Source organism: Malaya genurostris, chromosome 1 (genome assembly GCF_030247185.1).
Source record: "Malaya genurostris strain Urasoe2022 chromosome 1, Malgen_1.1, whole genome shotgun sequence".
Taxonomy (NCBI): domain Eukaryota; kingdom Metazoa; phylum Arthropoda; class Insecta; order Diptera; family Culicidae; genus Malaya; species Malaya genurostris.
This window is the reverse complement of record NC_080570.1, coordinates 161,096,355-161,166,179: the sequence shown is the minus strand read 5'-3', so window position 1 is coordinate 161,166,179 and position 69,825 is coordinate 161,096,355. Positions and strand designations below refer to the sequence as shown.

Sequence of the window (69,825 nt, the reverse complement as noted above, 5' to 3'; positions counted from 1 at the left end):
AGAGATTTTAAAATGCATTATTTTAATAAAGTATTTCGCAAGCTGAATTTGTTTCGATTTTGATATGAAAAACTGAACTGAAAAGGTGGGCACTCGCCCCGGGTGCAACGTCTTTAGGGGGGCGCTCGCCCAAGTAATCTTTCCGGAGATGGAATTCAGAATGCTCAACCAACGGGCGTCAAATTTCCTCGGTACGCCACTGGGTCTGAGCTGTCTACTACACACTTAGAAAATTTCGCAGTATTCGGTAATTTTTTACCGAATTTTCAACAGCTGAACGTTCGGTAATTGAATTGATTACCGATCGTTCGGTAATTGCTGAACTGTCAAACAACTACCGTAAACTGTAAACCAAATGGATCTAACAGATTGTTCGGTAATTTTTGTTTGTTTGTTTTCCTTTGGTTAAAATTCTGGATTTTCGGATTTAAAAAAACAACACATATTCACAAAAACGCAAAGAAGAAAAATTGCCGTATTTGGAGCAAAGATAATCCACACGCCGTTCAAGAATTACCGATGTATCTCAATAAATGTACTGTTTGGTGCGGTCTAAGGGCTGATGGCATCATTATTATATTGTGTGATTTGTTTGTGTGAATTAACCAGCTATTTTTGTGTGAATTAACCAGCAACGACTGATGCTTTGGAACCAATATTCAACGTGTCATTGCTGAAATGCGTCCTCAAATGCGAAAAAAGAAAGAAAAAGTGGTCGTAAATTGGACCTCCAGAATAAGCTTTGTGGAAAATAGTCGAAATCATACTTAATTGTTAAATGCCAAGAAACTATCTACCACATAAAAAATGGCAATTTCATAATTTGACAAGTGTTTTATTTAAATTTTAAACCCGGGTTGGCGGTTCAGTGCATAGAGCACTGGTCTTACAAACCAGTTGTCGTATGTTCGAGCCCCGACCTGGAAGGATTCGTAGTGTCAGTAGGATCGTAACACCAGCCATGCAATGGTTCTGTACACTCTGAATCGGCTGCTAAGTCTGTTAAAACAGAGCGCCAAATTCCACGACAGGAATGTAATACCAAGGCTTTGCTTTTTTATTTAAATTTCACATCAGCAAGCTTAAAAAAACACACTTTATATGTAAAACATCTAATTTGAAGAATCGTGATTAATTCATAAAACAAAAAGACAATCATGCGAAACGCCAATAGAATCTGACCTCATAAGCATTTCATTTTATTTTTGTATCATTTTGAAGTGAATGCCAAATGAGTACACTAGGAATTCCATGCAAAATTTCTAGTTTTTACACTTATCTTCTAGTCTAAATGGAATTCATACGAATCGTATTTATTTTTCAAGTACTCAATTTTTACATGTTTTATAAATAATGTCAACGTATCAATTTGTATCAGTGTATAGCTGGCGCCATCCTATTAGGTTTTTTATCGTGACGACACGAATGAACAAGTATTCATCCTTGACAGTTCAGCGGTACTGTTTACAAACAAGCTTAAACAAAAATCGAAGAGCTCATCTAAAACAATCATCTTTACACTTTGCAACTAGTAACTTTCATTTAATAAATATCAAAAACGAACCGTACTCAATCGTGAACAAATGTTTTGAAACTTTATTTAAGCGATACGGACCGTAAATGGTCTGATCCAATTTGTCAATAAACAAACAAAATAAATTTCTGTTTACAAACAGTACTGCTGGACTGTCAAAAAGTGTTCATCCGATTGAGGTTAGCAGTGACGGTAAAAAACCTAATACAATCGCAATGCATACCCTGTAGATTGCGTATTACGTCTGTTTGTCCGTGCTTCCATCATTTATGCAATTATTTTACCTGTGCGCGGCGCGTAAAACAAAGTGAGCGTCAATTATATCTAACATTAATCTCATTACCGCAGGTGCGGCATAATTTTCCCTCAATCGAATGCAATCAATCATATGTATGATTGCGTTTTTCCTTTTCAGTTGGATTTTTGACAACATGAGAAGTGATTGTACCCGTGAGGTGTTAATTTCTTTCGGTTCGGGCTGTAAATCCTAACTGCAAACATGCAACAGGTTCCGTATGAATGAAAGAAGATTTATAATTTGTACACTGGAAATAATAATATCTACCACAGAGTTCAAAGTAAAGCAGATATTTCACCTACTGTAACAAATTTGGGATAAGATGCAACTTAGTCTTCGAGCAACAAAAGCGAGAATGTCGCTGACGGACCCACATTTAAACGTTCTCTTCTACTTTGTATTGTTGCTTTGGAAATGAATGCATGTCAAAAAGATAAAAAAGTGCGATAAACTATTTGCTATGGATATGAGCGATAAATTTTTACATTGATACCTTTTTTGCCATAACACATTCACTGCACGCCGGATGCACCGGCTGCTGCGATTCTGTTATGACACGTCGCACGGTTTATCAAATGTCAAGCATGACACTGCACGTGAACTTGAACTTACACAAATACATACACACAGTCGACGGCTCTGATTTCTCAATTAAAATTTCCTTCAATGTCAAGAGCGCTCTTCCACGTTTCTTTTCTTTTTCGTTCTATTCGTAATGGTGTGCACGAAAAAAAAAGATGTGTATGCAGTTTTTGTTACAGGAAAATAAATCAGATCTGGGAGAAGAGGACCAAGATTCTGTCTGAGATTTGAGATATTTTGTATTCTATTCAAAATTATCAAAAAAGACGCAGAAGCTACATTTCCAGTGTTCTACCGACGACACGACCTGCCACTCGTCTATCAAAACTGTATCGTAAATTTAACTACCCCTCAGTAACTGGAAATGTCAAATCGAAAACGCTAGTGAATTTTTTTAAACTGGCAGCACAAGTTGATATATTTATTGATTTTGAATAACAGTCACCATAACCTTGGTTACTGCATATCGAAGGCAAGATGAATGTAAACAAAATAAATTTCATATCGGTTATTATATTACGGAACATTTTAATGGATTTACCTGACTCGAGCGGAATGTAAAAAATGAGGAGTATGAGTTATGTCTTTTATAAAGCCAAGTTCAAAATTCAGGTCTTGACTTGAAACCGTTGTGTGAGAAGGAAGACATGGAAATGACCGACAATGAGCTGAGCGAGGCTAGAGCTCTGCGGTACCTACATAACGTACGGTAAACTGATTTCTTTGTGGAATTCCACTAGTAATCCTCGAATAGTGGCCAACAAGGTGAAATACTGTTTCCACTTCTGCGCAATCAACCGACACAAAACAGTTTTGACACCGGTATATTACACCGAATCCTACTGCCCAGAAAAGCTAGCAGTTGAAGTGTACGGATGAATCGCTGGAAGCAGATCATTGTCCTCGCTCGTTGGTTTCATCCATAGTTTCGATTAAATTCCGAAAATCGAGTCCATTTAAATGCATTTCTGCTTAATTTGGACAAAGTTTAACACTAATAGAACTATTCCACCGCTTTCAAAACATGTTTATTTGTTTTGGGGTTCCTTGGTAACTAGTCCATAGCAACTTAAACAGTGTTGCTCGAGAAGATTATTTTTATCATTTACAAGGGGTCGCTAGATTTGTGGTAACTGGCGGTGAATCGTTAGCGAACAGTTTTAATGCTGATTTTTCTTCGAAGTGCCTGGTCGTGTCGTCGGTTCTACTACCAGACTAAGCGGTACGATCTTTGCAATCACAATTGCGTGAGTGCTTCATTTTCTCGTGCACAGTCGCCATAGCAGTAGAGAATGCGAATATGAAAGAGCCTTAAATAGAATTTTAAATTGTGTTCTTCAGGCGATGTACTCTTTCCAATGCTGATGTTGCCAAGCTTTATTTCTATGAAGACTTCCGATGTATAGTAATAATTCTTCGAAGCTTTAGGCTGTTCCTTTCAACTTTAGACTGTTCCTTTGTTTTTGTGTTGCATTATTGTATAAAATCGAACCAAAGTTCAAGTGAATGTGTGTATTAATATAATTATCGAATAAATGGAACTGTCCAGATATTCCAAAAATCAGAACAATCAAACTATAATAGCACAATCACAATCATTTCCAGATGAAAAACTTGTTCGACAGTCAATATTATTGATTAAATACGTCTCTTCGACAAACATATTCTGTCAAATTCACTTAGCATCGATATTCAGTAGGACGTATGTCTTCGCTATCCTCGCAATGTTTCGTATCACATTCACTAAAATCCACTTTTGCTTAGTATAGAATCACAATCATAAAACTTGTTTCAATCCACCTAGTAGTGTAATGGTGCCTTTCTTATTGACATTTAATGAGAAATAGAAGCAAATTTCATGGTGGAAATTTTGAATAACTGTTTCCGGAAGCGGAGTCGGGGGACTATCGAAGATGCAGTAAGTTTTTAGGCCATTTGATTTAACAAAAATTCAACATTTACGTCTGTGTCGTTTTTTCTGTTTTCTTCAAAACGGTCGATGGTCGTTCCGTGCCATCGCATAAAAGCCCGTTTGCAATTTTGGACACTTATCACTTTGTAAGTCCGGAACCGGAAGTCAGATCCGGATGAAATTCTGGAGTTATGTATGGAATCATAAGACTATCATCGCTGAGTAAAGAGAGTTCGTTCTATTTTAGAGTTTGTGACCACTATTTTCGGTGCTTCCGGAAGCGGAAGCCGGGGACTGGTAAAGCCGGAATGGATACGTTCGGCCGTCAGCTGATGAGGCTTATCGATTGGATCTGATTTAAGTCCCTTGTAACCATATTTTTTCGTGTTTTGCATCACTGCTCTATATAACTGCTTGAAATGTTCAACATTCTTTATCCTGTAATTCCGGAACCGGAAGTAGAATCCGGATGAAATGCAGAAGTAGGGCCATAAGAATCATTCATTTGAATCTGAGTTTGTAACAGTCGGTCTCTTAGCAAAGTGAGCAAGTAATTTAAAATTGGAGATTTTACACTATTAACCACACTATGTAATTCTGAAACCGAAAGTAGGATCGACATGAAATTCAGAAATTTTCATCCCATTTGAATCTAATTCTGTGAAAATCGGTTTGGCCATCTCCGAGAAACATATTTTCATTGTTTTGCATATTTTACCACATAATTCCGGAACCGGGACTGCAAGACCTTTTATTTGATTCTAAGTTTATGAATATCGGCTCAGCTATCTTCGAGAAAAGTTGGTGCATTCATTTCGACCAGCCATCTGACACCGGTATGTTAGCACCAGCCATTTGAAAGTATACCGATTACGTTGAGCCCCTCGCGTTTCGAGCCCCAAACACTGCGATGTTTTGATACTCATCGCGACTCTCAAATTGTGAAAATTATCTCTTTTAATGTCCCAAAACGCTGTCTGCTATATTTTAGGTAAACCGACAAGTTATTGTGAGAGAGTCGACACAAAATTCACTAATTTTCGTGCACTAAACAAGGTAAACGCGTTAAACAAATGCATTACTGTTTGTTTGTTTACGTTGCAATCAGCTGATTTTGAAGTTCCGATTTTGATCTCATCAAGATGGCGTCGTGACAGGAGGCCCGTCCGACGCGCACGCCTACTGCGATCGTTTCTCTCAACAACCACGTGCTTTCTTAAGCAGTGAGAAATTTCACCCGAAACTTGTTTTTTACTGTCAAGCTCTCAACAGTTTCGCGTGTACTTCTAAATAGCAATAAAGTGATTGTTTTCAGTGGATTGTTGTGGAACTTTTACAACGATTGGAGTACTTCTCACACGATTTCGCACAAATTTTAAACTGGCAACTCATTTGAAACAGTAGCGTTGGCGAACCAAATACAAAACATCAGGTTCGAAACTGGCCTGAGTTTCAGTTACCAACCTCAAATCGAAACTGTCTTAAAACGAACCATTTTACTGCACAATTTTACGTATCGTTTCCGACCCACCTGTGCACTAGCAATTTGTGTTTAGCTGCTAATGCCGCCTTGCCGTTCAACAAGAAACCGCAAAGCAAATGTTTGTCCAATTCTCATCGTTCGTCGGAATAAGTTAGCAACACCTAATCAGCGCACTTTCGTGAAGTTTATCTGTTTCTCCCAGCAACACAATCGGAACATCAAGTGCCACTGTTTGTTGGCACAATCAAAATCACGGGCTACAGATGTCATCGTACCATCAGCCTTGACGTCATTCAAGAAGGCACACATTGCACGCTCTTCACGGAGTTTTATAACAGCACAAGTTCACACTTGAATGGGCTGACTTGTATCTATTATATTCTCAAGTCTCATGATAAGATATGATCATTTTTTTCCTTCTTGGAAGTTGTAGAAAACTGACGACTTTAGTGGAAACCTAAATGAAGCAATAGATTTCATTATTTCGTTTGGATATTGTAGACCCGTTCGTGGTGATTGAATATGTTCCATTTCAAATGCATTGGTTTTGTTATCAAATATCATATCAATGATAAATTACTGCTATCTCATCGAAACATTCGATTCAAATGACTTCTTCGATCTAGGTCAATTAAGATAACGAATTGTAACAGAAATTATATCATTATATTTCCTGTCATGTCCTTCGTTTCGCTCACCTAATCCGTAATTTATTATCTTTTCTCTAATATAGTTCTGCTAACTTCTTTTTCGATAAATACATTTTTTGTGGTTTTGAAAGCAGCGTTTGAATCGACGAGACCACAATCATGCGCATTTCTGCCGCATGGCATTCGTTCGTCGAATATCGGTTCGGATTTGATTCCAAGTCAATTTTGCGGTAAAAGCGAAAGCAATCTTGCCCGTGCAGAATACACCTGAGCCCAGGGAAGTTGAAATCGCAGTCACGGTCTGGCAAGTACTTGGAATGAGCGGTACTGGCCAGACGTGTTAGGCTAATGTAAATAACAGCATCATCATCTAGATCGGCAGTAAACAAACAAGGGCAAGAAAAAAAAAACTATTACAACTCACTTCTCTTTCACTGGTACTATGCCTACTATGATCACAATAGGATAAAAATAAACGGCTACATTGTTGAACATTGTAGCTCAGTGTACTTACACCACTGTATATCACTCCACTCCAGTTGTTCAGTCTGGTACGTGGCTGCACAGCATCAAAACCGAGTCAAGCAAACATCAACCGGCAACGGTCCGGTGAGAGAGAGAGTTGGCGGAAAGAATGCTAATCATCCGCTAAAGGTACATACATACGTGTACGGTAACAGAATCTAATTTAAATAGCTTTAACATCAAGAGGGACAGCCTTTTTCCCACTTCGCCAAAACGAAGATCTTTTTTTTTTGCTAATTGAGAGTACATCCGTTTACTGCACTTACGGCAAGCTGGGGTTAAGGGGACTGAGACTCCTAAGGGAGGAGCAGAATCAGGGTTTGCCTTGTGACTTGAACATTGAATTATGATTCTAATTACCTTGACTCTATGCCAATCAGAATCTATAATCAATGTGAAATTGTGCTTAAAATACTAATATCTCAATCTTCCAATTTGACTGTTCCGAATCGATACTGACGTAGTCTCAAGTAAATAATGGCGCCATATTACCCCTCTGCACCCTACTACTAATCAGAGATTCTGTTGGCTGTTATGTTTGTATCTTTCCTATGATTTGCTACAGCCTCTGGTTGCCGCACTTCTTCCTCATCTTAAAAACCGCCTACACCGCCAGCCATCACGAAGGTGCCGCCACAGCGCGGTAGTAGCAAAAAGGAGAAATTAACTCAGATTAATTATGCTAATGTGGCATACACACGGATTTCCATAGCAACATGCTGAACACGCACAACGTCGGCGCGAAGATTCGCGATTGTAACACGGTCGGGTCTGCCAAGCTATACAGCGCTGGTTAAACCTCCCCCCAACCGATCTCAGCAGGCTGCGCGAAGAATCGAAGATGCATACATAAATCGTTTCTTCCCAGCAAGCTGTTTGGCCGTCTCTGTGGTTACGACGATTGTGCAGCTCGCACGCATCAGGAATGTGGATGTATTTTCAATGCTAATTTGTTTAACCAACTTGATACTGCATGACTGGCTGCAATCGTAGTAAACCGTCATTTGAATTTCAAATTCCATTGGGTGTAAAAAGTTATCGAACTTTCCTGAATTTTTTTTCGCATGGTTTTCATTGAAAAACAATAAAACAGAAATATTATTATATTCAGTAGATCCCTTCCCTATTGTCTGTGTAGTTACGTCATATTATGTAACGTCGTCCACGTGATTCAACCTTATTCGCAATAGGAGAGGCATAAATTTTGTAGAAAAATATAGGGAAATAACACAGAAAAACGATTTACAAGCTTCTTTTTATTCTACTTATTACACAACAAACTAGATATCATTGATTCTACCCCATCCTCTCCGGTCGCGCTTGATTTCCGTTCGCAACCAGGATGGAACATCTCGTATCGGGTGGGCATTGGGGAAACGAAGTGGTGGCTCGGGACCTTCGAAGGGATGCGTCCGTGCCAGCTTTCGTTCCAGATATTCTTTGTTGATCTGCTTCGGATCACGGTACTTGTCCATATACAGGTTAAACGGTTTACGCAGCGGGAACCATTCCTGTTCCCGAAGATATGGCTTCGGGAAGTCATACTCAAACGTAGGGTGCTTCATTTCTGAACAGAAAATATGTAAGTAAATCCTGTTCGTGGACGAAAATGACCTACGATACTCACTCAACACGTCATGATAGAATCCGATGAGGCTCGAGTCCCAGTCCGATTGGAAAAATGCCAATCCTGCTGGTGTGATATCGTCTTGGTACTTGCGATAGAAATCCAACGTACTGAACGTTCTTGCCGTCAAATTCACTTCAGCCTCTTCGATTCTGTACTCGCCCATGTCCAGCTTTTTCTCCTGTTTGTAGAGCACGAAAACGTGGCGATGATAGCCAGTGCCTTTCGGTGGAAACGGTTGCAAATATGGAACAATCCTGTCACCTTTCGAGACGTCACTGCTTGGGATATTAGCTCTGAAATACGAATTAGTCATTGAAAATAACTAACGATCCATCCGTCCTAATACAGAACTTACACAAACCAATGACAGTATTCCTTATCAGCTTCACTTAAATGTCCATCCGGGTTGGTTAGAACTAGAGTCCACCAAGATGTACTGCTACTGTCACTTGTAGCCTCCGTCCTGCCGAGAGCTTCTTTATAGTTAAAGCTAGAATCAAAATGTACCTCCGGTTCTTGACTTGCTTCTGTTGGCTTAACAATATTTCCGTAATACACTGGATTCGCCGCATCACCGTTTCGGAAGGCAATCTGTAGATCAACCCTCGGAACAAAATAGGCCGCTCCAAAGAGATGTTCAAAAATACCATAATGTTCGGCCAGACGACGCACATGGAAGGGGCCACTGGTTTTAAGCCAGGTACGTTTGACCAACTCCGGATCGATGGATACTAGAATGGGAAATGATTAGCATGACTGAGGCTACGTAATAAACACTTTCCAAATAGACAATTTACTTGTCTAATCAAATAAGTGTCCAAAACATATTATCGAAATAATTACAGGTGTGAGCACGAGATGCCTTCTCTAGTTCGGGATTGACACGCTGGGCTTTCAAATGGGCCAGCCGTTCCTTCAGCAGTGCCGATCGAGCCGGTTTCAAATGTGGGAATCCAATGTTTATTTTTCGGGCTACCTCTGGATCGACTGCGCGTTCCTCTACAAGAACGTAACCGATTACGAAATGATCCATACTCGAAAGATTTTGTTCCACTGCTCACCTGCTAGTCTCTGTTCGAGTGTTTTCGCCACACCGGGCGGTTTTCCACGTAACCGATGACCATTGCGTGTGAAGCGCTGTAGGGCCGCAGTCCGGAGCAGAAACTGTGTATCGCCGGAAAACGATTGAACAATACGGGCGGCCATTGATTAGAAGCGGATTTGTTTTTATTTTCTTTAAAAATTAATCAGTGAACAGCAGCTATCGCATGCAGCTCCTAATGTTTTGCTTTCGATTTTGACAGTTCATGTCATAGTCGTTTTCATCGAATGTGCTTCCCGCATACGCATGGCTGCCAGACGGCTGACTAAACGCTGCCAGCTGGAAAAATATAGCTGGCAGACATTCTGGTGACCGACTGCCTCACCGCTGGCAGTTATACAACTCAAACGATACAACCGACGACACGACCTGCCACTCGTCTATCAAAACTGTATCGTAAATTTAACTACCCCTCAGTAACTGGAAATGTCAAATCGAAAACGCTAGTGAATTTTTTCAAACTGGCAGCACAAGTTGATATATTTATTGATTTTGATTAACAGTCACCGTAACCTTGGTTACTGCATATCGAAGGCAAGATGAATGTAAACAAAATAAATTTCAGATCGGTTATTATATTACGCTGCCTCGAGCGTAATGTAAAAAATTAAGAGTATGAGTTATGTCTTTTGTAAAGCCAAGTTCAAAATTCAGGTCTAGGGACATTGGGATGCATAACTCACTGCTGACTTGAAACCGTTGTGTGATAACAGCTCAGCGCTAACCAACGAGGAAGACATGGAAATGACCGACAACGAGCTGAGCGAGGCTTGTGCTCTGCGGTAAAATGATTTCTTTGTGGAATTCCACTAGTAATCCTCGAATAGTGGTCAACAAGGTGAAATACTGTTTCCACTGCTGCGCAATCAATCGACACAAAACAATTTTGACACCGGCATATTACACCGAACCCTACTGCCCAGAAAAGCTAACAGTTGAAGTGTACGGATGAATCGCTGGAAGCAGATCATTGTCCTCGTTCGTTGGTTTCATCCATAGTTTCGATTAAATTCCGAAAATCGAGTTCATTTAAATGCATTTCTGCCTAATTTGGACAAAGTTTAACACTAATAGAACTATTTCACCGCTTTCAAAACATGTTTATTTGTTTTGGGGTTCCTTGGTAACTAGTCCATAGCAACTTAAACAGTGTTGCTCGAGAAAATTATTTTTATCATTTACAAGGGGTCGCTAGATTTGTGGTAACTGGCGGTGAATCGTTAGCGAACAGCTTTATTGCTGATTTTTCTTCGGAGTGCCTGGTCGTGTCGTCGATACAACCGTATCCACCAGGATTTTTCCACATTGAAATCTTTGACATTTTCAGCGAAGGTGAGAAGATAAAAACGCTCGGCTAACTTAGATACAGGCGACATTGTTTTGTCAAATAGGATTTGACAACCGTCACTGAATCAATTTTGGTAGCCGTCTGGTGGCCATGGCTGCCCAGGTAGCCAAAACGCTATGCGGATTGGAGAGAGCAAAAGTTGATGATGAATATGAATACACTGAAAATTTCTAATGAAAGTCAATATGAATTTTGAATTGGAGATAAGAAATCTGTTCGCGAATGGATCAAATGAATTATATTCAGGCAAAAAAATAGGAATTTCATAATGATTTCGGTTTGGTTTTTAACCACAAAAATATTGTATAAGAATCATAAGACCACCTTATGAAGTGACGAAAATTGGAATTCCAATAAAAAGCCTTATGAAATTCATACGAAATTTTTAAGGAACATTGCGCGAAATTTCTATGACAAACATAACTTCTCTCATATACTGTGGAATTTATAAGGTGTTCGTATGAAAACTATAATAGTGATAGATGAAATGTATATTGAAGAGGTATGTTTTTCATATTAAGAGGCGGGTAGGGTCTAACACTTTTGAAAAATCATTTATTTTTATCTTTGTAGTTTCTTATAGTAAAACATTTCAAGAATATTCTGTGAAATTTTAAAGCCTCTCGGAACAAAACTCAGCAAGTTATGGGCCTCTATCTTCGTTTATCTCATACTGCGAAGAAATATGAACTCGGCGCACAGGCCCAAGACTTTAACTGCATTAATTTACTTAAAAACTTGACAAAACATTCATGAAATGTTTCATTATAACAGATTATAAAAGTGAAAAATATGATTTTTTGAAAATATTAGACCCTACGGGCTCCCTTGAGTAGTAAATTGTTTCCATTGATTTTATAGGCAAAAAACTTTAAACGTGTTTTTCTCGAAAGCAGGTTCTGAAAACTACTGCACCAATTTTGTTCAAATTGTGCACACATTTTCTACATATAAAAAACCAGACCCCAACGTTTTCCTTTTCGTTGTTTGTTAATTTGGAAAGATTTTACAGCTACAAAATGGCGGATTTTGTCGTGAGAAACTGTAGTTTTCACATCCACCAAAAATTAAAAAAATCAAACAGAAACGTTGGGGTCTAAAAAAAACTTCTACTCTAACTATGCTGCTTTGATTTGTTCACTTCTGATTAGTCTGCGCTGAGATACAGTGGACACCGCAAATCATGATTTATAAGAAGTGTTCTCAAAAATACCTGTTCACCGACTTATTTCTCAATATTTTTCCATGAAAAAATTACAAAATGTTTTCTAATGATGCTTTTTAACATGCAAAACATTTGAATTTATTTTGTTGAACAATAATTCTGAAAAAAAAAATCGCAAAAATGATGATTTTTTTCATCATTCAGACCCTACCCCTCCTTAATCTTATGAAATGGTGATTTTAGATGCATTATAAGATTTGCATTATGATTTTCACTACTCAATTTGCTGTGTGTAGTTCTTCTCGAAGAATTAGTGAACTGCAGTTCTTTATTGAAGAACGATAGTTCTCCATTCGTATCAATAGAATTGCATGCATTCGAATTCTTTGAATATGTATACAAATTAACTGCGTATTTCTGGACGGTTGCAGATTTGGGGAATCTGGTAGAAGTTGCATTCACTCGCGACCTTTGAAAATGTATACAAAAGAGAATGATAGAAATAAATGCAAAAGGCACTCACTGTTATCGAATCTGTTCACCACGAAATATAATTTGCGGTTTTCATATTATTTTCGAAGATTCAGAAGAACGAAAGAATAATTCAACAGAACTATCAATCTCTGAGCGGTTCTATAAAATGAACGATTTCGCCCATCTCTATTTCGAATGATTCGTTGTTTGCTGAGAATTGGTTAGCCAGGTTCAATCCATAGGACGCTGGCCTTACAAGCCAGTGGTAGTATGTTCAAGCCCCGATTTGGAAAGATTTTTAGTCTGAGTAGGATCATAACACTAGCCATGCAATGGTTCTGTACGCTAGGAATTGGTTGCGAAATTTGTCGAAACAGAAGGTCAAATTCCACAAAAGTAATGTAATAACAAGGCTTTGCTTTGCTCACATGCGCTACTTTTTAAAATGCTACAGCTATTACGAAGTGTTACTTTTTTATATGTTAAAGGCGTTACGAAGCGTTACATGCGTTACTTTTTTGTATGTTGTAGGTGTTACGAAGCGTTACACACGTTACCTTTTTGTATGTTAAAGGCGTTACGAAGCGTTACATGCGTTACTTTTGTGTATGTTATAGGCGTTACGAAGCGTTACAAGCGTTAATTGTCTGCATGCTACAAGTGTTATGAGGTGTTATTTTTTGTAAGTTTTATGTGTTACGAAGCGTTACATGCGTCACGTTTACAAAAGTCATAAGTGTAACGAATGGGTATTATGGGTGTAAGTTATTAAATGTATTTTGTACTCTAACTCAATTTTATACTGTTTTTGCCTTTCTCATTTTCACAAACTCAGATTCAACTGAAAGGTCTTGTGGTTTCATACAAAATGTCTTAATTTTGTTTGGATCTGATTTCTGGTTCTGAAGTTATAGGGTTAAAAGTGCAAAAAAATTGAGTACTAACTAACTCGGTTCAAATGAATGGTCTTATGGTCCTTTACAAAACTTCTGAATTTCATCTGGGTCCGACTTCCGATTCCGGAATTATGTAAAGTGTGATAAAAATTGTATGAACAAAATACGTAAAAAAAAGCTTTATAAACTGGCCTCAAAACTACTCCATTCGATAGTCATTATCAGTACAAGGCGAAACAAACTGATTTCGGCTTTCCTGGCTCCCGGTTACCGACTCAGGAGGCACAAGAAATTGTGATCATATTTTCCCAAATGGATCCCATTCACTTTTCTCAACGATGGCTTAACCGATTTCCACAAACATAGGTTCAAGTTGAAAGTTCCGGTGGTCCCTATACGTAATTTCTGAATTACATCAGGATGTCACTAATTGTTACACGCTTACACATATTTTTAATTTTTACCGAATTTTCAATAACAAATTGATTACTGATCGTTCGGTAAAAGCTATGTGAACCAAATGGAATCACCTAACGAAAGATTCGGTAATTTTTTGTTTCTCTTATTTTTATTTTGGTTAAAATTCTGGATTTAGTTAAATTTTCGGATTCCAAAAAAGAACAACACAAATTGTCCACTTACGATTATGCTTTTCGACAATCAGTATTTACAGAAGTTTGATAGATAGATGATAATTGTATAATTATTCGCTAAATTCTATAATAAAAACTTGCGCATAACTGCATAATTCTCATATAATTAAAGTATTTAAATATATAAAAGTATTGTAGGTAGAAAATCGTTCATAATTGTAGTAGTAGAATAATGAAGATGTAGATCAATTTCAAAACGGTAAAAAATTCCGAGGGTTCAAAAAAATTCAAAGGGTTCAGACTAAAAAAAAGGTATTCTGTCATCCAATGCAAATGAAAATCCTTTCTGTAGTAAAAATAACATTTTGTTCTTTTTATTTTGGAATGAAATCACAAACCTGTTCCTAAATGGTGTGAATTCTAATAAATATATAAGATCTGAACAACCTTGACTGCAATGTCTCTTCATGCAGCTTAGACTTTTTTTTTTATTTCTATGCGGCTCTAATGCAACTTGACAATCGGTCAAATTATGCTAAACTCTTATGATAACACACAAAAACGAAAATCTTTTATTGCTTTTCGAATAGATCATGGTTTCTTAAAATGTAACGGAAAAATCTGGATTGATGAACAGAGAGAAATTATAAAATGAAAACACAAAAAGTTCTTGTAATAAGTATAATACTGCCAAACTACATAAACTTAACAGGAGGATTCTCGCTGATCCTAACTATTCTAAAATGTTCAAAAGACTTTTCGATCCTAGCGTATAAAAAGGTAAAATTCGCTCGCACTAGACTAAACCTAGCATTTATTGCAAACATCACTATAGCGTGGTCAGTTCAATATAGATGGAAGTACACGAATTTCTGTTTTAAGGCGTTGACTTTAACTAGCTTACTAATAATTGAAATTCCTATGGTGACGTTCAAACGTTCGCATTCGTTCCTGTTCACAAAAAGCCTGTCGTAAAATTCTTCTTTGAGCCGAAGGAATGTGAGAGTTTGATCATTGTTTAAACGTACATTTGCTAAGTGGCGCTCCTTAGAGGATATATGGTTCCTGTTTTGACTCCGCTTTTTCATCGATTCATCATAAGTACACCTTTGTACAGTCTCACCTTGGTGACTTTATGAAATTGTTCTGGTAGGCAAAAATTATACTAAATTGAGCAGATTCTGCTCAGAGCTTCTTCGAGCTGCTGATGTCAACGTTCAGATCTTGCAGGGAACCCTTGAACGTTGACAGCAGTGGCTTCTTATCCTCTTTGGTCTTTTTGTGTTTGGCGCGATTGTTCTTGGAGTCCCTGAACAGCGAAAAAAAAGGATACCAAAATTTCTTCATTTATCATCACCGGTTACCACCCACCTGTTGATAACGCCATCCTCCTCGTCCATCATCTTCAGTATGATGATCTGATCGTTTGAATCGATGGGAGCAATCGAGATGTCTCGAACGGCACGGAACTTACCGCAATTGTTGAGATGTTCGTTCTCCAATCGGAAAAAGTTCCACACGAAACGACGGAAAACCTCCAACGGCGCTAGAATCGATGTCATCAGATCTCCCGAAACGATTCCATTTTCCGTAAGGGCAAACGCAACTCCCCAGGCAAACCGTAACACCAGATCTTCGATAATGGCGAAGTAATAAAAGAACTGAAAGTAAAAAAAAAGAGCCCCTTAGAACATCGATCATTTCAAAAAAAGGAGAAACTTACCGGAGTCGAATATACAATCTCCTCTCGCAGGAAAGTATTTTCGCCGGCATTCTTATCGAACAAACCCCAATCCATTTTAATATCCCACGTGTAGGCGTAGCAAGACGACACAACCGAGCTGAGGATCCACAACCACAGGTACGGGTTGTCGAAGGAATCTTCATATTCGGCTGAAAACAGAAGTGTATTTCGCATCAGTTAGCGATTTGCTGGTTTTCCCCGATTCAACCGAAACCTACATGCATGATAGCTCCTGAGTGTGGCAAATATGACCACACAAAAAGTGGTCGAGTATTTTCCCGCGTTTACCAAATGCGGAAAGGCCTCCTTGGAGTCCCGGTAACGTCGCAGACACTGAGCAAAACGGAACCATGCCGGCAGACAGTTCACGAGCGGCCGAATGATGTAGTTCTCCTCCATACACAGGCGAGTGTCTGGATGTCGAAGAACATTAAAAAAAAACACTAAACCTAAATAGCATCAATCATAGCAAAACTTACTTCCCGCATCGAGCCAGTTCCCATTCGACACATAGAAACAGGTGAGAAACTGAAAATCCAACAGGGCCGTTACCAGACTGTTCAACTGATCGGCCAGCCAGAAGTCGGCGAAACCAACGTGAAAGAATGGTGCTGCGATCATGCGGCCAATGATTCTCAACAGCCAGAAGCGTGCCTCGTACCGAAATACCTTCAGGGGGTTGATGAGAAATGCAATCATCACAACCGTCAGCGCAAGAGGATTCACATACGGTGGTATGCTAAGGCTGGCACTGTACAGGAAGCTGTTGAAATAAAACATCAGTTGAATTATTTCAGTTCGATCGTCGCATCAACCATTGTAGCCTGACCTTAGCAGACTCAAAGTCCAAACCACTCCCAGCACGGCTGCCAGTTCCATGAGATGCTGTTCGGATAGGTGATTCCTAGGATCCAATTCGAAGATCAACACGTGATTGACACCGGACGATCGCCAGCCGTAGATGTTGACACCCATCAGAAATATAAACTCGATCAGTAGCAACGGTCCCCGGTACAGACGGAAGGCAATCTTCAAATTCTCTCCCGTGCTTTCGTGGAAAATCGCCGAAAGAATCACAGCAATAAAAAGTACTACAAAGCCTCCACTGAACAGACCCACCTTGAAGGTCGTCCACGGACTCTGCTGCTCTCCCAGCGGTGGAACTCTCAGCCTCTTCATGGCCTTCTGGCGATCACCTCCCTCCAGCTGTGTCGTGACAGTCGTTTCCGTATCGTTAATCAACTTATCAATATCCTTATTGGTAAAGAAGTGACTGGTCTCGACCTGTTCCTTCTGCCAACGGTACCCATTATCCGACCGTAACAGTTTATCGTGCTTCTTGAGGATCTTCCGAAAGCCCGTATGGTTCAGATTCTGGTAGTTCTGCAGCAGTATCAGGCTCAGATAGAACTCACTGAAGGCCAGCTTCAGTTCCTGCGCTTTCCGATACGGCAGATTGATCCGTTTCAGGGTGTGCCCCTTGGTTTTGCTCTTCTGTTGCGTTTCGAGCATGGTTTTCAACTGTGCCGAAAGGGCCGCATACTTCCGGGTCGCTTCGGCCAGCTTCTCCGAGTAGAAGGTGTTGATCTTCTTCAGCTCCTCGTCGCAGTAGTGATAGAAGTTCTCGTCGAAATTGGCAAAGTGCCGCTTGATGATGTCATCTTCGACGCTGTCGACGGCGGGTGCCTCCTCGACGGTGGTATACAGCATCGCCTTCATTTCCTGTTGGTTTTCAGTTGAATCGGAAAGGAATAAATTGGAACAAATAAGAAAATTTTTTAGTTACAAAATCATACAAATCGATTTTTACAGTGTAGTTTGATGCAATCGAATTAAATGAAAATGATTAGGATGTAATAAGCGTTCGCGTACATAACGTACATACGTAGAATAAAGCTCTGAGATGTCAGGTTTGCAAATTGGTCTGTAAAACTGCAGATTTCTGATAAAAACTGCAGATATTTTCTCGTCTGAGAACTTTAACTGATTTTCGAATACATTGGCAGATATTCTGCAGGTGTTAGACACAAAGATAAGCTGAAGATTACAATTTCCCATAGGATCCATCGAAAAATGTTGAGTCAGTTGTCGTGAGCCAGTAGGTTCAGTAATTTTGTAATAGCCGTCGACAGGGTCCGGCAGTGGCCCATCTCGCCGGTTTATTGTTAGGTTATGTTGATAAAAATAAGGAGTGTATCGAAAATAAGCTAGCCACATACATTTGTGTTGTACGCATGTATTTGTGATGGTTTTTTATGCTCAGATCACAGCAAGCTGTGCGTTTGGCTGTCAGTTTTCGTTTGTTTACTTGTTTTGTACGGGTGAAATTCTGCGTTTCCAAAATGTCGCGTATTGAAAAGGAAGCGAAAATTAAGGTTCTGGACACATGGCTAAGTGAGAAGGGTATTACTATTCGAACATTGCCGAAGCGGTTTGCAATTCATCATGCCAGTGTTAAAACCATCAATAATATGTTTGTGGAACACTATTCTTTGGATGTGCTACCAGGAAGAGGCAGAAAACCCGGTTCTTCCAACCCGAAACTGGACCAGAAAGTGGTATCTCTAATCATGAAGAACAAATACGTGATTTGGCCAAAAAAGCACGAACGAGTGTCGGAATGATCCAGCGTATCAAGAGGCGGAATCACCTGAAGACCTACAAGAAGCAGAAAATCTTAAACAAAGTGTAGAACAGAAGAAGCGAGCAGCAACAAGGTCCTGGGAATTATATTCGCGTCTTTTGCAGTGTCCGGATGCATGCGTTTTGATGGACGATGAGACTTATGTGAAGGAGAACTCAAATACTCTTCCAGGTCCACAATACTTTACTGTCGTCGTTGGGGAGGATGTGAACGATGCGGACAGGTCGATTCAAGTGAAGGAATTCGGTCGAAAGGTACTGGTATGGCAAGCAATATGTTCCTGTGGTTTGAAGTCAACCATTCTTTGCACTACCGGATCTACAAATGCAGAAATCTATCGATCTGAGTGTCTCCAGAGATTGCTGCCGATTATCGTCGGCTCACTATGCCGAAACCACTCTCAATTGGCTTGCGGAAAAGGGTATAAATTTCGTTGAGAAAAATATCAATCCACCAAATTGCCCTCAGCTTCGACCCATCGAACGTTAATGGGCAATCGTGAAGAGGGCCTTCAAGAAGCCTTGTAAGGCAGCTGGGAACATGCAGGAGTTAAAAAAAATGTGGGGTCAAGCGTCCAAAAAATGCGATGCAACACATATCCGGAACCTGATGAAGAGCTTTCGATCAAAAGTTCGAAAATTCATGAAGGAATAACTTAAATTTCATCCGGGTTTCATTACGCTCAAGTTTAACCTCGTACAATAAGTATTATCAACTTTAAGTTTGAATAAAATATCGTTTTTTATCATAATTTGAAAGAAAAATTTGTGGATAGCTTATTTTCGATACACTCCTTAGTTAGCAACACTGCTTTGGTTGCTACGAGCTTGTTACCAAGGTACCTTCAAAGTTCAATTAAACATAAACAACTGAAGCAAGTAACGAGAGGAATTTTTCAGTTTTCTTCTATACCATAAATCATTCAAGTTCAACCGACCTTTTCCTCTATTGCGCAAGATGATCCCATCGGCGATTATTGCGTCAGTGATATTCCATTAACGGACTGTTCCGTTGGATTGATAACATATGCTACGTAAATAAGATTTTTTTGGTAGTGACCAACAATTTAACACTGATTTAGAATATTTCTCAGATTTCCAAGCCACGAAACTTCAATTACCCGTAGGTAAAAGTTCAACCATCAACATTATTCAAACGTATAATTTCTCTTCAAAACTTTCTATGCAACTTCAAAACCCTGGGAATCAGCACAACCTTGAGACAGATCGAATGATGTTGTCACTGTCCCGAAGGCTTGTATGTATCCGAACTGAAGGGAGAAGGATGCACACTAATGGTGTCATGGGTGATGTCTGACAAAAAGAGCCAACAGAAGGGGAACAATAAAATGGATATGTTCCTTATTCAGAGTATGCCAAACTTGTCAGACAATGCTCATGCTGTAAGAGAAGCGATCTACTAATCAACTTTTATCTTTTTTGAAGTATGCAGTTGACCATATAATGACCGGATGTCCTCTTTCGTACCTTTGGGAGCTGCAAACGGTGAGGACAACATCAACTAAAATTTCCACACCTAGTAGTTTAGTTGCATGTTAAATGTAGCTCTCTCTTACTTTTTCAGACATTCGTTACATTCACCATCAGACATAAAAGACAGGGCCAAGACTGAAGCGGATACAATACGAAATTCTCATTAACGAAGACATTGAAAATACAGAAGCAGTTGGTAGGATGACAAAATACCGATACGATACAGACAAACACGAAACTGTGTTGGGTCTTTACTTAGCAACAGGTGTTTGAGCAAACCTGATATAAAAACTAGGTTCGAAACTGATCTCAAACAAACGGTTTGACAGCAGTTAAAGTGGAAACTGGGTTAGGTTTGGCATCAAGCGAAATCGACATTAATGAACGTTGAATGAAACAGTCAGGCACGTACCGAGAGGGGGCCCTGGCCTCTCCCGAAATCGGGCACCTTCAACAATTGCTTTGTAACATATTATTTACACAAAAGTTGGGGAAATAGTATGGTGCAATGAACTTTAGATCAAACCGTGAAACAGTGGATTCGAGAGTTTCATGGCGATCGAAACTTCGCAGCCGGTGAAGCCCGCCTTACATAGGGCTGAAAAGTGTAGATCAGCGAGATAGCAGATGCCACAAGGACTAGTATGGTGTAGCTTTAGCTATATTTTTCAAATAAGAAATATATATTGGCGCTGAGCACCGCGCATGCTTCCTCAGGACTAAAAAGATGAACGCGAGTGCACTTCTGAAGCATGTTTGGCTATGCTGATGCAGATTCGGTTGAAGTTTTGATTTCGGTTGGTAACAGTTGACGAAATCTGGATCCATGATTACACGTCACATTCAATTTCGAAACTTCCGGATCGCTATATTCAAATTGAATTTGTTCGACAAATGATCAATAAAATTTTCAAACTAAAAGAGCTTACAGAAAAGATTCAAAGTATTTGCATTTTCAACATTATCCATATCCAACGGCTTAATGTTTATCCACTGGTTGTATCAAAGCTTCTACAAGGGTATCATTGTTCGATTAATTGATAGAAAACATCATGCCTCACGGTATTTTCAGCAAAACATTATGGCCTCCCTTCGTTCGACCATACGCTGTCAATCATCGGCGAATTTTCAAGAGATACGAGATTACATTCACAATACAAAAGGGGTACAAAGCCTCGCTAATCAACCGAAAGCTGTTCAACGTCACCAGTTTGGTATCTGATATCTGATATATACATTAGCTGACATCTGATCGACATCAAGTTGGGTCACCAAACTTTTTCCTACTGAAAACATTGTTTTCGTTTTTCGAGAATATCATTTGGTTCACGTGAACTCACGTGATCAGAGCCAACCCATTCTCAAGAAGCATCCACCGTACCCGTACATTTTGCCGACAGCGCGTCACACGTCACTTTGAAATTAGTGTCAAGTGCCGCACTTTTATTGCGATCATCAGCAGATCGTAAAACTGATTCATATCTTTGTTGTCCCTGAGTTTGCCTGTCAGAATGATGCAGCAATGAGCTCGCGAGACGGTTCTGATCGACACGAGGAAAAAATCACTGCCACGTGAAGCGGTAAGAAAAAGGAAGGGAATAGTATAAATGGCATATTTTTATTTTTTAGGTGCGATAAGCGTGTCCCAGGAAAAACCGAAACGCCAAACGATTGAAGTATGGTTATACTTCTATCTTGGTACTGGTAATCACCAGGCGGCGTAATCCAGCTTTTTCCAGCCTTTCATTGCGTTGTCAGCATGATTATGCTAACGGCTGTCGAGGCATTAGAGTACTACATAAGCTTCATTTTGGATTGGAGATGGCAACGTAGAAAAGTAAGCATCATCACTATTACCGCCTGACGAACTTCACGTAAACGACTGCAGCCACAGATTGGTTGACTTGTGACTTGTGTGGTGTTAGCACGTGCATGAGTGGGTGGATGTACGATGGAGTAGGTGGGTATTATAAAATAAAAAAAAAAGGTGACAAACATGCAATTAGTATCAGGTGCCCTATTCTATCACACCTACCTCGTAGTTGATGTACTGCTTGCGCCATTCTGGAGTGATGTGTGCGGAAAGATGCTCCGCGAATTTCATTCTGGTTTGCGGCGCGTCCGGAGCCGCTGTTCAATCGAGCTAACAACGCTGATCACTCTGCTAGCACATTGAACTTTGGTTTACTTCGTTCCACACACTACACTAGACTAGGTAAATTCTGTTGTATTCTTGGGGCACTCTCGGAGTGCGATCCGATCACAGCCCGACTACGGTAAGACACTGACTTTTTCCCTTAGTTATGTACAGCTCAAGATTGGTTTAGGTACCGAAAAACTGTAAAAAGGAGACAGAATAGAAATGAGATTAGTTCTTTCGTTTTTTTTTTCCAAATGATTGCAAAATCCATAGAGAGAGAATCGATCAGCGTTGCAGTTATTTATTTTGCCAAATTTCCATTTGAAGTTTTTCCGTGGCTTCGCTTTGGGATGATAACTTTGTTGGATCACCAACCTTTTTTCATCATGTTTCTCATTGTAAAGCAAAAAAAAAAGAGTTACACTAAAGAAATTGAAATTTTGACTAGTACCGTTCTCAGTAAAGGATACAAGAATAAGCAAAAAAAAAACGTTCACTTAACGCAATGACGACGATTGACTAATATCAGTTTCATATGAATTTTCGCCATTTCTAAATTAACTTGACGATTGAAGTCATTTGCCGCCATTATCGGTGGTGAAAAAAAACTGAACTCCGTCTCCGGAAATATGACTTGGACGAGCAAAAAAAAGAAGAACAACAAAAATGTCCCAAGAGTTGGTTTGCCATCCCCTAAAAATGTTGCACCGGCGAGTGCCCCCTTTACCATTATCGAGAGAATTGAGCGATTCGACGGATACGTCACTTTTACGATATTGCTCGCCATGAGCCTTCCGAAAATGACCAAAAACCTAATTTCGAAAGATTCAAATGGATTCTTGAAATTGACCCATGATCACACGGTAACATTAAAACTGGTTCCAAATCGGTTCAGACATTCCTGAGAAAATATTGCGGATAAGAAAAAGTAAGGCCTGTCGGTTACGTCACTTATATGATTATATCTCTCCGGAACCGGACATCCGGACATTCGCCATGAGATACTAAAATTGTCCAAATCGACTCAAGCATCCCCGAGTAGGTTTAATTGTAAATTACTTCAGTGAAGCAATATCAAGTATCTGATAAGAAAATGACAACAAAGGATTAGTTTTCCTCGTATAACGACTGACTCTTGGCGAAGTGCTCAACCAGTAGACTCGATAAGGTTATATCAAATAGCGATAGTGTGCTGATGACAGAATTCTTTGCGAACAAACACAGCAACGTTGGTCACAGTTTGACTCAGATTCTATACAATTGTCCTACGATCGATGAGTTCCGAAGTGTTGTGGAGCTAATTCACTCACTTCGAAGCTGTTCCAAGTTACATCTTCTTTATCGGATCATAGGATGTCTAAAATTTTGACAATAAAAATGTCTTACTCTCCACTATGGGGGGCCGGGTGCCAGTTAAAAAATACAAATCTAGCCGCGTAAACGTTTTCTGTCATAATTTTGAACTACCGACAAGAGTGAGTCGCTTAATACAAATGGTTTTGTGCCTGCCAAATGTGCAAATATTATGCATTACATCGATATCAAATATGCCTCATGTCTGAAATGTGCGTTACGGTGTGACTGACACACTGCTCTAAGCGAACGCCCCTTGACTACCAATCGATTCGCAAGCATTTACATTAAACATATGGGGCAACGTTGTTTAAGTATTTCAAAAGTATACCATTGAAAAATCGGTTTGAATTGATCTATGTTTTCACGAACCAATCACAGCAGACCATAATGATGTCACTGCCGAAAATTTAACAGAAGCTCATTTAGGGGTTAGCCAAATTTTGTGCTAGGGCACATAACCGTTTTTATTATTTTTACGTTTCGTCTTTGACTCATCAGTGCAGAGCAGTTCAAATTGAACTGCTTAGTGCTAAACTCGGCAGTTCAATTTGAACCGCTAAGCAGACGTAAAGTTTCTGCTATTTACAGAACACTTTTTGTTTTGCAACGGAGTGCAACGTCTTTTCTGAGGTGCCGAACAAAAACGTGTTTTCGACTATTTCTGGCCGAAGCAGGTTTGGTCATTTAGGGGTTAGACAAATTTTGTTCTAGGGCTCCGTTTCAAAACAAAAAGTGTTATGTAAACAGCAGAAACTTTACGTCTGCTTAGCGGTTCAAATTGAACTGCCGAGTTTAGCACTAAGCAGTTCAATTTGAACTGCTCTGCACTGATGAGTCAAAGACAAAACTTAAAAACTAACAGAAGCTGCTAGATATTTATCTATACTGTATACAACATTTTCAATCCGGTAGAAGATGCTAAAAGAAATTGTGTCTCTCAATGCATGAACCGTGAGAGAATTTTTCTACATTTCTACGCTCCACTTCATACTCTGAGTATTTTACGGCCCTTAGAAAAATTACAGTCTGACAATGATTGGTGCTGTGTGGAATTTACCAAGAGAGAATCGCAAGTTGACAATTATCGCAGAAAATCGAATCAATGATTCAACTTGATGATTCTCATACTAAAGACTGTCCCAGAAAGTATGGACGCACTTTGATTTCGCTGTGAATAATTCACAAGTGTTAGATAAATTTTATTCGATATACTGATAATATTAGACTACAACAACCGAATATTATTCTCAACATTTGCTACTTAGCCATTGCAGACTAGCTGGCGCACCTTCTTGCGAACGTTCCTCATTAAATTCCGTACAGACTTCTTGGCGACAAGTTTTGACATTTGCCGAGCAATGTTTCCTAAGATGTGCCTTCGTTAGTGCCCAAAATTCCTCAATTGGTCGAAGTTGTGGGCAATTTAGTGGATTCATGTCTTTTGGGACGTAATTGACATTTTTGGTAGTATACCATTCTACCGTTGATTTCGAGTAGTGGCAAGAAGCAAGATCTGGCCAGAAGACAACAGATCGATGCATCTTGTTTTGGACTACGTTTTGGTTGTTTCTGCTTCTTATAGGTTCGAAGATTCAAATGTTCTTTAGCATGAAGAACATTTGACTTCGAAGTGCCCACTTTTTTGGCCACATCACGAACTGAAACCTCCTTCTTTTGCTCGAACGCCTTCAGTATACGTTTATCCAACTGAGAGTTAGCAGGACCTTTTTTCGGCCCGTTTTCGGTTTATCCTCAAAGGTGTTATCACAAACGAATTTCCAGACATGTCAGTCACGATCTTTTTTTGGCGCACGTCTACGGTCCTCCGTGAAACTGGCACCAATGGGGATAAATTGGTTGCACTGCTGAGTTCCCATCATGACATTCATAATGCAAATGTCAAATCGTGAGAACCCTTTCGATTCGTTAGCTTCACCCATCTGACACCGGTATGTGAGCACCAGCCATTTGAAAGTATACCGATTACGTTGAACCCCTCGCGTTTCGAGCCCCAAACACTGCGATGTTTTGATACTCATCGCGACTTGTTTTGTGAAAATTATTTCCACTTGATATCCCAAAACACTGTCTGCTGTATTTCAGGTAAACCGACAAGTTATTGTGAGAGAGTCGACCCAAAATTCACTAATTTTCGTGCACTAAACAAGGTAAATGCGTAAAACAAATGTATTACTGTTTGTTTGTTTACGTTGCAATCAGCTGATTTTGAAGTTCCGATTTTGATCTCATCAAGATGGCGTCGTGACAGGGGGCCGGTTAGCTTCATTTGATAACAATGCAAGTAATCTCGCGCTCCACCAAGCGGTGAGTGCGGTTATTATAGAAAGTACAGGGAACGAACCAGATTTTTTTAAAATATTTGTAAGCACATACATCTCTTTATTATTTATCTATGGTGTTATCCTCACCGAACTTCCTGATTGCATTTCGCACGGCTTTTTCACTTACTCCTTCCATTTTTGCTATCTTTCTCAGTGACAGTCCGCGTTCTGTGCACCATTTGTACACAATTTTTCGACGTTGTTCTGCTGAAAGTCCACGCATTTCGAAACAAACTAATGAAAACGAATATACAACTGCACATGTGGTTAGAAAAGAGTGTAAAAAACAGGACGCAGCCATAAAAATTGAGATTCTGAACCATTGCGAAATGGCAGCGGTTTTTGGTTGCGTTCATACTTTCTGGAACAGTCTTTAATGATCGTATATCTCGGGTAATTTTTCAAAAGGGCGTATAAGCAAGTGACAGTTTCGCTTTAATCACTCTCTCTTTCGATTATTGTGGTGTGATTAAAAAGATTTTCTTTGATATCACTATTCTGTTTGAAAGTCGAAAGTTTCAGGTATCATTTCATGCAAAGAGTTGAGTGATAAACGTGGAAACCGCTTTGTAATTAATAGAAGAGAAAGTAAACAAAGAGAAACTGTCACTTGCTTATACGCCCTTTTGATAAATTAACCGAGATATCTTCCGGTTGTCGTCGTTAGCTTTCAAGTTTTAGTAGAATAGGGTAACAGAGGTATTTTGGCCCACTTTAGGATTGATTTTATTTTGGCCCACTTTGTAAAAATATCCACAAAATGTTGTAATATCTTTGAAAAAACTTCCGCATTAGGTAATTTAATGTGATTAGCTGCAAATTGATGCAACATGGGTTACTTAACATCGACTAAATCCATAAAGTTTGTTAGGTGGGCCAAAATATATGAAGTGGCCAAAATACCTCTGTTACCCTATGGCATCATCAATCATTTTACTAGTTTCTGTAACTTTTTTGTAGCTTTTACATAGAATTTGCCAATATTCAGTAGTTGGATGAATTTTACGTATCTTTCAGTAAAAATAATGTTTTACAGATCGTAATCGCAAAAATAATAATCGTACGATAAAAGAGATATTAGACATTATGAAAGGTCCTAAGTGCAAATGACAGTATCTCTTTGTTTACTTTCTATTACGATTGCTACGGCCCTGTCGGTAATCCCTCCCTCTAACACTTTACATAGAATAATGACTGTAGCCATCTACCTACTTTCGATTTGCACTTAAGTTTTTTTTTTGGAAAATACAGGAATAAGCCGCAATAATTGAAAGAGAAGGTAAACAAAAAGAAATTGTCATTTGCACTTGGGACATTATGTAATGTTTATCGAGAAATCATTTCCTAACATCAAAGCAGCTTGGAATTAAAATATATTACGGTTTCTATGGAAAAAAATATTTGTTTATATATTGGAGAAATGCATGAAACGTCGAGATCTAGTGTAATTTCCTTAAAAATTCTTTTGAAAAAAATCAGAGTTGATTAAAAAAACGGGATAACACAAGATTTCAACGTTTCATGCATCTCTAAGACAAAACAAGAAAACCGGATAACGGATAGCGGTAAAAAACCGCATAGCTCCGGAAATCTTCGGGAAAAAAATCGCGTAACTTCGGAAATCTGCGTAAAAAAAATCTCAGTATAGTAATAATTTAGGAAGCTTTTAATTTGTTTATTCTGAAGTAATTAAAAAGTGAGATAGGAAAAATGGAAGCTGTATAAAAAAAAATAAAGAATCTCAGAACAAAGTGCAGTTTTTGTGCGTTATTCCGCCTGCACGGTAAATTGAACACGTTCCAAAATGTTCACAATAAATCATATCGAGAAATATGAAATACGACATATTCGCGCTGCTGTGACAACTTCAACAATGTAAGTGGCGGCGGCATTTCTTTTAACGAGCATTCAACCGTGTAGCTTTACAGTGCAACTTGGCTTGTTCGTCAAATGAGTATGAAAAAGCGGCAGTCGAAATCTTCACTCGTTGAATGACAAAAAGCATCGGACTACTGAACGAGTACTGTACTGTTTGCAATTGGCATTTGTTCGTCCATTCGATCCGAGATGGTTCCAAAATGTGTCGAAATTATAGCCGGCCTGCCTCACTAAACCAACAGTTTACTATTAACTTGGCAGCTAATTTACGCTAATTTATTATGGTTTTGCACATCTGAAGTCATAACCTTGGTATGCAATTAACCATTCGACCGAGCGATGCATGAAGCGACATTTGCCGACGGCGTATCAAATTGCGAGTAATAATTACTAGAGGAAATTAACGTCACTTCAGAAGCAATACACATTTGGATATTCAAATTTTTTTTTCTTGACAGATGAAGCGATTTCATAGTTCCAAAGGTAGATTTAATTGCACATGCTAACACCAAGACGTCGACGTGCAGACCACCGACCACGATTCGAGAAGAGAAGAAAATGCATTTGCTGAGATAAACTTCACTATAGCTTGTGCACTGAGCAAACACCAGAACAGCACCGGTTTGAGCTCTCCCATTCCGATAGCATTCAGCAAACCATAAAAACAAACGTGCGACGGTGCGAGTGGTACTCAGCAAGTCGAAGTAGAAGTTTACAAAAGCTAAGCCGTCTTATCAGCAATGGCGACGAACAGATCACGAACCAGGCTTAACCCAAGATTGTCGATTTGCCGCGGGACCCGGAGGCTGATTGCGGGTACCAGCAAGCTAGAACCGAACCTGACTGCTTGCCGACTGCCTACCGTGAACCTGTTTACATACGGACCAATTGTTTACCATATCAACAGAAGCCGAAGGGTGGAAGGAGCGCAAATTGCACGCGCGATAACGATCTTGTATCAATTATAAACAATTTACGATAGAAGAAAGATCTTTAGCGCATGTACTACCAGCTTAGCACGCGGCGTTGACAACACGAATTCTACTATTGATAAGCGCTCTCACTGTTTCACCTCGAAACAGACGATGAAACACCCGCAGATAGATTCTATCAGCCTTGAAGCGATTCAATTATAACCGAGCGAGATAAAAGTAAATTTAATTGTTCCCTCGGCGCTCGCATCAATCTTATTAACTTCAACAGCGTAAGACATTCCTTCACTTCCCAATTAAATTCAAACCATTTTGTGATGGGGCGACACATACTAGAATGGAAGACGATATTTATAGAAACCGTGAACTTTCCCTTCACTGCCTCAGTCTGCCGGTCATCAAACTAATGCGAGTGTTCCAAAGTTCTTGCCACGTTCAATTAGGCATCAGCTGGCGATAAACTTATTCTACTGCCGTTTGGCTGCTAGCGACTAGTTGCTCTATTTGTGTGTAAATACATATTTGCATCTCATTAGTTGTTTGTTTACTGGACCCGATTCAGTATTTCTGTTGCCGTGCACTCGTAGTTACCCTGTTTCTTCTATCCTCGTCCCTTTACATATATATCAGCAAACCTGCTATTTCCTGTGCGAGATCCGGATTTCAACTCCCTTCGTCGGGAACAAAGAGATTTTGCTCACTGGGCAATAAATCAACTCACAAAATAACATACAAAAAAAAATGCACTCGCGAATGGGAACACACAAAACCCGTCACTGGAGAGTAGGAAGCCCCACCGAGACGAGAAGAAAGTAATATACAATGTAATAAATATAATTTTTTTTTGATTACGAAAACAAATTTCGGTGCGCGATTCCAAAGAAACGGGTCAAGAACAACCCAAACACAACGGGACGAAACAGCGAACTAAACTGACCGTTTGTCAAAGCCTGTGTAATGTCAAAACAAACGAGAGAATGATGCAAGCGCGTCCATAAACGAATGCACACAAATGATAGGACTATATGGCTGCGTTCGGTAGTGTTGCCGGTTCGAGCAGTTCGATGCGAGCAACGAATAAAATCGTGACAAATAAATTTCGAGTTTGAATTACTATCCAACTCTTTAAGACACAATAGTATTTGTTTGTGATATTGATCATTAAAACAAGAGTTAACTTTGAACATTTTTTTCGGCCAATCAATAACCAGTCGAATGCTGATTTCATAACATTAGGCGAAAGAGTGCACTCTTAGGCTGTGAACTGTTTCGCGGTTAATTCTATCTTTTGGTTGATGTTGTCAAAAATAACCCGGCTCGAAAGCTTGGTATTTTTTAACAGATCGATGGATGAAAATCTTGCAAAGAAAATTCTCATATCAATTTTTTAGTTCCAATGCAAAATAAACCCAAATAACTTTCCATCCGTCAAACTTTGAATTTGGCAGCAGTTTCAGTTAAATTTCACTACTCGACACAAAATAACCGCTCAAGTGTCAGATTTCAATCAAAAGTTAAAATTAATCGCGAAATGGCTCACAGCCTTAGTGCTGTGGTGAATTTGACTGGGTGTCATATAATTTAAAAATGTCAAAAATAAAATTTAAAATCTGTTCTTTTTTCGACTGTAAATGTATTGGTGTGTCAACTCACTATAACTTTTCAATTTAGAAATAGGCAAAGTTAATGATTTGGAAAACGATATGCATTTTTGTCACGAACCGGGTTGGCGGTTCAATGCGTAGGACACTGGTCTTACAAGCCAGATGTTGTATGCTCGAGCCCCAACATGGGAGGGTTCCTAGTGTCTGTAGGATCGTAGCACCAACTATGCAATCTACGGTTTCTGAACCGGCTGCGAAGTCAGTTGAAACTGAAGGTCAAATTTCACAAAAAAGTTATGTAAAACCAAGGCTTTGCTATTCGTGTTTCAAATTTTTCTTTACGTGGAATAAATTAATTGGAATAAACCTCTCATATCTTACGAACAGACTTTTTTGTGAGCATGGTGCCCATCTCAAATCTCGTATGTAGAAGTAGAGAGAAATATCAAATTCGTGCTCGCCAAACTAGCCACACTGTGCACCCATACTGTAAATTTTGTACCCAATCTTGAACTCGGTCGTGCGAAGGAAACGACCCTACTGAGTTAAGATGGGACACTTTTAACTTGAAGCAAATTGGAAGTCTGTCAAGTCACGGTAGAAACTTCTTTGAACGGTTAAACCCGCTGCCTTCGTACAAACTCCACTAAGGAGTGAGTATGGAACGGAAGCTTGGTAAAATACGTTCTAGAACTATCTGAGCGAGAGGATCAACGAGGATGAATAATTTCTGAACTCCGTGCGCAAATCAATTGATTATTGCAACGAACGTTAGAAATCTTCAAAACTGAAGAACTATCGTCAGATTTCCAAGAAGGGATTTTCGAAGTAGTGACTCTTCCAAGGAATGCTTGACTTTATTCAATTTTCTTGGGTTTTTATACAAGTTTTCAGCTTACATATCTAATAACAAATTCTACAAATCGCGTATGATAAAATGAGAAGGAATGAATCCAACTTTTATTGCACCTCTTGCTGATATAACCTACGCTCAAAACGTTATCTGCGCCGGAATGGCTGGCCTATTCGATCGGTCCTTTCCCTACGCTCAAAACGTTATCTGCGCCAGAATGGCTGGCCTATTCGATCGGTGCTCTATCTTTTATTTATTTAGGTTTTCTGCTTTACCTGGTAAGAAAATTCTTCTGATGCGTTACACATACAATTGACATAAACTGCTAAACTGAAAACTGATTTCTCTCAAAGCTGACAGGGTGACAAAAGCCTCATGTCACCCACAGGAATGCTGGTTCAACTCTCAGGAATATTTTAAAAAGTCAACTCAGTATCTAAAATGTCCATTGAACATTTGAGATTAAGTAAAACTGCGGGTCAATAAATATTTGCAGCGTTGATTAGAAATCTGTAGATGTGGCACCTTTGGCTGGTATATACTGAACTTATTTGTTTATATGTGCTGAGGGAAACGGATTGTGCGAATGATTTGTCAGCAGGAGTCTAATAAAGTATAAAATGTGCAATATAAAGATACGTATTTACCGTAAAATTCTTATGTGTTTAGATAAAAAAAACTGAATAAAAAGGAATATGTGTGAATTGGTCAAACTTTTCATTTAAAAATCAAATAATGTTACGAAATAATTTATACAGAACAAAAAAGCAAAAATGATAAGTAGCTAGATCACTGAAGAACGTGAATACGAATAACACTGACACACACTTAAATAACATGGAACAGGTACAGTTTTCTTTTTGCATATTCAGATCCTCAGTAGAGGAAAACTTCGCATAATCCTTTGGGAACATTTTAATGGATCTAACAAGAACCGGTTTGCGGGTTTTTTTCCTATATTTACAGCTGTTGAGTACTTTTTGCCATCATTTATTTATTTACACCAGACCTAAACTCGTGGATCAAGACTGGATCCAACGACAATCCAGATCAAAAATTCAGGTAATGAATTTAGTTCTAGTATTATGGAACTGAGCTCAGTTTCAGAATCCCGATTCCGAAATTAGTTCTATAGAACTGAGTTCTGTACTTGAATTCCGAATCTTAATAAAGGAACTGAATTCAGTTCCTGAATCAATGTTCCGAATTCAGTTCCAGTGTAGGTTCTGAATTCTAGAAATGAATTCTGAAACTGAATTTCGGGTTTAAATTTTGGCCAGAAATCAATTCTAAATCTATTCTATTATTTTGTTATAGAGTCGAAATATAAAATCCATATCCTGAATTTTGTTCATGAGTTCTGAAGTTGAAATCCTAAACCAGAATTCTGGATTCGAATATCCAACTTAAATTAAAAAACTGAATTCAATACAGAAACCAGTTCTATAATCCAGAATATGAATTCAGTTCCAGAGTCATAGTCTCAAATTCTGAACTTGTAATTTGGAACTAAATTCTGAAACTAAATGCTAAACCTAAAATTAAGTTCAAAGTTCAGGTGAACCAGAATCAAGTCTCTGAATTCAGTTCTAGAATCCATTCCCAAATTCATTTCTCAACCCCCGGTACAGTATTAAGAAGCATAATGCGATTGATGATAATCGCCACGACGTCCGAAAGGGGAATGAGAGCATGGCCTGAGCGTTTGAGGCTTCATACCAAGCCAACGTTGACAGGTATACTGATTTCTCGATTTAGTTTGGATAGACATGAGTAAAGATTGTTCTGGGACCTTGTTTTTACACCAAAATAAGTTTTGGTGATATTTTCCAGGTACTTATGTTGACGAGATTCTGATACCGATATGGTACAGATGGATTTTTGCGCCGAATACATATTTTTGGAAAAATGATCTGGCAACGCTGTACCAAGCTCAACAATATACTGTATATGATTATAAAAATGAATGTCTGATACTTAAATTTTTTTTAAACTTTAAATTTTTCAATACTGAACATAGGATTGAAAAGTCGGTGAATTTTCACCTTAAATTTGCAATATAAATACATACATATAATTCTTGCTTCGTGTTCTTTGTGCAACCATAGTTTGACTTTCCTCCTAATAAGAAATGCAATCCTGTTTATTATAGTTTGATTATATTCATGAGAAACAGTTAAATTATTATGGTACAATCGAATGAGGAAAGATATGAACCAAAAAATCAAAGAACCAAATTCCAGTTTCAAGGCAGTTCCGGCTAGATCACAAAAAGAAATAATCGATTTTCGACCACTCAGTTGAGTATCGGTACTGATATGTGCTAAACCATTTCAAAACCTTCGTTGCGAGTATGAGAAAGGCGTTTCCAAAAGTTTTAGGCAAATTTAATTTTTGAGTTATTTATCTCACTCTGTTGAAATTTTTATCATAAATTGTTGATCATATTTCTGGTAGCATGGAGAAAGAATTATGTTATTGCGAGATACTTCCGATTAAGTCCTACCCATTCTTCCAGAGATCGAAAGAGGCATCCCTTGAAAAAGAAAGACGTATTGTTGTCAAAAAATCCTTTAAATTTTTCTTCTGAGCGAATGCTGATTCGAAGCTCGGAATATTCGTTCAACTTCTTCCGTCACGTTTTTCACAGTTTCCATTTGTATTTAGTTGAAGCATTTTGGAATTGGGCAGAAGGTACAATGCATATTGGATGAAAGTTCAAATGTGTCATGTTGCATGTGTACGCCTATTTCTGGATTACAATATCCATCAATTACTATGTTGTTTCGAATGAGCGTGTGTCTATGCAACTCATTTTGACACTTTTCTTTGTTCTCTCATCTTTGCGCATCAATCGTTGGTTGGGCTGCGTATGAAGGTTTTCTCCGTTTTCTTTCTGTTACACATTTTGCATTTGTGTGCTGGTGTTTCTTCATCGCAGCAGCGTAAAATCGCTGCTTTCTGGTGTGACGGAATTCTTTTTTTCACATCCAGCAGAAGGTTTTCTGTGTCGTTTTTCGCACACTTTGCGACCCATCCCCGGATGAAATTTTGCCCCCGTGGTGTGTGCAGTGTCACAAGAACCGTGTCCAGCTGGTGTGAGGTTAGTACAGATGGGTTTCCCGAACGATTTCCACTGCGATCCATTGAGATATAGGCGATTGGCCTCATAAAAAAGCGGAGAGAAAAAAAGCATCGACATCTTGACACTTGCTGCTTTGTATGCAGCGCTCACAAGCCATCAAATTCCTGCTGTGTGCTTTTTGGTATTTTTATTAATTATTTTTTTCAATGTGCCATTTTCCTTCAGTGATCTGGTACTGTTCTGAAGCAACGAGCGTAGTAGGGCACGGCAGGAAAGTTTATTGCTGAATATCGTCAGGATTCAGCCTTACTACCATCAGCGAGGGAAGGAGAACAGACGGCAAAAGCTCAGTGGTTATTGCATCGAGAGTAGCAAGCATTGAAACGAGCAGCAGGTGGTGGAGGTGAGTGTTTAGGTTTCGATTTGCACTATTATGGATGGATAGCAACACAGCGGCGGTTAGTTCGGCTGGTTGTGGAATCAGGAATGTCTGCCTATTGTGCAACGATTTTGATTTGCGTAGTGCGTAGTGATGGACATACACTTTTCCAGGTATTTGAAGAGGAGATACAACCGAACAAAACCTACGAAAAGATGCTCACGGAATCGAAATATCGGTTGAACTTTTTTTTTTGTGTTCATAAATCACGATTGTTTAGTCTGCATTGCGTAATTCTTTCGAAGTTGTTGATTCAGCATTCTTGACAAACTGATAAAGCGAAGTTATGTAGTTTTATGCAGAATGTTGAAATTGATTTCGTTGATGAATGAAAATATTTTTGAAAACTTCTTAACTTTATTGAAATTTTCAGGCCAACACAACTCGTTGCGATGGAATCCTCGGTGGCGGTGAATGATGCTCTTGCGGGACCATCATCGTCTTCGGTATCTGCAAATGAATCGTTGGATCCTATCACTGTTGGTCAAGAGGTTTGTAAATATTACAAATTGGGAACCTGCCATTATGGGGCAGCTTGCCGCAATGCACACATCGATGAGTCATCAGTTTCGGAACAAATGCCTCCCGGAAAGGCTGCGCCGGTTGATCACAACTTGAGCGCTAGTAGCAGCAGCAGCAAAATTGTTCCAACTACTGTATTGAGCAGTTTTACAATTGATCCGCTAAAGTGGATCAATGCACCGGAGTTCATTCCGAAGTCGAAGCAGTTGCCACCGTCTGCTCCAGATCCGATAGCCATGCTGATGGATGACGAATGTGATGCCGATGCAGAGGATGGTGAGCCAGATGAAAATGAACTGGAGGAAGAAGATGATGCCGATCAGCCCACGGGCAGTGGTCTGTCGTATGCTGCGATTGTCACACTGAACAACAACCACAACGGGCTGGGCATCATAGAGGAACACGCTGATTCGGTGCTCTGTCCATACTACGAAAACAGCGGCGTGTGCATGCTGGAAGCATGTCCTTACGAACATGGCGAGCTGTGTGAATTGTGTGGCAAGTTCTGTCTGAACCCGTCAGACAAAGAACAACAGCGTTTGCACAATGTCGAATGCATCAAGCAGCACGAACTAGATATGGAGCACTCCTTTGCCATACAGCGATCGAAGGACAAGACTTGCGGCATCTGCTTGGAGGTGATCCTGGAAAAGCCTGGCCGGGAGCAACGTTTCGGCATTTTGCCCAATTGTAATCATATATTTTGCCTCGAATGTATCCGGACGTGGCGAAAGGCGAAGAACTTTGAGAATAAGATCAAAAGGTTTGCTGGAAGCTAGAGGAATTGTGTTTGTCAATAATGCGATCTAATTGCTTTTCGATTTGCAGGGGTTGCCCAACGTGCCGTATTTCGTCCGACTTTGTCTGTCCCAGCATTGTGTGGGTGGAGGGTCGTGACGAGAAGGATAAGCTGATCAACGACTACAAGAAGGCTTGCAACACGACCCACTGCAAACATTTCAAGCAGGGTTCGGGCAAGTGCCCGTTCGGGAACAAATGCTTCTACAAGCATGCCCTCCCGAACGGCCAGCTGGTGGATGTCGGTGGACCTTCCCGCCAGTCGGAGAACCGCTTGCGCATCAGCCATCTACAGGTGAGTGATTTTTTTAAAGTCTTTCACTCTTTTCGGGGTCGGGTCTCGAAGGAAAAAAAATAAAAACCGCGTTAGATTTCAATTGCGGAAATATTTCGAACTGTCACTAGAAAGTCAATTTAATCTGTCACATTTTTCTGTTTAATCAACGCCTACTTTTCTGTAGAGCCTGTAGAGCCGATGGGCGAAATATTCGCTTTGCCATTCACTCGACGAATAGTCAACTGTTCGTTTTGCAATGTGGCAGTGATGTCAGATCAACGGAAATCTCTGAAGATCTACGGAAACTTATAAAAAATAGTATTTTTTACTACGAAAGTTATTTTGCATGGTGAGCAAAAAAGGTTTTTTCTTGCACGTTTCTTTCTTGACACCGCTTGGGTTTCAGGAGAAAATGTCAATGCACGAAAATGACACTACAACAATGGCAATTTAAAGAGCATTTAAAATATGAAATTGAACCAAGTACAATGTTCCATTCTTTCATAAACTTTAGTTTTCGCATAATGAGTTGAGATCGACAGTATCTCCGGCAAACCAAACCTTGAATTTTACCTTCTTCAAACAATAAAGTTCTCGAAAGCTTGGAAATCGAACTTGAAACCTTTCATGGAATCTATTCTATCGCTGAAGCATATTTACCATTCCAATGCGCTGGTGAACAAATAAATTATTTGAAGGTGGTTTGCCAAAACTCACAACTTATCGATCCAAATTTTTCAACCTTAATGCAAAATATTCATTTGTGGAATTGTGAGCCAAATGATAGGAATAGAAAAATACTTCAGAATTAACTCTCTGCTGATTACTTTTCAGTTCTATCTCCCAATAGTCCAGCTTGTTTCTCTTCCGTGAGAAACCCCTCTACAATTGATATGGTTCTAACATATCGAAGTCACATTTTGAGTTGATTGATTGCTCATGCAAATTTTGACTCTGATCATTTTCCTGTAACATTCGGAATTGCCAATGAAGCAATATTTAATTCAATTAGTCCTATATTCAACTATCATAAATCATATCAGGTGAATCAAGAAAATATTTTATAAAACTCCGCTGACATCGATACAGCAGTGGATCACTTGAATCGTTACATAATTGAAGCCAGGGATATTTCAGTATCCAAAGCTAAAACTAAATTCAATTCTTCTATCGTCGATGACAATCTTCAGCTGCTCATTCGTTTGAGAAATGTTCGCCAACGACAATATCAACGTTTTCGTGATCCTGCTAGGAAATCCATAATCAAGGGCTGAGGCCAGTAGGTCACGTAAAAGCACGTGGCTCGCTGTACGTATTACATTTCTCTCCATGCTCTCTCGCAAATGTGCAAAATGACTCTCGATGTGGCCGGGTGGCCAAGAAAGTTTTGATGTTTTCGGTTACAAGTTTGACTACATCATATAAAATCCAAGAAAGCTACCGCTTGTTTGGCAGCCTTTTTGAGCCGATTTAATTTCTCTCTCATGTTTCGTTACGTTACCAGGGAACTAAAATCGCGCCGCCATAGAAATCGACTTACGTTCACAAAAATAACTTTCACTTCATTTTTATCGCGACAACATATATGTTTTTACATTTCAGGGCAGATTTTTAATCCATGCTTTTGAAGGCGAGATATTCAATGAACAAGTTGGAAGTTGCCGTTTTCAGCTATGCAATTCTTCCCTCTGAAAAAAGACTTTCCCGACCGCTAAGTTCAATGAATCATTCTGAAATTTTCACAGAATAATCTAAACTAATTTTCCAAGAGATTGCCATTTGGGTTTTTTGATATTCGTCACCGTTTCTGAGAAAATCAGATTTGAAGCGTGAAAATAACCCTCTAAAACGCCCTAAAACACACTGGCCTCAGCCCTTAAGGGTTTACGAAAAAAAATTCAACATAGGTTTACTCTTTTGTAAACTGAAAATTTCGCTATAGAAGTTGATCATATTCTAAACCTTTTTTGAAACCTTCTAAGGTTTTTAAGAAACCTCAAAAACCAATTCCTGCTCTCAAAGACTATTTTCACTTCTTACAAATCTATCCGTTGGTGGTCAGAAATCAAATTGAATGGGTTGGAATTGGCATGATCTGATCAAGCAAAGCCTTAAGGTTTAAAATATGACAAAAAATCACTTTTAAAGGTCACATAGAAGGAATCCAGGCAAAGTAAATTAAATATACTAAATGTTTATATCCTCTTATAAACAGAAGTTCCAAGCTTTGTCTTAAGAACAAATTATTTATTTATGAACAAATTTGCAGACCAGTCATGCTTTATGCAATACCAAGTTGGTCAAGTTGTTGTTCTACCAGAAAGAAAATGCTTCAAAGTATTCAGAATAAGCTTAACGCGGCCGTTTAACAATATTAAATATGTATTTTTTTATTACTGGATTTTGTTATTTTCTTCCTTAGAGAAGAGGCGCCTTCATTACTACCCACTGAATGGGGAGCAGGGGTTCGCTATTCACGCCCCCGTCCATTGGATCGGAATAATTATCGTTGGTGGTTGTTATAGATGTACTGGGGGTTGGTGTCAAGGAAGCACTGTTGTCCTTTGGTGTAGTTGTCTTTTTGTCCAGTTTATCACATGGCTTACCGTAGTGAACAGCTTTTTGGAAATATTGGCATGTAACCATCTGATTGTCATAGGTCACAAGTGATTTGCATTGAATCCTTGTACCCTGGCCGAAAATCACATAAGAAGGTATAGAAGGTACGCCATTTAGAATACCGAGGAAAATCATCCACCAAGTCTTATAGTCATGTTGGACTATAAAATCACGATTCTATGTTCTAGACATTTGGAATAATATTCCTCACAGAATATTTCCACTGATTTGTAAAACAACTCTAGAGTTGATGTCGTACTTTATAAGGGCACAGTTGCAGTTTCACGTCAATCCGGTTATGTCTCTGAAATTACCCACCCGCCATTTATTGTTCAAAAGGTGATAAAAACAGGAGCTTCAAAGCAGTCAGAGTTCTATGCTGAGCAATGAATGACCACATAAGATTAAATATGTCAGTCTAAGAACGGAGTCTTGTAGGGCTTTGTTCTGGTTATGACACAGTGATCATTTCACCTCTTCGTAATTGACGGGGGCTACTCAAACAGATGATTTGATGGACTTTGTTGTCGTCTTTGTTCCACGTCGATTGCTTCGTGCGTAGAAGATTCTTTCCTTTCAGAAAAAAAACTAAACCTCTGTCACATAATATTTCAAAATCCATTCTGTTCGATTCTTCTCGTTTCGCAGGACTTTTTCCGCGAGGTGCTACACCAGCGGGGCCGCCTGTTGGACGACTTTATGTCGTCGTTCTTCTCCGACAGTGACGATTCAGAGCTGTCGGAACTGTACGACTATTACGACAACTAGTTGCTCAGTTCCGTATCTCCGCCGGGTCGGCAACAGTTGCCACAGGAGCGAGAGCAGTATGCGCACTATCAGCTAGCAAATTTGTGTCAGCAGCAACTGCAACCGTCAGTTTTGGATATCTTGAGTCATCCGCAGCAGCAGCAGCAGCATCAACAACAGCACTATCACCATTATCTTTACTATTATCAACTCTTTGGTAGCAGCAGCAGTGGTAGTAACGGTAATCGTAACGATAACAATAGTAATAATCGTATTTTCGTCTATTTGGTCCATATTGGAAGTGGAATCACAACTGTCGGTGGAGAGTGAAGCAAACATTCATCCAGCGCGGTGGTCACCATCGCAACACTCACACACGCATACACTTTCAACTATACTTACTTACGCTAGGCACCGCTTGGCGGCGTGCGTTTTGTTTTTTGTTCGAGGAGACGTCCGAATGTGGGATTCTCCACTCGGATGGGTCAATTTATTGTTCGTAAATTACTGTGAGGGACAAATTGCCCCTACCCAACTCAACCCAACAACACCAACAACAAAAATAGTTATTTATTTTCAGATGGCATATTTTTTTTTTGCTCCGTATTTGTGTCTTATTTATTATATCAACTGAATTGTTTTGTGTTCAAGTTTCAAAATTGTTCATATCTTAAGGTGCACCACAAGGTCACCGTTGAGTTTTTTTTTGTACAGTAGAAAGGAATCAAAAAATGAAATAATAATCTAGCGAAGAAAATCGATGGACCGCACAAAAAAACTAAACATGTGATTTTTATTTCGTACTGAATCGTAGGCATTTTTTCCGTAACCATTCGAGTGTAGGTTAGGTTTTTGTTTTTATTTTTTTTCCATAGGAAGAAAGGGCAAAAGAATTATGATGGTAGAATTCTTCCCACCAACGATTGACAGAAATCGGCCTTCAGTGCGATCAAACACTGCCTGTCCGGCGATCGAGTTTGCTTCGTTTTTACTAGCGTCGTAGTAGATTTATACTCAAATGAAAATTAGTTCAATTTATGCTAAAAATTTTGTCACTGTACCTGAATTGATACCTCACACACACACCAGCGCGCGCACTCATGTTCGCACACCGGCACCAACCTTTCGTGATAATACTCCCTGCACTTGAACTAGAACGGTTTCAAACTATAGGTGGGATTTTCATTTCACTGGATAAAAAAACTAGTAGTGTAGCAAACGGAAACGGAAAGGGACCATCGATTGGAAACGCCACTACTTTTACTAGCAGCTGCCTGAAGACACAGGTAAAATGGAAAGAAGGAACACGAGGGATGAAGGCACGCCGCCAGCCGCATCAAAAGTAGTGCTTAATATCGAATATCCACTTGATTCAGCAAACGTTTATACAACTAAACAGAAAAGAGTGAAACTAGAAGAGACTACAACACGCTAATAATATTAATCTTGAATATCTATTTCTATATTAGGAATGAATATTGCATACACTTATATGGTAACACAAATTGTAACATATGTCGTTCCCACTATTTGAGAGAAAACAACAAAAAAAAATCTAACTTCAGAAAGAAAAACCCAACTCAACTCTAGTAAGCAAATAAGCAAAACAGATCGTACGTTAATTCTATATCCTTATAATGTCGCTAGCCTCGTGTTGACCACAGTTTCTCGATTACTATCGTTGTTTTAGTGAGTTTGGCACAAGCCTGTTGAGAAAAGCTAAATGTTATCAGCTGCAGGCAGGATAAGCAACAAAATATATACATTTACCTAATCAAAAAAAAATGAAGTCTTTCACTCATCAAATCATTCAATGTAATATCACATATTCTAGTGAATAATTCGATTCGAATGAAATAGAGAATCAGGCCGAGTGTGATAAATCTAGGTTTGCTTGATTCATACAATGTAACATGTGGATCAATAAGTCTCGAGACTGATACATAGATGGCGTCACCAACAAAATTTCAGTATTATTTTCCATAAGTACTAATCGTAAAAATTATTACGTTGCGGATAAAATGTAATTATTGTTAGGGTGGCGGTTCTGCCCCACATAGAGGGCACTTATGTCCCGCACTGAAAATATTGAGCTACTCAACAAGCCTCCGAAAATTACATGTATTGATTATCGAATTGTTTTGTTTATCAATAACGTTTTTTGGGCTATCGAGGGTACTCCTGAAAGTACACCATAGACGTATCAATTATCAAAATTAAGCGTTAATTTATTGTAGAAACACGAAAATTCTTAGCATGGCACACCTAAGCTACTTGCGCTTGCTGGGCAATGACAGCCAATACGCTGCACTCTGAACTCTAAGCTTTGTCTTATGCACCGAAATTTTTTACTGCACAAATTGAAAAGAAATAATTACTCAGCTCAGCTCTGAGATTTGATGTTATCTCTGCCACGTTTGGATCTGCGAGAACTTCTATGCACACCTTCAGAAGAGGCTTCAGTGGTTTATGCTTATGGCAGTTGAAAACAAATTGCTGTCTCAGTTGTGTCGTCGAAGCGGTTTTATTGATGAAGTTATTGACAGATTTGCTCGACGTGCGGAGCACCGTATTCTTCTATTGCATTGACGATACGAAAAAACGGGAAGAAACAGGTAGTAACAAACGGGTAGGACGGTAGTTTGATTGTCAGCGGAGGGTAACAAACTGAAGAAGTGGGAGATTGTCTTTTCTAAATCTATTTGTATCTTATGTGTCGGTAATAACTTGAATAGCCAGGAGGGCTTATTACCTTGGTCACGATTTAATAAAGAAATGGAGTTATTTTTGAAGATTTCTAAACTTTCGGCTATGTCTAATTTCCATGGGTTGGAAATTTGTCTTATGATTTTTATGTCGTTGGCAGTGAGTTCATGATCTTCAGAAAAGGCATGTTCAGCTACTTTTGACTTGAAATGATGTGGTAGTCCTTTCTCTAATTCTTTAGATGCTTTCGCTATTTCATCGACTTGCCCTTTGAAACGGATGTATAGAGCTCTCTTTGTTTGTCCAATATATATTTTATCACAATGAGAACACGAGATTTTGTATACCCCAGATTTTTTTCAAATTATCCGTAGGATCTTTTGTAGAACCTAGTAAATTTATCAATTGACAGTTCATGCTGCTGAATACTAAACCTAAACCAAATTTATTTAGTTTGGATTTCAAAGGATGTGCAATGTTTGGATTGAAGTCCACCGATATTCTTTTTAAATTTTCCGATGGGGGAGGCAGAGTTCTAAGTGATTGTTTTTTCAACAATCTTAATTTTTTGTCGAGGATTGTTTGGATTGAACGCTCCGGATATCCATTCAGCTTTCCAATTTTGAAAATAAAGTTTTTCTCATTTATTGCAGCATCTCTCTTAAGGGGTAAGGTCAGCATTCTGTGAATCATATGGTGGAAAGCGGCCATTTTGTGTTGATGGGAATGATTAGAAGTATTTGGTATGACCCGATCTGTGTTGGTTGGCTTCCTGTATATCTCGAAATTTAAGGTTTTTGCCTCTCTGACAATGAGGATATCTAAGAAAGGTAAACTGTTGTCTTTCTCCTCCTCATAGGTGAATTTAATGTTTTTATGTAAGTTATTAATCATTTGTAAGAAAGTTGATAAATCATTGCGTTTGATGATACAGAATATATCATCAACGTATCTCCACCAGCAATTAGGTAATAATCCCTGGTTTTTCAAAAGTTCTTCAAGATTTGCCATAAACAATTCGCATAAAAACGGAGAGAGCGGATTATCCATCGGTGCCCCTTGTAACTGTTTATAAAATCCGCCTCTGAATTTGAAGTAATTTACATCCATACAAAGCCGAGTTGGGTTCAGATATTACCTTACTTTGCTTTTCCATTAACTGTTACTGTTGTAGATTGATTGACTCCCGGACCCGGACACTTGGGAATAAGGCGGTTATATCGAATGATACCATTATTTCGTCTTCTTCTATTTCACCAGAGTTTTGAAGTTGAGTCGTAAATTCTTGTGTGTTGGGAACTGATCTACTGAAAAAAAATTTTGGCATAGAATGGAATTCTTTTACTAGCCATTTGGCGATTTTTTGGGTAGGGGCTCCCACTGAAGAAATATTTTCCCTTATTTCGTTACCAGGTTTGTGAACCTTTGGTACTCCTTTGATTTTGGGTAAAAAAGGGTTAGGAACTCTGAGGTAATTGAGGTTGATATCGAAGTTTAGATTACATTCAAGAAGAGTTTTATCCACTTTTTTGATAATTTCAGGAAGTGGATCGGTTCTTTGTTTCCTATAAGGATCATCAATAATTTTTTGGGTTATCAAGTTGTCATAATCTTGTTTGTCCATAATAAATACTTTATTTCCATTGTCAGCCTGATTATTCAAAGAAGTACTTTTAATGACGTCAGCTACGATAGTTCTGGCGTCATTAATTTGAGAAAAGGAAAAATCACAGTTATTTAAACTTATGTCTATAATGTCTATAATAACTTGTTCGAGATTTACTTTTGAAGAAATTAATATATACGCTTTTTATACGTTTTGTAGCTATCCGATGCGAATCGGTCCTTATCACAGTTTCCCCGTCGAGTTCTAGCACCATGTGCAGAAACACTGTGCGATTGATTCGTACGTTGTGTACCATCTTTTCGACATGGGCAATCTTGCTGTTCATGGTGGAATTTTTCACTAGGTTGTTTTTCCAGACGGGTTCAAGCTTTCCGGAGATGAAGTTCAGCTTTGTTTTTCCTTTTTGTTCACTAAACCAACGATGGGGGCGGCTAATCTCTTATTTTGCCCCGGGCGCCAAATTTCCTCGGTATGCCACTGATTACGACCTTTAGAACGACACCAACATATTTGTGATATTACATCAAAATTGCTGCACATCACTACTTACTACTGATGTGCAGCGATTACGATATAATATCACAACAATTTATGTGTCGTTCTAAAGGTGCATAATTTAATATCCGAATCATATACAGTATTCAAATAAGGTATTCACCCCTGAAAGTCTTCAAATAGCTAGGAAAAACAGAGTGAAAATGTAGTTCCTACAGAGTGTTTGGAAGTGATCTTTTTTTTTGCTCATAGTGAGCTCAGATTTTGCAAATACTGATTTTTAGTTCGAACACAGATTTAAAGAATGACCTGGCATCCTTGCTACGGAAAAGCTTATCCCCGTGTCTGATCCCAAGAAAGAAAGCAAATATCATCTATTAGCAAAAGATATATTTTTAATGAACCGTGTTAAGTATTCTAGTTTTAATATTTACTGCAAGTTTTATTCGAATTTTCAACATGTCGTGTTTCAAATTTTTCGAAACTTCAGGAGCAATATGATGAGGGGAACCTAAAACCATTATTTTTAGTAGTTGCCTGTATTGATCGATAAAGGTCGCAAAATGTCGATCAAACAGTTTCAGATTCATGCTCGTTGTCTAGGTGACATTTCACAAGCCTCTTATTGTTACACACCATTTAACTCGGTTCGACAAGATAGGAAGATGTCTGTTTGTGCATCTTTCTATGTTTTTTCCATTCGCTATATTTTCCCGGATGTGGATGAACCGATTTCAACGATTTCTCCAATTGAAGGCTACTATTGGGTTATTGATTAAGTTCGAAGAACTAATGGCAGACACGCGTAGTTCCGGCAATATGATCGTAGATGCGTCGAAACCGACAAAACGTTTTTTTTCTATCCGCTCAATTTTCTCGGAGATGATTTAACCGAAATGTTCCCGTACGAGCGACATTGTGATGTGCTGTTACTAAATCCGTAATTCCGTGAATTTTACCATTTCCCTTCTACAAAATTTCGGCACGATTACTATCACCAACAGGGATGTCAGGTTCACAGATTAATCTGTGTTTCACAGATTTTGAGTTTTCTGCACAGATTTTAAAACTGACACAGATTTTCACAGATTTTTGAAAATGATCACAGATTTCCACAGATTCTTGGATAAATCACAGATTTTCAAAGATTTTGGAAATCGAGTACAGTTTAGCACCAAAAAGTAACAGCGTGTTTGTAGTGAGACCTGTTTTTTTTTCTCACTAAATTGAATTCGATCAGCAGAAATGGTTCGGAAAATGGGTGGAGAGACCTTTTTTTTTTTGCTCACCAAATTTGATTTTGGACAGCAGTAGGGGTACGGAAAACGGTCACAGATTTTCACAGACAGGTTTTGGGTTCGATCACAGATTTTTGAAAAAAAGACCTGGCATCTCTGATCACCAATGAAGGTCGAATGGATCTTGAGGAGATTAGCTCTTAACTATTCGCCTCTACTTACATTTAAAAATTATTGAATTTTCGTAAAATTTCTTTGGTCTTCAGATACGTTTGGAATAAAATCGAAAAAATACAGATTCAAACACGTTTCTAATAATAGTTTAAAATAATCTCACATTGCACTTCCGACACTAATTCACTGCTAATTGAACCGAACCGAATAAGCCAATTTTTCGGCGCACTAAGAAACTGTTGAACATCCTTGGTCTGGTTTTATATCTTCATCCCCTCCCAATCTGATAAAAGATAGCTGTTTGGATCGAAACGAATCGTCGGGATAAGATTTCGGGTAAATATTGGTTATCAATGCAAATGCAGTCTTCTGCGTGTTCGAATTTCGCTTAGGAGCGATACCGATATCTCCACAAGTAGTTAAGCAATTTATTTATCATAGTCAGAGACATTGTCAACATGGTGACTCTTATCAGTTTTCCTTTCTGTTTATCGTACCCACCCACCGAAAGTTGGTATTGAATCCGAATCGTGGGTGGCGTGATCTGACCCCCATACGATATGCTTAAAATTGGTGCTTGAATAGAATTCAAAATTTATCGCTCTTCTGTTATAGAGTAATGTAAGACTATCATAATTCGTATGATTTCAATGACAATAACTTCAATTTCCGGAAGGCACTCGAGTCTCTTTAGTGTCGGTGAACTTCGAATCAAGAATCAATTCTATATAGATTAGTCTAGTTCATTTTTTCGTCTGATTGCCTTCCTTTATTGCATTTACTAAATAACCACACTTAACAGTCCGTAACTCTAGAACTGGAACTTAGTTTCAGATAAAACTCATTCATTTGAATGAATTTGTGAAATCATTCGAAAGGTTCAGGTTTACTACTTCCAGGGCTTTATGAAGCACACAGACCTAGAGACCCAAGTCATAAATGAAATACATCTAGATTCTCCAGTGTAATAGTAATGTAATTGAGCAGCCGAACGTGACACCAAAAGTACAACCATTTCTCACTAGAAGCTCTGTTAGTATTTCCGTATAGTGAGAAATCCAGGTTTATTTAATTTATACCCAAGTGTAATATAACGATCAGTGGCACCAAAAACGCGCAATTCATACAACCACATAATAAATCAAATAAACGTAGATTTCCCACTGTAAGGAGACAATGACAGCGCTATGCGTGAGAAACGGGTGTACTATTTTCCAATACCTACTGTAGTTCTGTAAAATGCGCAGGCAACAGCGTTGATATAGCGGTTGACTATCAATTCTAAAAAAAACTGCAAATCAAAGCAATCTGATGTTCTGTTTTCAGATTTCGTTTTCCGCGTCGCATTTCAAGTGTAAGAAAAAATGTCTTGATTCATTTAACGACAATAACGTCGTAGTTCAACAAATTTTTATTCAAAATATATCCACTCATTAATTCACAGTCTGTTCCGTAAAGCATAGTGCCTGATAGGCAATTCCAATCTGATTAGTTAATTGAAGTGATTGTTGGGTAAGGTGGATCTAGCGATTGTGTATCGATGGCACTGGCAGCGTCGTCCGCCGCGAACCGTATCCGATCTGTTTCTGCCGTCAGCTGTGCAAACGAGAAGGCCTGAACACCGTTGACCAGCATTTTGTTCCGTAGGTTGATATCATTCGAAAGTAGCATCAGTTCCGTTGGGAGGCCGAGTATTGCCTGTCTCACCTGGAGGCAACAATTGACGATGTTATCGTCTGGGTTTTCAACTTCGATCAACCGGTTTGCCGCTTCCAGCGAGGATTGACCTTTGACTCGGGGATCCAGCTTCCGAAGCCGTTCGTTGAGAAAGCGGATCGATTGGGAGGCGGCTTGGCTCAGCGATCTGTCCTGCGTACGATGTTTGATTCGGTCCAACTCTTGAAGGACGATGTACGGAATGAGAAGAATCGGTTGTCCAATGTCTGTAAAATTATTCTCTGTATTATTAACACAACTTATTAAAAATTGCGTTGACTTACGTGGAAATTCTGTCTCTAACATTCTTTCCAATCCCTTTAGATGGGACAGGAAAATGTTGGTGTCGAGTACCATGAAAAAGTATTTCTGATAGCTTAGTCTATCAAAAAGTGGTATATGAAATTGGAGAACATTTTGATTCGGATAATGATCAATCAAGTCAAGCTTCTGTCGCACTGCCTCCACCTCTTTTACAGCCACGGCTGCTGGGATATCTTCCCATTCCATTTCCTCCGTAATGTTCGGAGCATCAGAAAGTTCACTCAAATCGGTCATTTCAGCATCTTCGCTTAGTATCGTAGATTGCAGTGATACTTCCTGAGTAAGTTCGGTGCGGATTTTCATTAATCTTTCGTTAGCCGGAGAACGTAGTTCCAATTTTTTCGTGGAGGAAAACTTGGGTGTTTTCGATTCTGTTACGGGGGATGGCACTATCGGGGTAACTAGACGTTCGTTTGTTTCTAGCAACACATTACGTGATACTACTGTTGGAACAGATCGAGGGATTTCCAAAGAAACTTTCACTACTTCGGAAAGTAGTGAGTCTCGCATCGGAGAAACTACGTTTTCAGGTACTTTTTTCAATGATTCAGTCTTCAGGTCGCTGGTAATATGTTTAACCGTTTTGTTTATTAAAGTTAGCTTCTGTTCATCCATCTTTCGTTTATCTGCCGAAAGTGGAGACATCATTTGTTGCTCTGGTGGTTTTTTGGGAATCTTGAATGCCTTCAAATTGCTAGTAGATTGTATTGCGGTTTTGAGTGAATCCTTTCCCAATTTGGTCTGTGAATTAGCCAGTTTTTTCTCTTGATTAGGGATCATCGGGGAACGGCTTTTGTCAACACCTTTACTCTTCGGACTACTTTTTAAAGTTTCCTTTGCTGACTTTTTAGTGACATCAGCCTTCGATGATCCCGACAATTTTCCTGAGAATTCTGACGGTTTTCGTTTATTAGGTGATAATGGTGTGCTTGTTGCTATAGATTCTACCTTTTTCTGGGGACTTTTCTTCTGCAATGAAGATGTGTTATAATCAAATTCCTCAGAATTTGAACAGCCATAAGAAATTCCTTACCTTCTCAGCTTTACTTTTAATTTTCTCACCATCACGTTTTCTTTCAACCTCTAGCTGTTTACGCAGATTATCTAATCTAGCCATGGCCAAGTTTCGCTTTTTGAAGTTGGTGTCATTGCTCAACTGGACCACTTTTTCCGAACTTTTCTGCTTGCTACTGCGACCTGCTGGTTGCATTATTTTTGATGATATTGTTTTCATATTTCGAATAATTTTTTCCTCTTGTTCAAGCGCGTTGCTCTTACTGGGATGGTCCCAAATACTCTGCTTTGTCTCAACATTAAAGTAATAGTATTTGCCAGGATGTTTTTCGGAGGCAACTTTCGTCCACTTCTTCGGTAGAGGAATTTCGACATCTTTAGCTTTCTCTACGGTAGTAATTTTTTTTGGGTGGGATGACAATGGCGACGTAGTTTCTGATAGACTAGTGGACATTTTTACACTATTGGTAACACACTTTTTATGGCTATTGTTAGAGACCCATACAAACACTTATTCATTAACATTAATTTTATCTTTGGAATTGCTGCCCTTTCGATACGAAACAGGAGGAATGTAAACAAAGTAAAATTTTTCTTCGTTTCTGAATACTGGGTGAAAAGTGATTCAAATTAGGTAAAAAAAAGTTACAATACAAGAGAGATGCGAACCGATATTTCTTTTTCAACGCGTTTAAGTGGTTTGAATTGAGCAATTTGACGTCTTTGTTACTTACACCGATGCAGAGTGCGCAGATCTATCCATATACGAAATTATAATGTGTGCGAGCCGAAGTCAAAGTTTGTTGTGGGTTCAATTTTACACTGAGGTAAAACATTTTTGACTCATAATCATACACTGCGAAAAATGCATTTAGAATTTCGTAAGCTATGAACTAATGAACCAAGTAGAAGACAGTTCCATTACGTGATATACGCCCTTATTCTGAATAACGACGTATTGATTTTTCGATCGAATGTGGTTCGATCGAATCATAGCTACCTTTGATTTTGCTAGCGTTATTGGGAATACAAATGAAATACGAGGGAAAAAACGATACGACGTTATTAAGATTAAGGGCGATAGTGTTTCATGAACGATTTTATGTCTTTCTCAACTGTTCTCTTGGCATTGCAGTGTTTTTGATTTCATATATTTCTCCAATAATTGGCACGATGCGGCTCGACAAAATTCACTGGGTTATTTCGACATACTCACACTAGCATTAACCTTTCAACTGCTAAGAATAGCCACACCAACACATTCGCACGTGGATTGGACTATTAGGCTCTCTGACAGCTCACTTACAACCACAAATGCAAATGAGATTGGTTTGTTTTCATCAGGAAAAGCATGCATTAAATACGGTTCAGACGATCAATCAACTTCCGTCGACGTCCAGATTATTTTTATTAATTTTTTTAGCCAAATATTGCTCACGTATCCGACGTTAAAATGAACTCCGTGAACTTGACGTAGTGTCCTTTCATATGAATTGCTTACAATTAATGTTGTTGTTCCGTAATCGTTCCATGCAGCTGATAGTCACTTGATGCTGCGTGTGAATCCCTTTTACATATTGTTTTGTTTTCATCAGGAAACGTGTTGGCCACTCATTTTTCAGTAGGGCCACCGTTCATTTTTCACCGGGCGTAGAAACCTCAATGGGAAGGGAAGCAAAGTCTACACAGATAAAAAGTACCCAGTGAATTTTGTTGAGCCGCATCGGTCTGATCGAAAGATGGAAAAGTCTCCGGTGATACTTCGATGCTAAAGATCCACTGCGCTTCTTTTCGAATCCGAAGTGATTCGTGCAAGATTCAATTATTATTTTTTCACCAATATAAAAATCTCTGCTGAATAAACTCGCAACTGAGAAATAATGACTGCAATATTTTATATGCAAAGCAAAGCCTTGGTATTACATTCCTGTAGTGGAATTTGACCTTCTGTTTCAACAGACTTCGCAGCCAATTCAGAGTGTACAGAACCATTACATGTCTGGTGCTACGATCCTACTGACACTACAAATACTTACAGGTCGAGGATCGAACATACGAACATATTTTTTATGCACGCAAGGTGGTAAATATGAATGAAATTTTCCAAACTACTTTCGTTTTTTTTCCATTATCGGATTAACCGTCCGGCGTGAGTTTTGAAACACAACTAATTTATTTATAAATTTTAAGATTTGTTTACACTTTCTTACATCTATGTTAGTTCCCTGTGCTGTACATTTTCCCCTTATTTGAGAATTTTCAAATAGCAAAGAGTATCGAGGATTTACCGAGGTAGAACAAGCGAACTTGAAATAAAGCGAGAGTAAAAAACGGAGAGAACATTTTCAGAAAGGCTTAGTTTTTGTTCATCGGCGAATATATTCATCATGTATTCTGAAAAGGATTGAGATACAACGGCTATGAAAATTCATTTCCCAAAAATCTTCGGTTCGAGAATCATATCAGATATATTCAATTCTGCGAACTTTTTTCTTGAATATCATCGAGCGGAATGTTCGCTAGTAAACTTTTTACAACTGATTTTTTTGCCATGCGCAATCAGTTTCAGTGAGAATCGCGTTGTCAACATATCAGTACTGAACTTTTCTGTGGTGAGTTCTCTAATCGATGCTGTTTTGTCTAAATTCGAGATTTTGATTTTTTCCCCACACTTGTACGCGGCCTGCAGATTTCCCCCCAGACGGCTGGCTATGTCTCCCAGCCATTTTTGCCGGAATTCTGCCAGAATTCAGGCAAAAGTCTGGCAACAATGCAACAACCGTTTCTGGCAGAGAATTTCGTCTAGCGTTTATTAACGGTTCTGTTTCTGTCGGATTTTTGCCATACAAGATTGGCAGAACCGGTTTGAATCGGTTTTATTTTTTCAATAAATAGTACATATGAAAGTCAATAAGTTATTGCCCTTGATATATACTAATTATTGAAAATATTTTTTTTCCATTATCATAGAAAAAGGTATATGCGATCACTTGTAAAATCGACTAGTAATAGCCATTATTACCCGCTTGTGAGGAATTCTGGCAACCGTCAGAAGGCTGGCTGCATTTCTGCTGCTGTCAAAATTGTCCAGGCGAAATTGCGTCATTATCTCGCCGTACGTTTCTTGTTTATTTCTCTCTTCCTTCTTTTTTCTTTTTTTTATTCGACCTTATTTGATATTCGTTAATCCCGCATGTACATACAAAAAACGAATCTTGAGACGAGGTAAATGAGATTGAAATATGGGTATGTTTGGTAGTGAGAAAGCAATATTATTGACAATAACATTTTCCATGATTAGTATATATGAAAGGAAATAACTTATTGCTTTTCATATGTATCTTTAATTGAAAAAATAAAACCAAGACGCTTAAAATGTAGAACCGATTCAAAACGGTTCTGCCAATCTTGTATGACAAGAATCCGGCAGAAACAGAACCGTTAATAACCGCTAGGCGAAATTCTCGGTTGTTGCATTGTTGCCAGACTTTGGCTGGCAGACATAGCCAGGCATCTGGGGGGAAAATCTGCCCGCCGCGTACAAGTGGGAAATGAAGTTGCTCAAAGACTAAAAAAAAATATAATGTAATGCATTCTATTTCTCTGCGTGTATAGATTCTGAATAAATAAAATTTGATCGCCTGTTTATGAGTGCATCGTGATCACAGCTGATTTCTGACAGGTAGCTCTTGCGATTTCTGATGTTTACCCATTTTACGATAGTTGCGTGAAAGTAATGTTTTCTTATCAGCGAGATGGACCGTGGGCAGGCTTAACCATCCTTACAGTGACACCACAAATGAGGAAAATAACATTGAACTTGATACAAACTAAACGAATAACAGAATGCTGTCAAATTTATGTTTGCAAGAAAATATTGATGCAGTAGAACAAAAAGCGTCCGAATTTGATAGATGTAATGGGACTGTCCAATGGTGAGTTCAATATTTTTTGTTGTATTCTTCAATTTCTAAAGTTTTCTTTATTTTAGTGAAACGGATTCTTGTCATTTACGGGATGATGTACTGATAAAGGAGGAAATAGAACTTTCTTCGGTTTTAACAATCAATTCCTCAAACCAAAACAAGTGTCAGCTTTGTGACAAACATTTCGTTTCGAAGCATAATCTCAAACGACACAACTTATTACACGACCGCAATCGATGTTTTAGTTGCGATATCTGTGAGAAAATTTTGTTTTCGAAGAGTCACCTAATCACACATATGGTCGTCCATGCTGGGGACAAACCGTACAAGTGTGAGACATGCGGTAAAGCATTTAGTAATAATTCTAGATTGAAGTCTCACAAAATTATCCATACCAACGAGCGACCATTCGAATGTACCACATGCGGAAAACATTTTGCGATAAAGTCAAAACTAACCGAACACATGTCGACTCACACGAATGAGTATAAGCATAAATGTGATGTTTGCGGCAAAGGATTCATGTACCTATCGTTTTTGAAAGACCATGAAAACATTCATACAGGCGAGCGGCCATACAAATGCGTCGTTTGTCACACAGGATTTCGATGCAAAGCATATCTTGCTCAGCACATGCGCCGTCACACGGGTGAGCGAAAGTTCAAATGCACGGTATGTGGAAAGGATTTTGTCAGCAGTTCTCACCTAGTCAACCACATGCGTATCCACAGGGGTGAGTACCGTTATACGTGTAATGTGTGTGGCAAAGGATTCTATCATCGAGCGAAATGTTCGAACCATGAACGCATTCATGCGGGCAAAACGTGTAAATGTGTCATATGTGAAAAAGATTTCACTAGTAATGATTATCTAACGCAGCACATGCGTTTTCATACTGGTGATAGCCGGCATAAATGTGATGTGTGTGGCAAAGTGTTTATTAAATCTTCACACTTAACGACGCATAAACGGATTCATTCCAGTGAGGAACCCTTCCGATGTACCGTGTGTGACAAAGACTTCAAACAAGAGCCGAGCCTCGTAGCACACATGCGTGTCCATACAGACGAGCGGCCGTATAAATGCGCCATATGCGAACAAGATTTTAATAGCAATTATCGATTGATGACGCACATGGCCAATGCTCACGAGAGTGATTATCGGCATAAATGTCATGTGTGTGGCAAAGGATTTAATGATCTTTCGAACTTGAAGAAGCACGAGCGTATTCATTCAGACGAGAGACCTTTCGGATGCACCGTGTGCACTAAAAAATTCAAACAAGAGCACATTCTTGTCAGACACATGCATCTTCACACCGGCGAGCGTCCTCACAAATGCACTGTATGTGGGAAAGATTTTGCCGCTAAATATTATCTGAATAAACACGCGTCTGTTCACAAGGGTGATAAGTCGGCATAGGTGTGTGATGTTGTGAGGCAAAGAACTCTCGTATGAGATAAAGCTTGAAGGAATGCAACCATATTCGGTACTCAGTGGAACATTAAACTCACAAGACTAAAATCAGATAATTTTACATTCACATTTCACAGTTAAAAGAATTTCTGGAATATTTAGAAGTAGCATACTTTTTAGGACGCATCAAAAACAAGCGTGCGACAGCGCAGTGGTCAAATTACAATTATTGAAAATTTACCCCCAACAATATATCAGCTTGAAGCATTCGGTGACAAACAATTAAAAACTTTTGATTGTTAAGTACCAGTCTTTCAACAATAATTTTGTTGAAAGTATCACTTTATTTCTTATAAGCAAAAATAAGAGAACCAAAAAAATATATACACATGTATCAATTCGATTTTCTACTTTTATTTTACAAATTGAAAATTGGTTTTTGTAATTTGAATTTGTGAACAACATACCAAACGTGGAATTGTGGAGTAAAATCACCTGTTTCTATCTTTCTCTATATTCTGGATCTGGTTTTACGCAATTGCTCGGTTCAATTTGTTCACTTGTTGTTGGTAGCGAACACCGTTGAATATTTCACCAGGTGTCAGCAGATCAAAGTAGATCATACCGGTATAGTCCGTAAGTTTTCGAAAAAAAAGGCGGGTGGGTAACGTCAAATACATAACTGGAGCACCTAAATACGAACAACACTAACATTCTTCTTTGACACTTCCGAGTATCAATAATCGTTCATATTCGTTGTTTTTTTCCATAAATACGATTATTTCGTAAGAAATATATATAAGTTTTACCTTATGATAAAAAAAAAGAACCGGAATTTTCATTTTAAAATTCCCGTGCTTGTCCAATCGGTAAACTTTGTTCTAAATTTTCATCCATTATAAAAATCGCCACACGAAAACTCTTCTACTTCTTTGTATAGACGCCAAAGAAAAACTGATCGTACGATATGCGTCAAAATTTGACAGAATGTGTATCAAAGTGTTGCCAACGTTGAGAGGATAAAAGTTTACCGATTGGACAAGCGCGGGAATTTTAAAATGAAAATTCCGGTTAATTTTTGATCATAAGGTATATCAACCTCGTTTTCTCCGTTACTGCTTGATGAATCTTCAAGAAAAAACATCAGTTTGTTAAGGAAAATGTTCCAAACAAACTGATATTTTTCTTTTGAATTTCCCCTCAACGACTGCGAAGAAAACTGCTTTTGCATTTTGCAACAATGGCCGTTTTTCTAAGGGTTGTTGCCCCTTAATAACACGCTGTTGAATGTTCAATCATAAATTACTGATCATATTTCTGATAGCATGGAGAAAGGATTGTGTTGTTGCATTTAGTGCAACTCGAGATATTTACTACTAAGTTCTACCCATTCTTCCACACGGCGAATTTGAGAATGACGCCCAATAGTAAAAAAGTAAGACGTATTCATGTCAAAACTAATTTTACATCCCCAATGAAAGTGTACGATGCAGCAAAGACTTCAATTTGTACCGCAACATTTCACGTGCCACTTGTTTTCTCCTTTTCTTCCTCGGTCGATTAGCGGCCCTTACACGAGCATTATTTTTGTCATTTTTAATGATGACTAAGTAATGATGTATTTCAAATTTGAAAGAAATCTCGTCATTACTGCACCATTACACGTTCATTAACATGATATTATTTTTTATTAATGACATTTAATTTAATGACTCGTGTAAGGGCCGCTATCCATGCGGCACCCGCAGTTTCCATACGCCTAAATCTTTACAAGAGCTCGCGAACGTTTGAAAAATACCTGTTGTTGGTAAGGTCATTGTTCTGAAAATGAATTTCTTTCACAGTTCCAATGATTTGCTGTTAGTGCAGAAAGCCTAATTGGGTGATAAGTATTAAAAAACTAAGTAATTTTTTGGCGGCATGTAACGACGATGTTTTGTACACAAAAACGGCTCGCATCACAAATTATTCCTGCACGCAGAGAAATGAAGCATGTTCAGATTAACAAAACTGAACAAATATCTATAATAGACCTGAAACTGTCTATAATAGACCTGAATAAACGTGTCCAGCCGCTGAATTTTCCCGTAGACTTTAATTGTAAACTGGGACCTGCTAGTTTATCGCTTATTTTTTCCGTTTTCTCGAATGGATGAATTTGGTATTCTCCCCATTTCAGATGTTGGTCTAGAATTGTCGTTTTAGTGGACGTCACGTCAAGAAGGGAAACCTATTGTTTGTTCCGGAACGCTTCGGAACGGAAAGTTACTTGTATTTGTTAGGCGAAGGTTATTTTTGTTTTAATTTTTCGTTGACATTCGCATTTGATCTAACAATCCATTGTGGATAATAAATGGACGATCAGTTCGACCGAATAGAAGCGTTGCTGGAGCATCATGAGGATATTGGGGCAAGGCAGATTAGTCTGGAACCAGAACATATTCCAGATCAGAATTTTGTACGGCTTTGTTCGAATTTTTCTGGTGTAGAGGGGTTTGCCGATGTGATTGGACTGCTACTGGAACGATTCGCCAGCACCGGTACTAAAACAAGCGACCCGAGTACTGTCTACGAAAGAGGATCCATTCTAAGAGAGGTACGTCGCTTATTGGAAAAGTTATAATGAAATTTGAACATTTATTGTTTCAGATCATCTCAGAAGTATTGATGCGCATAAATGATTTCCGGTCACTTGAACAGTTTTTATGGCTGGTGAAATTTTCTTGTGGATTGAGTCTTTTGCACAACGTCCCAGTTGGGTTTGGTTTCGAAACAAACAGGGTAGTTCGAGCTGTGTCCAATCTGGACACGGAACGCTATGAGTTCGATCCATTGATGATTCACACAATCGCCAAAAACCTTTTCGAAGATATCCCGCTCGACGGTATGAATCTGATCCATGTCATCAAAAAATTAGCCATGCTTAATCAGAAACTTTTCTACTATGTTTCGACGGCCCTAATCTACGCTGGAATCCGTCTGTACACATCCGAAAATGAACAGACACCGATCAAAATGTATCGGCTGCATACATTTGCGGAAATTCTTCTATTGCTGGATACATTGAAAGTGGTTAACCTCCAGCAAAAGGTGGACATACGTCGGCTGTTTCTGCTACTGAAGTCACTTTCCGTGTATCAAAATGCGGTCATTCTGCGGCACACGGCCGATAGCCGGCAAGACATTGACGAACAACATCGCTGTTTTGCAGAGTTTTTCCGGTTCACGCCAGTTGACAAAAAGGCCTACCTGCAGTGGCTTCGAACAATGCGGAACATTGTCAGCAGTATGAATAGCAAATCTGGCCTGCAGAAGATTGCCGATAAGCAGGATTTTCTGTTGGTAAGGCTGGATTTGGCAGTTAACATACTTTACCGTAACTGACTTTTTCTTTCGTTGCATTTTAGGTCATTGAACTGATTGATCTTGACATGATACCGCTAATGGAGGATGATATTGGTGAGGGAAAACAATTAGTGATGGCTAATTTTTAGAATGTATGAGCATTTAAGTATGTTACTCCTTCCAAATGTGATACTCAGTTTTCAAAGTTTTTATTATAATGAAATAAACCAATAGAGATATAAAGTTGTTCGCAACGCTGTTTTATTTCGTATTGGCTAATTTATTTGAGATCTACGACTAAAACATTTCAATTGTAACGTTGAGATCTAGTTCTATCGCCTTCATTCTTGTTTACGGAAATCAGTAGCAATCGACATGAAAACCATAAGAAAGTAGCGATGAATTTCATAAGTAGGGGTTTTGAACTATGCAAATAACTTATATTCATTTCTACATTAATCATAAGTTTACCTCACGAGCTTACATATGATTTATGAAATCCATAAGTAGGTCAATGAAATTTTTTTCTGAAGATCATAAGATTGACATGACTTCCATATGGGAAACTTGTAGCGAAATATCTGGTAATGTATTTTTTTACTCGATTAATAAAAATAATCTAATAAAAGGTTAAAGTAATCGAGTACTTGTAATCGATTAATAGGAATCAATTAATCGAGATCTATATCAATAGCGGCCCTTACACGATCATTAAAAGTGTCATTACTAAGTAATGACACTTTTGCTCAAACGCTCGTCATTACTGCATTACTGTACATCATTACTTTTTAGCATTACACGTTCATTATTAATGATGAGTATTTGTAACTACTCCAGCAATAGCAATAGCAATATTTTTATTTTCGTTTAGCTGAAAATAAATTTGATTTGCCATTGAAACGTTAAGATTAATGAAATATTAACAATTCAAATCTACACTTTGTCATTTTTTCGCGTATAGTTCTAAAGATATTCAGCACTTCCACAAAAAAATAAGAAGAAGAAATAATGTTGGTAATGATGGAAAATCCGGAATTCCATCATTACTCGTGTCATTACTGAACTCGCAGACCTTACACGATCATTAAAAGTGTCATTACTTTTCAGTAATGACACTTTTATGATCGTGTAAAGGCCGCTCATTTGTAGAAAATGTTTAGTCTTAGGCTGCAGTCAGAGTGAACGCGAGAAGCTTAGCTAAATGGCATTAGCAAACCAAAAGCGGGATTGATACTAGCAGCAAATCAAGCAAGAAATCGACTCAGTTTCACTAAAACAGGGTTCCATTTGAATTGCCGTAAGTACATTTTCCGCTTTGATCAGAATCAAGCTTGCCTCAGCGGCTCGCGCTCATTTTGTCTACAACCTAAGGTTGAGCTCTAGGACAGGACCAGACGACTATGTAATTCGCTTATGAAGCCAGCCCACAATTGGTTAAAATTGGCATAAGCAAATACACGATTTTGAAATTCATGTTACCGCAGGATCACCGGCATTGGTTTGTTTTGTTCTTAATAGCGGCGCTTACACGATCATTAGAAGTGTCATTACTAAAAAGTAATGGCACTTTTAATGATCGTGTAAGGTCTACGAGTTCAGTAATGACACGAGTAATGATGGAATTCCGGATTTTCCATCATTACCAACATTATTTCTTCTTATTTTTTTGTGGAAGTGCTGAATATCTTTAGAACTATACGCGCAAAAATGACAAAGTGTAGATTTAAATTGTTAATATTTCATTAACCTTAACGTTTCAACGGCAAATAAAATTTATTTTCAGCTAAACGAAAATAAAAATATTGCTATTGTTATTGCTGGAGTAGTTACAAATACTCATCATTAATAATGAACGTGTAATGCTAAAAAGTAATGATGTACAGTAATGCAGTAATGACGAGCGTTTGAGCAGAAGTGTCATTACTTAGTAATGACACTTTTAATGATCGTGTAAGGGCCGCTAATGTAAGAGAAGATGATTTTTTCAGTTGATTTCTGTTTGCCATAATCTGTAAATGAAGTAAATATAAAGTGCAAAGCATTGTTTTGCAAGCTAAGCAATTCTAAGAATACACAACCAAAGCTCTTTAGTTAGTACTTTCATATGGATTGTAATTGAAATTAAATTGAATATTTATCCTCTTTTTCTGTTCTGGTATCATTGGTCGAGAGCCTTTTCAAAAATAAGAAGATGCATTTCATATTGAAAAAAAGCGGATGAAATCATATAACACATGGATCAATAAGTCCCGAGACTAACAATGGAAACAACATTTTTTTTATTCAACAACATAATCAACAAACCTTTTAGGGTGATACAAAGGTTCCACCGTTTTTCTTATTTTTCCGATAAACTGCTTTCTGAATCATCGACTCATTGCTGTTTTTGATCCATCGAAAGCAATCGCGGCACCCACTTGGAAAAAAACCTTTTTCATGCTCAATTTTTCATGATGGATAGTAAATACACTTCCAAATGATATCTGTGTCATCTCAGCAATCTCACGGAGCTTCACTTTACGATCTTTCATTATAATTTTTGTCACTTCACTCACATTTTCCGGTGTAACGGCTTCCACAGGTCTACCCGAGCGTTCCGCGTCATTTGTGTCGGTACGACCACGTTTGAACTCGGCGAACCACCGACAATTCGTTGCTTTTGATGGACAAGAGTCCGGATAACATTTTTCAATCTATTGTTTCACTTGCACGGGGTTTTTACCCATTAAAAAAACAATTTTTTATCAAAACACGAAACTCGGTTTTTTCCATTTTTTAAACAAACTACAAAACGACTTTGCTCCAACCTCGATAACTCAGCTGTTTCTGGTCGGATCGACTTAAAATTTTGACCCGTTTCAAGCAAAGGTTAGTACTCTAGAAAGACGTGGTTACTGGTTTACTACGAGCGCCATCTCTGCTTTAGTCTCGGGACTTATTAATCCATGTGTTACGAATAAAACTGACATGCCCTCTATAACACTTCCGAAAAGTGATAATTAATCGATAATTATGAAATTGGACTCTAGAGCTATACTCAAAATTTTGGACAGGCTCAGAATTCAGTTGCAAAATTCTGTTCCCGAATCCAGATCAAGAATTCAGTACATGAATTTAGTTCTAACAGTTCGGCTGAAAAGTTCGTATCGTTTAAAAGAAACACACATTTTTTTGCCAAAATTTGTTTTTATTATTCAACATAATTGCCATCAGAGGCGATACAGTGATTATAGCGATCTTCCAACTTTTCGATACCATTTTTGTAGTACGATTTGTCCTTTGCCTCAAAATAGGCCTCAGTTTCAGCGATTACCTCTTCATTGCTTTTAAATTTTTTACCAGCGAGCATTCTCTTGAGGTCTGAGAACAGGAAAAAGTCACTGGGGTCCAAATCTGGAGAATACGGTGGATGAGGGAGCAATTTGAAGCCCAATTCGTTCAATTTCAGCATGGTTTTTCGTTGTTGTTTTTGATCGATTGTGAGCTCACGCGGCACCCATTTTGCACAAAGCTTTCTCATATCCAAATATTCGTGAATAATATATCCAACACGTTCCTTTGATATCTTTAGGGTGTCAGCTATCTCGATCAACTTCACTTTACGGTCATTGAAAATCATTTTGTGGATTTTTTTCACGTTTTCATCGGTAACAGCCTCTTTTGGACGTCCACTGCGTTCATCGTCTTCGGTGCTCATATGACCAGTACGAAATTTTGCAAACCACTTATGAATTGTTGCTTCGCCCGGTGCAGAATCTGGATAACACTCATCAAGCCATTTTTTGGTATCGGCGGCACTTTTTTTCATCAAAAAGTGGTGTTTCATCAACACACGAAATTCCATTTTTTTTCACTATAACGAAAGTAGCTTCACTCAAAATGCAATATCTCACTAACTAATAATCAGACAGCTGTCAAATTTATACACGTATCTTTTGAAGGTTGGTACTAACTGAAAATGGTATGGAATTAATTCTAGTGGCGCCCTCTCATAGAAACGATACGAACTTTTCAGCCGATCTGTTAGAGCTATGAAATTAAACTGAATCGAACTTCTAGAATTGAGTTCTGAATTTGAACTCCAAACCTGAATAAAGAAACTAAATTCAGTTCCAAAATCTAGTTCCAGAATCCAAGTTCGGAATATAGTTCCAGCATACATGTCTTGAATTCTGAAAATGAACGTACCAGAATGATGAAAGTGAAATCCTAAATCAGAATTCTGGACTCAAATTTTGAACATAAATTCAGGTAATATGTACCCAAAATTAGTCGAAAAATCAGTTCCAGAATCCGGAATTATAATTGAGCTCCAGAGTCATAGTTTAAATTTCTGAACCTGTAATCTGGACCTAAATTCTGAAGCTAAATTTTGAAACAAAACTCTAAACCTGAAATTAAGCTCAGAATTCAGGTGGGCTAGAATCCAGGTTCTGAATTGAGTTTCGAAATTTGGCTTCCGAATCCAGATTCAGTATTCAGAAGCTGAATGCGATTACTGATAATTTATTGCTGCTCGACACGACATCCGATAAGCGCATAAAAACCCAACCTGAACGTTTCACATTTTCTCAGGTTTTTGCTTGTTTTATAATAAACTAATGGTAAAGATTTTCTATTCAACACAGATTTTCATTTTGCAGCTCTGATTCCGCATAGAATAATTTGATCGATTAATTGCATTAATCGATGAGTGCCTAATAGTATTCGATTACACTAATCGACTATTCTTTTATTAATCGAAAACCTAAAAATCGATTAATACGAAAAATCAGACATCACTAGAAATATCATGTGTTTCTTTTGGATTTCAATAACTTTTTTGTGTCCGTGTATAGCAGGGAACAACCGGAAAAAGAAAAGTAATATTTTTCTGGAAAAAGATGCCAGTTGTCAGAGGCCAACATTTTCAAACTAGATAGGTGAATGGAATTACAATTCAAGATATGAAGAATGAATGCTTATTGAATCTATAATCTTTTGAAATTATCATCATTTTATTGTAGAAATTTTATTCTATTAGTGAATACAGATAAACGCAGATTTTTATATAAAGCAAAGCAGTTTTTCTTTAAAAATATCTGGCATCTCTGACATTGAGCGTTAATATTGTACGGCATACGGGACGAAAACCACAAAATATTCGTTGTTTTTTTCCCATTCCCAAAAATAATGTATAAATTGTGTGTTTTCTTCATATAGAAAGGAAATGTGTTGTTTTTAAACCCGAAGTATTCAAAGTGTTTATTTAAAGAATAAGTGAAGAATTTCCGAAATTTCTAGTAAAACCTAAGACAAGACCTGACAACTGGCTTCTTATTCTTCCTTCCGAATCATCCTTCTCGTCATTTTCGCCCTGTGGAATAAATACCAACGTTTCGGCTACAGTGTAGCCATATTTACAGATTTTTTTAATAACTATGCTAGGAAAAAAATATTACATTTAAATTTTTAGACTTTAGGTTTTTGATTTGAAATAAACATAAAACATGTTTTGGTTAATGCATTTCTTTATTATATATTAATGCTTAAAAACAATTAATTGAGTCATTTAGGGGTTAACCTTATTTTGTGCTAGGGCACATAACCAATTTCACTATCTTTACGTTTCGTCTTAGACTCGTCAGTGCAGAGCAGTTCAAATTGAACTGCTTACTGCGAACTTAAACAGTTCAATTTGAACCGCTAAGCAGACGTAAAGTTATTGCTATTTGCAATACACTTGTAATAAGCACCGAAGTGCTAAGTCTTTCCTGACGTGCCGAACGAAAACAAGTTTCGACTAATACTGGCCGATTCAGATGGTCATTTAGGGGTTAACCTTATTTTGTGCTAGGGCACATAACCAATTTCACTATCTTTACGTTTCGTCTTAGACTCGTCAGTGCAGAGCAGTTCAAATTGAACTGCTTACTGCGAACTTAAACAGTTCAATTTGAACCGCTAAGCAGACGTAAAGTTTTTGCTATTTGCAACACCAGTATTAGTCGCCAGTATTAGTCGAAACTTGTTTTCGTTCGGCACGTCAGGAAAGACTTAGCACTTCGGTGCTTATTACAAGTGTGTTGCAAATAGCAATAACTTTACGTCTGCTTAGCGGTTCAAATTGAACTGTTTAAGTTCGCAGTAAGCAGTTCAATTTGAACTGCTCTGCACTGACGAGTCTAAGACGAAACGTAAAGATAATTAATTGAGCTTGATGACAAAACACGAAATATCTCATGTTGAAAAAAAACTGAATCCATTGTTGACGTATTACCGGATTTTTTGCAAACCGGAAAAAGTCAGGTTTGGATAGAAATGCTTAATGCGACCACAGTGTGGAACACAACAGTTCAATTTTTGCAATGACTGAGCGGAAATATATATTGAAGAAGCCAAGTGAAAGAAAAACTAACAGAAAAGATGAATTTTTGGAAAAAGATACGCTCAGAGACAGGACTCGAACCTGCTTTCTTATGCAATCCGTGCATACGCGCTACCATTTCGCCACTCTGATCTTGCTTTAGCCACACTAAAACTCACAGACATGGTAGCAACGTACATCGAACATGGTCTACATCCTGGCCGTTACCCGACCGACACCTTATATCCAAACATCCTCTCTGTCCATCAAACACTAGTCCTCTCGCTTTATACCTATTTCTCCGATCAAGCATTGAGTAGGAGAGTGTATTTATAATCGCTTGTCACCTTCTTTAATGGTGCCAGTCGCTGGCTGGACATCGTCAGCGACAGACCCCTATGAAGGATGTATTGATTGTCTGCCCTTTCCTACCAGAAGCAGATTGTTACGGAAAATCAAACCGCAATTGTTTTTAACGATTTATTAATTTTTAGTTTGACGTAAAGCCGCCATGACTAAGTTCAGTTTTTGCAATGACTGAGCGGAAATATATATTGGAGAAGCCAAGTGAAAGAAAAACTAACAGAAAAGATGACTTTTTGGAAAAAGATACGCTCAGAGACAGGACTCGAACCTGCGTTCTTATGCATTCCGGCTTTACGTCAAACTAAAAATTAATAAATCGTTAACAACAGTTCATTCTTCTCGTAAAACTAAACACAATTTCGAGTTTACACTTATTTAACAAATCTTTTTTGATTACACTTTATTTCACTAAAAAGCAAAACGGTTTGATGCCTATTTTAATTACACAGTCTTGCCACTATAAACATTTATTACCAATGAGATTGAAAAAAAGTGAACCATTCTCCGAAAACTCTCATTTTCAATGGTGAGCTAAAATTATACATTTTAATAAATTTGTTTTCTGATTTTCTTTATACTTGGCATCATTGCTCGCGTACCCTGCAAAAGTTTTTTCTTTTCACAATGTGCAGGTGGCAACATCAAAATCATCCAATCAGAAACTGGTCCATTTTGGAACAGAAGCAGCCCCCCCAGATGTCAGGTCTTGTCTTAGAGTAAAACTAGTCCAACGGAAATCCAACTCCTCATATTGAAAATGGCTCAACAATGGAACAACTCTGCTGAGTTCGTTGAACGGAAAAAACCGGTCCGCTGTTCGATGAGTCTGTTTCAAAATTGGCAAACGCAATGTTCCGATTCGGCTACCCGTTCGACGATTTATCGGACATTCATCGGCCCGACGGTCCAACGAAGAACTTCTAAAATACAACCGAAAAACTGAAAAAAAACAAAAATATATCGATAGTCTCACGACAAAAGGACCTAACCGCTAATGAGAGTCTCTCTTTGTTTACTTTCTCTTTTGATTATTACGGAGCCTCTAAAGTTTCCAATATAAATCGAAAGCTTGTAGTTTTACCTTGAAAGATTTGCGAAGAGTAAAGCGTCAAATATAAAATCAGTTCAGTGAATCGTGAAAGAAAAAATAAACAAAGAGAAAGTGTCATTTGTAGTTGGGACCTTTTGTCGTGGGAATGAAGATATGTTTCGCAAATCGCACCAGATTTCGAATAAAGATGGTCAAACGGTAAGTTTTTATATTTGTGTTTTTTTTTTATTTAAAAATTACTTCTGTTCTCTTGCTTCACTTAAAAAATTTCCTTAAATATGGCATTCAGAGGTTGTGTAAGAGTAGACAAAATAAGAAGAGTCTTCTACACTATGTTCGACTTATTAAAAAAAAAGCCTACCGATATGCTCTTGCGACCTGTTATATAACAAATGTGCTTACATTAATTTACAAGTTCATAAATTAACTAATAACAGGTTTTTAATTTGAGCGAAAAAGTTTACCGCTTATTTCGTTTGTTTTTTTTTTTTGTTTGTTTTGGCAGTAGCCACGCTTCAGTTGAGCAATACTCTTCAGGGTATTGAACGCCCTGTCGTCGGATCTGGCAGTTTTCGTTACGTTCCTTCTTATGCTAAAAATGTGTTGTTTTGAACTAAGATTTCTCTGGAAAATAGTCACTGGTTCGGAATTGTAATTGAAAATGGTACAGGACAGGTTATGCAGGTTGATATCTGGATAGTGTGACTAGCAAGTGATTCGGCACCGTCCTTTGTTAAGAAAATTGAAATCATCAACTCATTTGTGCAAGTGAAAGATGAAATAGGAAATAGGATTGAGAGAGAGAGAGGAGGCTGGGGAAGGGTATCAGTTCCTTAAAGTAAAATCGTGTTTTTGGTATTGCACAATCCTAGCTAAGTGTGTGTGTGAGTATGAGTACTTCTCTCCGAAAACGAGGGAATGTGAGAGAAATTTGTCGAGAACATGGATTCAGATCTTATCGTCAGTGTCCAGTGCCGTGACCGATACCGTAGTGGTAGCCGGAATCACCCGTCACACTACCGGAAGCGACCGCACTTGAGCTCACTCCGTTAAAGTTAATGTTGGTGTCCTGCAGGGGCAGCTGCTGAATCTGCTCGGGTGGTAGGTACTCGATCCGGGGTGCTTCAACGACCGTTATGGCCGGAGCGGAGGGAATCGGAGCTGCCGGAGGAGGTCCATACTGAGGAGCTGGTGCCGACGGCGGAGGTCCATACTGTGGAGCAGGTACGTGCTGGGGTGGAATGTACTGTGGAACAGGTGCCGGTCTTGGTGGGATATATTGCGGAACGGGAGCGGGTTGAGGTGCAATGAACTGTGGCGATGACTGAATAATTGGTGCAGGTGGGGAATAGATCGGTGCTGGTGGCTGGTAGGCGGGAGGTCCATAAACTGGGGATTTAAAAATTAAAAAGTTCACTTTTAAGTGGTTTGAAGCCGTAACTAAACACGAACCTGGAGCTGGAGGCGGTGGTGGTGGTGCAGGTCGAGGAGGTGGGCCATACACTGAAGATTGCAAAAGAAAATTACGTTGAAAAACTGAGAAAAATTCTATTAAACATGCTTAATGTACCTGGTGGTGGTGGGCGTGGTGGCGGTGGTCCATAAACTGTGAAATAAAAAAAATGGTTTTAGATAATTAGAATAATTTCAATCCACAAGCCACTTGGAGAATCGATCATGCAAAAGTCATTCATGCCCCGTTTACACTTCTGCTGGCTGCCAGCATGCTGGTGTCAGTGTACTGCTCTCTTAGGAAAAAACGTTCAACTGTGGTCCAATGATCCAAAGTATTAGACCAACGAAGGACCACCGTTGAACGTTTTTTTCCTCAGAGGGCAGTACACTGACACCAGCATGCTGGCAGTCAGCAGAAGTGTAAACGGGGCATCATGGGAAATCAACAGAGCTATGATTTCGTACTCACCCGGAGCAGGTGGTGCACTGTACACTGGGCGTGGAGGAGGTCCGTAGGCTGAAACAGATATTTGATGATTAGTGATCTTTGTTCGTTAAGACCAGCATTTTTTAATGAATGAAAGAATGTGTTAATATGTAAACTATCGGTAGTAATGTTTTCCATGAGGAGGAATGTTGATGGTCAACTCATCCATACCGATTCCAAGGCATGCATCCTAAAACAGGATCTATCATCCATTAGAGAAGCTAGTTGGAATTTTAGTATCCATTAAGAGGTAACATTAGGAACCAGGAACCGTCTAGAACTTGGAATACAACACTGGCTGCCACAGCTGCTGATGCTAATGAGTGGATCACTTTACTCTTATATTATGCTAATTCTCAGACAGAACATCTGGCATATGGCATGTATGGCGGAGCTGATTTAGAGGTGATCGCATTCTTTTCGGTATATTTTATTGTGATTGAGTCAAGGACACAGCTTCAGAGCTTTGACCAATCCTAATTGGTATTGTGGAAAATTTTGGACGCTCTCTATCGTGTTCGGGAAAAAAAAGAAACACAGAAAGGAACGGCCGCTTTTGAGTATAGAATTTTTGCATACAATTAGTGATTGTAGACCGTCGTGTTTTTAAGATGAAAAGGATGTTCCGTCTAGATGAAGGTTTGGTGTGTTACTAAGAGAGTGAACTAATTTGATGTTTCTACTGTTTTAGATTTTTGAATGGGGTAAAAAAGTGTCCGATTTTAAAAATTTAGGTGGCTTTGGTTTCATAAGAAAAAAATTGAGAATTTTAGTGCAAAACCGAGAATCCTGATTTTTTTCATTCAATAAGTGAAATGTAGGAAACAATACCCTTGTCGTAACTAAACGTAAGCACCTAGCAAAGATGCGTCTGGTAGAAGTAAGCTTCGATCGCAGAATGAAAAGAAGTCTCGTTTTCATCGTATCAACAAATCCTTAACATGTTCGTATCCATATCAACGAAGTGCAATTGTTTATCATGGCAATAACGGTTTCCATAGTGACGCTAACTTTGATTTTCTGTGGTACCAGTTTCATGAGAATAAACTATCACTTTGGTAGTAGAGACTTTATAAAATATATTTTGCTATTTCAACTATCCAATCTTCATTGAAGCCGTTTTTTGAATTATCATTATTTATTCATCCTATTCACCACAACCCTATGTTGAGTTTGAGCGAGAGGTAAAAGTAAAAGGGTTACGGGTTCTATTGGAAATTTGCCCAACACCCCATGTTTCTTCCAACGATCTTTAGGAGTTTAACAGCAATTTTCAATCAATCAGGATGTAATGAAAACTAATTTTGATGCTTTTCCTGATTTTAATCAATAAATCTGCCATATGGTTGAAAAATAAACCAATCAGTTCATTCTGCTTAAAATTGCAATTCAAGAAAAGCGAAAATCTCAGTCTAACTTTCTTCCGTTTTGCTTAAAACTGCTTGAGAAAAACTATTTCAGTTCTGCTTACGCCCACTAACACATTTGATTGGCAACAAACACATTCCGATATGGATTTCTTCTTGCAGAAATTATTGCGATATATAGATCTACGTACCTTCTAGAAGGAAACGCAAAAAAGGAACCTTTAAATTAACACGCGAAGCGCAATGGATATGGAGTGTTGTCGTAAAACTATCGTATTTGTAACAGAAAATATTTGGTTTTGTTTATTTTCTGTAGCGCAGTCTAATATAAATGCATTGAAGCAGTGTTGCTAACTTTTTTTTGTTAGGGAATTTTTTTTTGTTTTGATTATAGAGGTTTTAACATTGTGGTCATTCACCTCTTCGCGGACTAGAAAAGTTTTCTGACCCTATGTGCGGGGTTGGGAATCGAACCCAGGTGGGCAGCGTAAAAGGCATCGACTTACCCATCACGCTATACCCGTTCCCCTATATTAGGGAATTAAAATTTACATTCATAAAAAGTAAGCAATTTTCCATCAAACTTTGGTGAAAAATTGATCAAAACTGATATTTCATCCAAAAAATCATACCTAACATTCATTTGAGAATAAATTATTGTTAAAAAAGATTGTTTGAAACTCAATCGTGCAAGCCACTTTAATAAACTGGTTGCATATATGAATACATAGATCTACATGACATACGTACCAAATAAAATGTACGTAATACACAAATTACCAACATAAGTTAACTTGGTTTACTCTTGATCCTTAAATTGAAAGTCAATCGTAGAAGGATTTCTCATAGAAGATAAACAAGTTGGGTTATTTGGTAATAAAGCTGGCTAGAAACCAACGGAGGAGAGTTCATTATGAAGAACTGATTCTTTCTAGACGTTATTGTGGTTATTCCACGAGAGATGGTTAGCATTTAGAACCCGGGTGAAGAAAAAGGCGGGTATGTAATGGAAGACACATAACCGGATGACGTGAATACAATAAAAATGGATGGTTTATTTTTTTACATTAATGAATCTGAACTCTGGACCTGGAACTATTAAATCGT

The 69,825-nt window shown here is 38.5% G+C and overlaps 7 protein-coding genes across 14 annotated transcripts in view; 3 read left to right on the top strand and 4 right to left on the bottom strand.

The window, feature by feature from the left end:
* Nucleotides 1–8,220: 8,220 nt before the first annotated feature.
* LOC131426514 (large ribosomal subunit protein mL38) lies at nt 8,221–9,907 on the bottom strand. Its single transcript, XM_058589314.1, has 5 exons — nt 9,676–9,907; nt 9,458–9,613; nt 8,970–9,345; nt 8,612–8,907; nt 8,221–8,551 (listed from the first exon to the last, which is right to left on the bottom strand). The coding sequence occupies exons 1-5, from the start codon at nt 9,818–9,820 to the stop codon at nt 8,265–8,267; spliced, it is 1,260 nt and encodes a 419-aa protein (XP_058445297.1). The 5' UTR covers nt 9,821–9,907; the 3' UTR covers nt 8,221–8,264.
* Nucleotides 9,908–14,535: 4,628 nt separating this feature from the next.
* On the bottom strand, nt 14,536–46,091 carry LOC131426512 (solute carrier family 53 member 1). Of its 4 annotated transcripts, none has more exons than XM_058589311.1 (8): nt 46,069–46,091; nt 22,109–22,411; nt 16,766–17,658; nt 16,416–16,699; nt 16,155–16,349; nt 15,916–16,085; nt 15,564–15,853; nt 14,536–15,501 (listed from the first exon to the last, which is right to left on the bottom strand). In XM_058589311.1, exons 2-8 carry the CDS (start codon nt 22,175–22,177, stop codon nt 15,378–15,380), a joined length of 2,025 nt encoding a protein of 674 aa, XP_058445294.1. In that variant the 5' UTR covers nt 22,178–22,411; nt 46,069–46,091; the 3' UTR covers nt 14,536–15,377. The 4 variants fall into 4 exon arrangements, with proteins under 4 accessions (XP_058445294.1, XP_058445293.1, XP_058445292.1 ...); XM_058589310.1 differs by having other exon boundaries at nt 45,954–46,084; XM_058589309.1 differs by lacking the exon at nt 46,069–46,091 and adding an exon at nt 29,313–29,660.
* Nucleotides 34,060–41,444, top strand: LOC131426513 (probable E3 ubiquitin-protein ligase makorin-1). 2 transcript variants are annotated; one of them, XM_058589313.1, is made up of 5 exons: nt 34,060–34,281; nt 34,489–34,666; nt 35,076–35,987; nt 36,053–36,317; nt 39,567–41,444. In XM_058589313.1, exons 3-5 carry the CDS (start codon nt 35,095–35,097, stop codon nt 39,684–39,686), a joined length of 1,278 nt encoding a protein of 425 aa, XP_058445296.1. In that variant the 5' UTR covers nt 34,060–34,281; nt 34,489–34,666; nt 35,076–35,094; the 3' UTR covers nt 39,687–41,444. The 2 variants fall into 2 exon arrangements, with proteins under 2 accessions (XP_058445296.1, XP_058445295.1); XM_058589312.1 differs by lacking the exons at nt 34,060–34,281; nt 34,489–34,666 and adding an exon at nt 34,680–34,815.
* A 1,182-nt stretch (nt 46,092–47,273) lies between the features above and the next one.
* LOC131426511 (transcriptional protein SWT1) lies at nt 47,274–49,554 on the bottom strand. The gene is made up of 3 exons (XM_058589307.1): nt 48,979–49,554; nt 47,906–48,914; nt 47,274–47,848 (listed from the first exon to the last, which is right to left on the bottom strand). The coding sequence occupies exons 1-3, from the start codon at nt 49,411–49,413 to the stop codon at nt 47,394–47,396; spliced, it is 1,899 nt and encodes a 632-aa protein (XP_058445290.1). The 5' UTR covers nt 49,414–49,554; the 3' UTR covers nt 47,274–47,393.
* Nucleotides 49,555–52,651: 3,097 nt separating this feature from the next.
* Nucleotides 52,652–56,591, top strand: LOC131426509 (zinc finger protein 501-like). Of its 3 annotated transcripts, none has more exons than XM_058589303.1 (3): nt 52,652–52,894; nt 52,951–53,618; nt 56,481–56,591. In XM_058589303.1, exons 1-3 carry the CDS (start codon nt 52,806–52,808, stop codon nt 56,504–56,506), a joined length of 783 nt encoding a protein of 260 aa, XP_058445286.1. In that variant the 5' UTR covers nt 52,652–52,805; the 3' UTR covers nt 56,507–56,591. The 3 variants fall into 3 exon arrangements, with proteins under 3 accessions (XP_058445286.1, XP_058445287.1, XP_058445285.1); XM_058589304.1 differs by having other exon boundaries at nt 52,951–53,228; nt 56,481–56,589; XM_058589302.1 differs by lacking the exon at nt 56,481–56,591 and having other exon boundaries at nt 52,951–54,671.
* Nucleotides 56,592–56,648: 57 nt separating this feature from the next.
* LOC131426510 (uncharacterized) lies at nt 56,649–57,895 on the top strand. Its single transcript, XM_058589306.1, has 3 exons — nt 56,649–56,897; nt 56,951–57,643; nt 57,709–57,895. The coding sequence occupies exons 1-3, from the start codon at nt 56,655–56,657 to the stop codon at nt 57,793–57,795; spliced, it is 1,023 nt and encodes a 340-aa protein (XP_058445289.1). The 5' UTR covers nt 56,649–56,654; the 3' UTR covers nt 57,796–57,895.
* A 7,717-nt stretch (nt 57,896–65,612) lies between these two features.
* Nucleotides 65,613–69,825, bottom strand: part of LOC131426507 (uncharacterized) — an 11,472-nt gene continuing 7,259 nt past the window's right edge. For both annotated transcript variants that reach the window (XM_058589301.1, XM_058589300.1), the window contains 4 exons: nt 67,334–67,381; nt 66,980–67,015; nt 66,862–66,912; nt 65,613–66,798 (listed from right to left, as the gene is read on the bottom strand). In XM_058589301.1, coding sequence (XP_058445284.1) covers nt 66,371–66,798; nt 66,862–66,912; nt 66,980–67,015; nt 67,334–67,381 — 563 coding nt within the window. In that variant the 3' untranslated portion in view covers nt 65,613–66,370. The remainder of the gene's footprint in view (nt 66,799–66,861; nt 66,913–66,979; nt 67,016–67,333; nt 67,382–69,825) is intronic.

What these genes read in the sequence shown, in the direction of transcription:
- LOC131426514 (XM_058589314.1), bottom strand. Translation starts at nt 9,820, where the DNA reads ATGGCCGCCCGTATTGTTCAATCGTTTTCCGGCGATACACAGTTTCTG. An exon ending in ACTCGAACAGAGACTAGCAG is followed by an intron (nt 9,614 to 9,675) that starts GTGAGCAGTGGA and finishes ACGTTCTTGTAG; the next exon opens with AGGAACGCGCAGTCGATCCA. An exon ending in GGCATCTCGTGCTCACACCT is followed by an intron (nt 9,346 to 9,457) that starts GTAATTATTTCG and finishes TTCCCATTCTAG; the next exon opens with TATCCATCGATCCGGAGTTG.
- LOC131426512 (XM_058589311.1), bottom strand. Translation starts at nt 22,177, where the DNA reads ATGAAATTCGCGGAGCATCTTTCCGCACACATCACTCCAGAATGGCGC. An exon ending in TGGACTTTGAGTCTGCTAAG is followed by an intron (nt 16,700 to 16,765) that starts GTCAGGCTACAA and finishes TTATTTCAACAG; the next exon opens with CTTCCTGTACAGTGCCAGCC. An exon ending in GAGGATGGCGTTATCAACAG is followed by an intron (nt 15,502 to 15,563) that starts GTGGGTGGTAAC and finishes TTCGCTGTTCAG; the next exon opens with GGACTCCAAGAACAATCGCG.
- LOC131426513 (XM_058589312.1), top strand. Translation starts at nt 34,796, where the DNA reads ATGGACATACACTTTTCCAG. An exon ending in ATGGACATACACTTTTCCAG is followed by an intron (nt 34,816 to 35,075) that starts GTATTTGAAGAG and finishes TGAAATTTTCAG; the next exon opens with GCCAACACAACTCGTTGCGA. An exon ending in TTTGAGAATAAGATCAAAAG is followed by an intron (nt 35,988 to 36,052) that starts GTTTGCTGGAAG and finishes TTCGATTTGCAG; the next exon opens with GGGTTGCCCAACGTGCCGTA.
- LOC131426511 (XM_058589307.1), bottom strand. Translation starts at nt 49,413, where the DNA reads ATGTCCACTAGTCTATCAGAAACTACGTCGCCATTGTCATCCCACCCA. An exon ending in TTAAAAGTAAAGCTGAGAAG is followed by an intron (nt 48,915 to 48,978) that starts GTAAGGAATTTC and finishes TCTTCATTGCAG; the next exon opens with AAGAAAAGTCCCCAGAAAAA. An exon ending in GTTAGAGACAGAATTTCCAC is followed by an intron (nt 47,849 to 47,905) that starts GTAAGTCAACGC and finishes ATAATTTTACAG; the next exon opens with ACATTGGACAACCGATTCTT.
- LOC131426509 (XM_058589302.1), top strand. Translation starts at nt 52,806, where the DNA reads ATGCTGTCAAATTTATGTTTGCAAGAAAATATTGATGCAGTAGAACAA. An exon ending in TGTAATGGGACTGTCCAATG is followed by an intron (nt 52,895 to 52,950) that starts GTGAGTTCAATA and finishes TCTTTATTTTAG; the next exon opens with TGAAACGGATTCTTGTCATT.
- LOC131426510 (XM_058589306.1), top strand. Translation starts at nt 56,655, where the DNA reads ATGGACGATCAGTTCGACCGAATAGAAGCGTTGCTGGAGCATCATGAG. An exon ending in GAGGATCCATTCTAAGAGAG is followed by an intron (nt 56,898 to 56,950) that starts GTACGTCGCTTA and finishes TTATTGTTTCAG; the next exon opens with ATCATCTCAGAAGTATTGAT. An exon ending in ATAAGCAGGATTTTCTGTTG is followed by an intron (nt 57,644 to 57,708) that starts GTAAGGCTGGAT and finishes GTTGCATTTTAG; the next exon opens with GTCATTGAACTGATTGATCT.